This window comes from Thunnus maccoyii, chromosome 12 (genome assembly GCF_910596095.1).
Source record: "Thunnus maccoyii chromosome 12, fThuMac1.1, whole genome shotgun sequence".
NCBI lineage: Eukaryota > Metazoa > Chordata > Actinopteri > Scombriformes > Scombridae > Thunnus > Thunnus maccoyii.
Genome location: NC_056544.1, coordinates 6243478 through 6313667, shown reverse-complemented (window position 1 = coordinate 6313667; position 70190 = coordinate 6243478). Strand labels below are relative to the sequence as shown.

The 70190-nt window shown below is 39.4% G+C and overlaps 7 protein-coding genes across 16 annotated transcripts; 5 read left to right on the top strand and 2 right to left on the bottom strand.

The window, feature by feature from the left end:
- Positions 1–4149: 4149 nt before the first annotated feature.
- On the bottom strand, positions 4150–7401 carry tmem53 (transmembrane protein 53). The gene is made up of 3 exons (XM_042428864.1): positions 7143–7401; positions 6857–6960; positions 4150–5677 (listed from the first exon to the last, which is right to left on the bottom strand). The coding sequence occupies exons 1-3, from the start codon at positions 7195–7197 to the stop codon at positions 4976–4978; spliced, it is 861 nt and encodes a 286-aa protein (XP_042284798.1). The 5' UTR covers positions 7198–7401; the 3' UTR covers positions 4150–4975.
- Positions 7402–7764: 363 nt separating this feature from the next.
- On the top strand, positions 7765–15759 carry LOC121908194 (proline-rich protein 2-like). 8 transcript variants are annotated; one of them, XM_042428016.1, is made up of 6 exons: positions 7765–10166; positions 11547–14183; positions 14366–14381; positions 14891–15120; positions 15260–15269; positions 15597–15759. In XM_042428016.1, the coding sequence occupies exons 1-2, from the start codon at positions 10094–10096 to the stop codon at positions 12689–12691; spliced, it is 1218 nt and encodes a 405-aa protein (XP_042283950.1). In that variant the 5' UTR covers positions 7765–10093; the 3' UTR covers positions 12692–14183; positions 14366–14381; positions 14891–15120; positions 15260–15269; positions 15597–15759. The 8 variants fall into 8 exon arrangements, 6 of the variants coding, with proteins under 6 accessions (XP_042283950.1, XP_042283949.1, XP_042283946.1 ...); XM_042428015.1 differs by having other exon boundaries at positions 15260–15759; XM_042428012.1 differs by having other exon boundaries at positions 14891–15500; positions 15600–15759.
- A 2966-nt stretch (positions 15760–18725) lies between these two features.
- On the bottom strand, positions 18726–25150 carry toe1 (target of EGR1, exonuclease). The gene is made up of 8 exons (XM_042428009.1): positions 24779–25150; positions 23114–23154; positions 22882–22978; positions 22577–22735; positions 21815–21928; positions 21283–21431; positions 20838–21000; positions 18726–20652 (listed from the first exon to the last, which is right to left on the bottom strand). The coding sequence occupies exons 1-8, from the start codon at positions 24890–24892 to the stop codon at positions 19903–19905; spliced, it is 1587 nt and encodes a 528-aa protein (XP_042283943.1). The 5' UTR covers positions 24893–25150; the 3' UTR covers positions 18726–19902.
- A 255-nt stretch (positions 25151–25405) lies between these two features.
- On the top strand, positions 25406–33755 carry si:ch73-382f3.1 (uncharacterized protein LOC100151273 homolog). The gene is made up of 4 exons (XM_042428017.1): positions 25406–25815; positions 26839–26998; positions 31714–31889; positions 32186–33755. Exons 1-4 carry the CDS (start codon positions 25666–25668, stop codon positions 32567–32569), a joined length of 870 nt encoding a protein of 289 aa, XP_042283951.1. The 5' UTR covers positions 25406–25665; the 3' UTR covers positions 32570–33755.
- Positions 33756–36727: 2972 nt separating this feature from the next.
- Positions 36728–40645, top strand: selenop2 (selenoprotein P2). The gene is made up of 4 exons (XM_042429413.1): positions 36728–36975; positions 38130–38342; positions 38864–38972; positions 39452–40645. The coding sequence occupies exons 1-4, from the start codon at positions 36749–36751 to the stop codon at positions 39755–39757; spliced, it is 855 nt and encodes a 284-aa protein (XP_042285347.1). The 5' UTR covers positions 36728–36748; the 3' UTR covers positions 39758–40645.
- A 536-nt stretch (positions 40646–41181) lies between these two features.
- Positions 41182–64695, top strand: elovl8a (ELOVL fatty acid elongase 8a). Of its 2 annotated transcripts, XM_042427495.1 has the most exons (9): positions 41182–41596; positions 43300–43366; positions 43470–43657; positions 43954–44034; positions 44334–44390; positions 44577–44691; positions 44894–45021; positions 48443–48656; positions 64609–64695. In XM_042427495.1, exons 1-8 carry the CDS (start codon positions 41591–41593, stop codon positions 48611–48613), a joined length of 813 nt encoding a protein of 270 aa, XP_042283429.1. In that variant the 5' UTR covers positions 41182–41590; the 3' UTR covers positions 48614–48656; positions 64609–64695. The 2 variants fall into 2 exon arrangements, with proteins under 2 accessions (XP_042283429.1, XP_042283430.1); XM_042427496.1 differs by lacking the exon at positions 64609–64695 and having other exon boundaries at positions 48443–48862.
- LOC121907934 (gastrotropin-like) lies at positions 48639–67232 on the top strand. 2 transcript variants are annotated; one of them, XM_042427498.1, is made up of 5 exons: positions 48639–48656; positions 65793–65908; positions 66042–66217; positions 66347–66436; positions 67092–67232. In XM_042427498.1, the coding sequence occupies exons 2-5, from the start codon at positions 65842–65844 to the stop codon at positions 67146–67148; spliced, it is 390 nt and encodes a 129-aa protein (XP_042283432.1). In that variant the 5' UTR covers positions 48639–48656; positions 65793–65841; the 3' UTR covers positions 67149–67232. The 2 variants fall into 2 exon arrangements, with proteins under 2 accessions (XP_042283432.1, XP_042283431.1); XM_042427497.1 differs by lacking the exon at positions 48639–48656 and adding an exon at positions 64675–64763.
- Positions 67233–70190: the final 2958 nt, after the last annotated feature.

Sequence of the window (70190 nt, the reverse complement as noted above, 5' to 3'; positions counted from 1 at the left end):
AAATATAAACATTTCTCTCAGATTTGGAGTGACATTAAACCAATGCGTGCAGGAGAAATCGTTGCAGATTTCTGAAAGAAAGTTCAGCTTTTGCCGTTTGTAATGTAAGGCTTTGCATGATAACCAGCAATCCAAAGTGCGGAAGGGAAGTGTCAGCCTGTTTTAAGGTGCTGATTGCATTTTCCGATACGACCGGCACTGGCATTACTCTGTAGCCCGAAGATGCTCGCAGGTCCTGCGATGATGAAAAGCCACCCGGATTATTTGAATCCTGTAAATCACAGCTAAAAGTCAATGTGTAAAGCCAAGGTCTATGAAACTATCAGCATGGAATAGAGAACATGGACGATATGTTACCGTATTGCCAAGTGCTACCACTTAATACCATTAATCTTGGTGCTCTCCCCCTCCATCTCTCTCACTCCATCTCTGCGTTGAAGTGCTCAGCGTCCTCTAAAAGTATGGATCTTGACCGCAGCCATTTTCCGCGGAAGAGGGAAAGGCTAAAGAGAAAGCGCTGACCCCTCTTCGCCGCAATTTTCCCCTCATCAACTTGTGAGACTTCATTAACTTCCATGGGGTAATTTCGTCTTTCACTGCGTTCCCGAACAGGGGGAGTTATGACGTTTTCTTCCTATCCATCCATTCCCTGCTCCTCTCTTTTCTTGCCTCTATCTCCCAGCCCCAACTGAAAAGCTTCCTAAAATAGAGGACATTTTGTAGTTAAAAAAAAAGAGAATTTCAGAGCCCTTTTAAAATGCACAATACCAAGGCATTTATATACTGTTCAGTTGTATAACCAACATTTTTAACTTGAAGGAGTTATTTCTTGGTACACAAATAAATAAACCAAAATTTTCCTTTTTTGCCCAATACGAAGCTGTGCAAACATGCACAGAAATAGCTTCCAAAGGTTGTGTTGCACAGTCTTTGTCCCTTAGGAGCCCGAATAAAATATCCACTGCCTGATCGTAGAGTTGGCTTGATGCTCGGTTGAGGCCTCAGTGAGATGTTGCATGATGGGAACTGTGAGTCAATGCTGCCCTCTTCAGGGATATTAGTGTTACTGTAGGATTTGAATGCCATTCAAATACAGTATTTGTATATTTGCCTTATGGATGGTGTGATATTTCTTTTAATTATTGCACATATGATATGATGGTATTTTATAGTGAATAATATTCTTGGAATGTGGGTTTAGAATAATTTTAAACTGCTTGTCAGTGAGCCGCTGACCACCTTATACACCAACATTACATTCATTATAAGTAAGAATTACTGTAATCAAGTAAATAAAGGTCAGCTATCTAGTGTGAACCTCAATAGCAAAACAAAAGAGCATATTTTGTTTTGCTTCCTTCCTACTTATACCACTACATTTACTTTGTAGATTCTGATTTCAAATATGAAACAGATGATCAGCTGATAACATATATTCAATGTTTTAATTACACTACAGAACAGTAGAATATTCATTCACATATTTATTATGATTTATTTCTAATGTTTTATTTTTCTTTCATTACAATAGTAATGTAGTTGTAGCCTATGTAGTGTAGTGTTGTCTAGTGTTGTATAATACAATATTTAGTGTTGTATAGTGTAGTAATATGCAAACCATTTATTGTTTTATATTCTAAATTACACATACTTACACTGTAAACCTTGTACAAAATGCTTGTATTGTCCTTTATTATGGTCATGCCAATAAAGCAAATTTGAATTTGAAAATGATGCCTACCCCAACCAACTAAAACATTAAAATCCTGTTTACATAATAGTCTAACATATATGTATAATAATATGTATATAATAAAGGGGCCATTCTGAATAATGAGCACTTTGCTATCTGTCTCTATTTTTACCTTAGTAGCATGATTCATGCAACTTTCTCATTTCTAATCTTGATGATGTTTCCTTGATGTAAAAAAAATGAAGATGAAAGATAACAGTGTTTGTGTAGCACATTGACTCAGAGTACCTGCACCACTACTGAAAACCTCCCAAGTTGTTGAAGCAGTGAAGGAGACCACCAGCAGGATCAGAGCAACCCGTCTCATGTGCACTCCAGTAAGCGATGTTCATCTGTCTGTGCCGATATGTAAACTTTCCTCTTTCTCCCTTTCCTCCAAGCAGCTCTACATGATACATGAAGTGCCAGGACCATGCCTGGTGCAGAGACAAATGCCAACCACTCGCTCTTCCAAATGTCAAATCTGACATGTCGTAGACATTCAACAACCATCCCTGCTGGACCAATTCAGAGCCACGCTCTTCAAACAGTCCCTGACGGCTGAGGACGAGAGTGGAGGGGAAATGTCTGTCTCTTTTTCTGCCTCTGGGTATGAGATCACAGAGACACCTTTTCTTGATGTCTTCCCTTTAGTGAACCCTCTGGTGATGACGTTTACTGCTTGAATAAAGTGAGGCCCTCTGGTCCTCAGCAAAGAAACAAGGTCAAGGGATCCATTGAAGGTGAACTGAAATTTGCACTCATGATCAATAGAAGGAACGGTTGCCATGAACTTTCTCAAATTAAAATGATAAAAATGCTTTAGGTCTTTTGATGACACGCTGTCCACAGTGCAGCACGGTGGATGAACAATGAAAGCAGAAGATTCACAAACTTTCCCATTTTAATTTTAAACATCAACTTATATTTGTAGACTGCGTATCTTTCCATAGCCAGCAGTTGATAACCATGTGACCTAATCACAGTCTATGGGCTCATTATCTACAGTAAAGCTGGATATCATGACAAGTATTTTGATATTGAAAGTCGTATTAGGTAGGTATGGTATAATAGGTAGGTGTGTAGTTGTAAATTTATATATGTGTGTGTACGAATCTATGTGTATATATACATATATATGTGAAAAAATGTGATTTTTACCTCATATGTTCCTGCGACTGACCAGCACATGACTGAAAATACTTGCTGTGCACAGGGAGTTCTTTCCTTTGAAATACCTATGCATGTATGTGTATATCTGTGCATGAGTATACATGTGTAATGCATTTTTACTCAGCTTTTTGCACCTTTTTAACTGGCCACGGTCACTTTTACTGCACTTAAAATCTATTTAAGCACTACACACTTGAGATGTAATGTTTTATTTATTATTATCATTATTATTATTACCTGGTGCTGTGAGGAACAATATCTCATTCTGCCATACGTGTATTCTTATGGATATGGTTCCAATGAAAATTAAATAAACTTAAACTTTTATATATAAGCCATTTTCCTAATAGAAAATATTGATTTAGATTACTTAGCCTTAAAAAAATTATTAAGCATTCTAATTAAATATATTAGACAAATTGAAAATAAAAATATCAACAATAATTACATCATTCTGTGATTAATTATGGAGTCTTTATTTATTTTTAAAGGTGCATATATTACACCTTTACTCAGAGCAACTCATAAAAAGTTGCTGCATCAAACATTGAGTAAGTCAATGAGTGGCTACATAGTAATTATATGAGGGTCCAATAGGGGGCACTGTGGTAACAAATGAGGAACAATGGAACATGTTACTGCACTTTCTTTGGAAACAATTGGCACTTATTTCAATTTGTTGAGAAACCATTTTATCACAATACTTCGTTGTTCTATATTTGGCTGACTGAAGATCTCTGACACATCAATCTGTCACATTTGACTCAAACCAATTTCAAACAACATCTGAATCCCACTGCATCATATATTTGTTCATCAAACTGATCTCTACTGAGCAATAACCAATCCCTTGTTTTACTGAGAAGTTCTATCACTAATGGGAAGTCCGGCCACATTGTGTTGTGTAATCAAGTGAGAGTTCACAACAGAACACATGGACAAAGGTCAAACACACTCCTGTTTTTTTTCTTACTATTACTGACTAAGAAATAATCTGCAAACCAAGACAATGTTACTGCAACAGTTTAAGTTCACCAGACAACTACACTTTTTCTGAACATTAAATGACTCCAAAGTCTTCATGGATGTTTGACCACTTTGCTTCTTAAGTCTGGAACAATGCTCTATTCATTTTTCTTTGGAGAAAATAGCTCCTTTTGTGGGATTAGACATCCAGATCAGTTTGACGTCGCTTGTGTGGCAAAACAAAAGCAAGTATCGATGAAAATAATTAGGCTGACATATTCTGTGAGCATTCGGATTTATTGAAGGCACATCAGTTAAGAGAAAACACAATAGTTGTGCTGGACATAAACATTCATTGTCAATCACCTTTTTCCTTTGACTAAATCAATCATGTATCACATATTAGTGCTGGATATTCTACCATTTATGGACCAAAAAGACAAATCACAAGGCATTTCCTGTTTAAGGCAACAATTTTAGATTTTTTTTTATGTTCAAAGAAAGATTATTATTTATGTGATTAATCGTTTTAAGTTCTTCATGTTTGGACACGACGGTTGCCTTCATTACAAGAACTCATGTGGTCACATTTTGACAAATTGTGAGATCAAAACTATAAATACATTTTAAATTTTCATAAATATTAGATACCAGTTTTGATATTTTTTAATATCCAGCCTCATCAGTTTTAGAATCACTACAACTAACCTACAATGCATCACATTTAACAGCAATATTAAATACCATTTATGTTATCCTAAAAGACTTAAGTCCAAATTATCCAGTGTATAGCAACAGTGTGTTGTTTTTATACAGGTGGTACATGACTGTTGCAAAAAATTAGGCAGAGTTAGGCCTTTAACCATCACACTTTTGGGGTTTACAGTGTTACATGTAGCTGGTTTTCCAGACATAGATTAAGTACAGTGCACCTAGACCACATCTGTGGAACCAGCCCATTATGTGCACTGGAATGGGAAAAACATTGCCAAGATCTTGATCTCATAAAATCTTGCAATCCTGACGAAACTTCTGGCCCCATTTTATAGACCTCCGAGGAAAAAACTACATCGGATTTTTTTTTTTTACCAATCTTCAAAAGTTTCATTGATTCTGAACCCGGTATCTCTTCTTCATCTCTGTCCCGTCTGAGTCCTTCATGCAAGCGACCAGGAAATCGCGGCACTTTTGAGTGTACTGCTCAGGGAATTCCCGGAAATGGCTGACATGGGCAGTGGAGACAAAATCGTAACTGTCCACTGGGACGCCTTTCAGCTTCAGGGTCTCCATGAAGAGCTCGATGTCCCGGTGCCTGATCACCTGGTCAGCTCCAGAGTACAGGTAGAAATTAGGCCAGGTGGGCGGCCTCTCCTGCACAGCATCATAGTGGTTCTTGTGGATGTACTTGGTCAACGGGTAAAGCACGACTCGCAACAGGAAAACAGTCACCGCAAAAAGCGCTAGCAGGAGATACCTTAAAAGTGGACTGATTTTAGGCCCCAGGGTGGCTGTTAGTGCACGCAGGGCCCCACGGACATTCCCGCTACCAGGGGCGCTGTCCACTACAGCCCCGATCACGCGCAAAGAACTGAACTGTTTATCATTGTGCAAGAGCTCCACAATGTACCGGTACAGCATGAAGCCACCGTTACTGAATATGTGGAAGAAAATAGGACTGTTCTCCACCTCATAGTCGTAGAGGATCTCCAGCAACTTGAGGGCAGTACTGCTCAGCTCCTTATAGCCAAACGACTCTGAGATGAAGACCGTCTTCAGAGGAGCTGTGTAGCGGATGGTGACACATCCCTGTATGAGAAGAAAACAAAGAAAGAAAGCAAGAATGAAAGAGGTGGATATATGAGTAATTTACACAGCTTGTATGGTGCTACACTGCTGTTTAAAATAGAGTCAGTCATTCTGGAGAAAGAGTCTTCAGTGGACTGCAAACCTGGCGGTCTGCCGGGCCTAAGTTGACCCGCCACCGGGCCGAAACATAGGGGAATTTTTTTGTGTATTTTAAAATATTTTCTAAACTGTTCTAAACTCCTTTAAGGAATAGCTCAGCGCGTAGCGATTGTGTGGTCGAAAGAGAGAGCGTGTGTGACGGTGAGGCTGTAGCGACTGGAGCAGTTAGCTGTATAGCTGTGAACAGTGCAGTGTGTGTACAATTTATACTCTGTACTTGTTTATGCTGAAAACAAGCACCAAGACCCATGAAGACATGAGAGCAACTGCTCGCTAACTGCTACAAGTGTTTACAGCAGAGAGCAGGAGGGAGGACAGATGTCTCATTCTGCTACTCTGTGCTGAGATTCTGCGTCTGTCAGCTGCAGCTCCTGGGGAGCTGAGAGGACAACGGCCGGACAAACTGCCTTCACCAGGCTGAATGACAGCAGAAATCAACTGAACCAAAATTCAAAACACATACAATGTGCCTAAGACATCCTGCTTTATGTCTTGAACTGAACTTGAAATTCACCCGGCAGGTATGAAGTAGATTGGATGAACGGTTCTCAAGATATGCGAAGGACAAACTTCCATACATACAGACAGACAGAGATTCCTTGATTTATATAGAGAGATTGAAGCGTGTCTGTTCTGTGAGAAAACACTTTCTATGTGAATTGCCCAGGTCCTCTCTCTCCCAACATTCAACAGGTGCTGGAGACGGGAGACTGTCATGTCCTCACACCGACAGATGCTCTGATGACTTCCCCTGTCTTGTGAATGAGCACGAATGCAACCTGCTGATCGGTTGGAATAGTGTTGTATGGCTGTCTGAGCCACTTCGTTTGTTTCCACTTTATAGAGCCAGGACTGTGTATGAACACCAGTGCACACATAGAACAGACAGCTTGCAGACCTTGAGGAGATAATGCTGAATTTGACAAAGAGTGTATCGAACAATTTTTCACCAGAATCGCTGACTCTATCTTTAAAGGGAAAATACAGAATAGCTTGAGAGATTTGTCATGTAGTTTGAACCTGTTCATTGTAGATGGAGCTGTACTTGGAGAGATGTTTGTCTTTGCAACCAGCCCAGCCCAACAGAATCACAACTGGCTCCTTTGTCCCCTGCCAGTATCTCTCTGAAACCAGATCAGACGACAAAAGAGCAGGTTAACAGAGCTGTCACAGCCGGCTAAGCTAAACTAAGCTAAACTGAGTACGCAGTTAGCAGAATGTAATTTGCACGCTACCGTTATAAGACAACATTAGCATGTACGCTAAGCTAACTGAGCCATGTACAGTACAATGAAATGATGCTCACCCGACGTCCCTGCATCTGGAAACACGATGTTGTAGTCTATTTCATCGTCTGCCATTTCTGTAAGCGAGAATATCAGGTGTCGTTCTCTAGTGTTAATGTTTGGTTCATTTGGCTGCTGTGAAAAGGTTGAAAGACAAGCTAGAGAGCGCTGAATCAAGCAATGCCAGCTTGTGACACACAACAGACAGGTCGGTGGACTGACACTACACGGTCCTTCTGTCCTGCCGGAGACCTTCTTCTTCTTCTTCTTCTTTTTGAATGGCGGCAGGCATCCAGCTCATGTCGCATTACCGCCCCCCTCTGTGTAATAGTAGCAATTGTTGCCTCCTCCACTTAAAAACCTGTTTTTCTTCTTGTTCCTAAAGTTTGATGTTTGAGCTTCACTGTGCAGAATGATGTATGTGCAGAGTTTGGCACTAGAAGGTTGTTTTCACATTCATCTGCTGAAAGTGGAAAGTTTGTCTGTGCGCAATGAAAATGTGATTTTAATTGTTGGACCTACAAGCATTATTTGAGACATCACAACTAGTTTGGAGCCAATCAAGGTCCAATATTCAATTTATACAAGTGTGATGTGGAAAGCAGGAGATATGTAGTAGTTAAACTTTTGAAATGAAATATATTTGCATATTCATAGACTCTGGAATTTTTAATGAGGGATGAGGAGTAGATAATATTTTGAGGATTATAATGAGGGAATTATAATTGAAACCATATCAGACAGATTATTATTCAAAGTAGATTATTTTATATACACTATAAAACTCAGGCCTCTTATGACACAAAATGGTAACTTTTCTTTGTTGTGACAGTTCTTGATCTTAGTAATAGTAGTACTTTGATCAAATAAGCAAATGTGGTCTTTAAGTTAAATTTCCTCTTTCTTTATAATGTTTATATGTCGCTTTTAGCAATCTATTATGTTTTATCCATATTTTTGTTCTATAAAAATAACTTCAACAATTAATCAATTATAGCCTAATACTGATAAAGACTACAGTGTTGTTTCCCTGTACTTGAAATGGTACATGTCATCATCATGTCGGTTATTCATTTAATAGTCATTCTTTTAAATTTAATACTAAGTTTTGAAAATGACACATGTTAATTTTCCTGACAGCAGAAGAGACAAATCGATCTAAAAGAAGATGAAAAAAAAAACTTAAAGTCTTTCTGCTTTGTTGAACTTTTTCTTAGTGATGTATCACCATCTTGTTCTTTTCACATTAGCCCCATGTCCAGCATACTCTTTCATTATCTGATTAGTATTTGGAACATTTGGCCTTGAGATATCTCAAGGTTCAGATAAATGATGAGGCAAAAGATCAGTAATCCATTTTACACAGCCTGTAGACAAATAACACTGGAGCATATTAAAGAGTTGGTTTGGGTGAGTTTTGGGTAGCAGTTGGAGGGACCAACAAAACTTGGCACTCCTGTAACATCAGCTCCTCTCAGTTCAATGATTAATAAACAGTTTAATTAGTTGACAGGAGAGAGAAAACTCTTGTTCTTCTCCCAAACATGCACTCAGGGGAAGATTAGGAATTTATCTTTCAGAAGACAGTGAAACCCTTGTCAGTGTAAACAAGATGTGCACAAAGTTAGCCTATTTTAGAAAAGGGTTACATCTAAAAATATGTGCTTCCTTATTCATGTTAACTAAATTATTTGTTGTTGTTGTTTTTAAAATAGTTGATTAAAAAGGTTGCATTCAATTAGTCATGAGGGTACAAGTGCGCAATAATGACTCTTCTAATATTCAATGAGAAACAAAATCTGACATTAACTGAGAACTTGTAGACATCCTGCTGATAGGCAGGATTTATTATCCATTTGTACAGCTCACACAAAATCACAAAAGGTTAATTTACAATTAGGTGTCAGCTGGGAAAAGACGAGCACACTGATTGATTTGCAGCCTTTAATATTGCAAACAGACCAACGTTTCCACACTAGTTACTGTGTCTTCATGAAAAGTGTCTTTTTGAAACGTTATGTTTGCACTATTAAAGGCTGCAAATCAGTCATTGTGCTCCAGTCTTTTCTCGTCTGAAATTTACTGTTCCTGACCTGAGAAGCACCTGGTTCAGCTGCATATTGCTGGAAGATGCGTGAATAATCCTTTTTTTACCATTATGTGTGTCGGAAGATTCCTAATAAATTTAGTATACCGACTGTGTCAACCGTGCGTAAAATTACGCAGTGGCGACAGCACCGTCAGCTGCAGGAATATGTGGTAGGTTTACTGAAAGGTGACTTTATCGTCTACAACACAATTGTGATTGACAGCAGGCTCTTGGTAAGAATCGATCATGTCTATAAAGTTGCAAATCTGAGAGGTCAGGAGTTTGCGCCTCCGCCAAAAACACAATAAACAGATCTGAAAAAATGGAAAAGTAAACATAGTAGGCTAAACATAATACAGCTATTGACAGTACGGAGAGCGTTTGCCTCTGCAATTTGCATGATGTATCATTCAATAATTCATCATTCATATCAATTAATAAACAAATGTGTGTTCATCATTACCTATATGGACGCATTCACGTACTGCACTGTGAGTTGCATAAGAGTTTCTGTCTACAGAGGCAATGAAAGATCTACACATTACTAATCACACAGAAATCACAATAATAATTGATACAATTGAACAATTGATATCATCAATTTATTGTAAATCATGCACACGCGTGCACGTGCGTGCGTCAGTAGCCAAAGTCATGGAAACAGAACGGTGACGTGAACCGAGGTGATAAAAGGAGCTGCAGAACTTTGCAACTTCCCATTTGAACTTGGACTGGACACGAGTTGACCTTTCTGCTGGAAGCTAAACTCCTGGACAACTGATCACTTGGAAAACTTCTGTTGGAAAACGAGCTGTTGGATACCCGAACAAGGAAAAAACCAAGAGGACAACTTTACTGGAAAAGAGACCTGCTGCTGGAGAAATGGCTTCTGGAGGACCCCCCGTGGAGGAGCACCTGCTGGCCAGAGTCAGACGCTGGTTCAACCACTATGCAGGTAAGACATATTTTAATATGATGTCTAATGTGTTAATTATTCTCCCTGACATCCTTAAAAACGTGTTTCAGTACAAAATTAGGACTTTATTCATGTAAATTCTTGAATTTAGAGATGGACAATTTGTCCACCTGTTTGAAAAACACAGATTTGATTGAAACAGACAAACACACGACGTTTTCTCGGTGTAAAATGAATATTAGATGGTAAGAATGTACGGATTTTCCCGGGAAAGGTGTGGAATGTATTAATAAAGGTGTAGTGATTTGAAAACACTGTTATTTTGGTTTGAGGGCATCAAATTATGCAAATTTGTCGTCGACGATTTGGGGAAAAAGATGGCGACTGGGCCATTTTTCGTATAATAACTAAAAAATGTGTTCTTTGCGCACCATGGAGACGATGGAACTTTTAGGAGCTGACGCCAGGACGTCAGAACGCGCAGGTGTGAACAAACCAGGCCCTGCTTTTATGCGTGTTGTTCACATAAAATAGCTCCCTTTAAGCTCAGTTAATAACATATGTGAACTATAATTCTGTGATATATTATATTAATATATATTCAGATATTGTTGTGAGCTTGAGTGAAGGAGATAAAGTGAACTAAGTGAGCAACTGTTGTTGCACCTCCAGCCGGAGGTTTTTTGTTCAGTCATCACTCTCAGTTTGTACTTGACATGTTGAAAATTTCAGAATTTTCATCATGTATTAAAATGTGATTTAGTATTTTCGTTTTTAAGAGAGGAGAGTGGTTTATTATGCACGGACTGTGTGTGTCGTGCGTCCAGGATGCCACCGTCTCCTTCACGTCTCGTGATTTGCAGCTCTTACATTGCGATAGTAACCAGTGTTAAACAACTAGTTTGGTGCCCACAAAAGCACAGATGGTAGTGTGGTTATTTTGAAGAAGGCATGTTGTTAGTTGAACATGATTTAATCAAGACACACACGGTTAGGTGTGCGTAATGACGCACGCATTTCTGTGCAATCTCCAGTAGTGACCTCCTTTTCAACAGTTATAAAAAAAAGATGATTATGTGCACTTAACAATGATAATCTTTTTGGAAGCCCAGCAGTGTTACACAAATTATATCATTTAATTGTATTTTTTTTCATTGTATGTATTCTTTATTTTTGACTGGTCGGCTTAGCTAATTTAACCAGTGTTACAATCTTTGGACCAGAATAAAATAAAGAGCTTTCTCCTCTGTTGTGCACCGACAGTCCCTCATTATTGTAATCATAATTACTGGAATCATGTAAACCTTTATTTAGCTACGGACAGTCAGATATGCCACAACAAAGAAAACCTCTTAAATATAAAATGTTATATGATATATAAAATAATAACTGTAATTTTTATTCTATTTCCCTCCTCAGGTGGTTTGTTTTGGCCTTCGAACAACAGCGCCGAACACCCTGATGCTGAGAGGCCTTCAGAAGAGGACAGGGTCATCGACAATCCTCCTCTCCCCTCCGGGGACCAGGAAGAGGAAGAAGAGATAGATGTCGTTGGTTTGTATGAAGAGGACGGGCTTCAGGCAGCTGAGGATGAGGTCCAGCCGGGTCCAGACGATGGAGGCGGCGACAGGGACGATGGTCGTGATGAAGATGGGAATGCTGGACCTCCCTCTCCTCCACTCCAGCAGTTCCCACCACCACGCTTTGGGATGGACTTGCAACAGTGGGCTCCTGCTTTTCCCATTCTTGCTCCCCTTGCTGTTCATCCTGCTGTTCCTTTTGCCGACCCTTTCGCTGGGGGTGATCTTATTCACCCTGCTCCTCAGCCTGCTCCTCAGCCTGCTCCTCAGCCTGCTCCTCAGCCTGCTCCTCAGCCTTTCCTTGACCCTTTTGCTAGGGGTGATTTTATTCACCCCTTTCCTCACCCTGCTCCTCAGCCTGCTCCTCACCCTGCTCCTCAGCTTGCTCCTCACCCCTTCCTTTACCCTTTTGCTGGGGGTGATTTTATTCACCCTTTTCCTCACCCTGCTCCTCACCCTGCTCCTCATCCCTTCCTTTACCCTTTTGCTGGGGGTGATTTTATTCACCCTTTTCCTCAGCCTGCTCCTCAGCTTGCTCCTCACCCTTTTCTGCACATTTTCCCTCATGCCTTCCCTCACCCCTTTCCTCTTCCTTTCCCTTACCGTTTTCTGCATCCTTTCCCTCATCCCCCTCCGCCTGCTGCTCCCCCTGCTGCCCCTGAGCCGCCAGTTGCCTGGCACCAGCAAGAGAGACCTGATGAGGAAGAGGAGCCTGAAATCGACGTTGTGGGTTTGGATGAAGAGGACGGCATTGAGATCCCTGAACTGGAGGTGTTTGGTCTTGGCTATGTGGAGAACATTGGACCACTCTTCTTACAGGAGTCTGATGAGGACGATGACATCTGCAGTTGTGCAAGCTGTTTGGAAGAAGCCCCCTCAACTTCTGGCCTTGGCTCCTCCAGAAGAAGGAGCAGGGAGGAGAGTGACGAGGAGGAAGCCCCTGCGAAAAGGCTGAGGTGGTCTGATGAGAGCGACGAGGATTAACTCCTCAACGCGCTAAAGGGCCAACAATCCTCCCGGAAACATTCACCCTTCCTCACTACCGCACCTCAGGCGTCACACCAAAACATCTGGCAAGATGACTGCAGGGACCCTTTTTGCCACTGACCACTGGCTTTTGCGTCTGGCAGGAGCAGTGATTCCCAAGCTATCCTTTGCGTCTGGCAGGGTTACCGACACCCCAAGTAGCGTCTTGCACTGGGGCCTATCTCCACTATTTTTTAATGTTTACAAGGTCTTTAGATTGGCTTCTTTGAACCTGTAGGACTGGCCCTTGCATCTGGCAGGGCTATCAACATCCCAGGTAGCGTCTTGCACCGGGATTGCTCTTGGGATACCTTCACATCTTGGCATGGTGGCTGGATCGACCTTTCTTTCATCCTGAAGACCTTTGCGTCTGGCAAGGCTGGTGAAGAGAAAGAAATCTCTTGCGTCTTGCAGGGCTGTCGACTCCCATGCTTGTAGCCTTCGCGTCTGGCAGGGCTAATGAAGAGTAAGGTAACCTCTGCGTCTGGCAGGGTTGCCGACATCCCAAGTAGCGTCTTGCACTGGAGCCTATTTCTACTATCTTTTAATGTTTGCAAGGTCTTTAGATTGGCCTCTTTGAATCCTTTGGGCTGGCCCTTGCGTCTGGCAGGGCTGTCAACATCCCAGGTAGTATCTTGCACCGGGATTGTTCTTGGGATACCTTCACATCTTGGCATGGTGGCTGGATCGACCTTTCTTTCATCCTGAAGACCTTTGCGTCTGGCAAGGCTGGTGAAGAGAAAGAAATCTCTTGCGTCTTGCAGGGCTGTCGACCCCCATGCATGTAGCCTTCGCATCTGGCAGGGCTAATGAAGGTAACCTTTGCGGCTGGCAGATTAAACACCTTCTGCTTGTCCGTTTATCAGTCCAGGTCACAGCACAAGTGACTCTTACTGGTTGGTCTGGGGTCCACACAGTTGAGGGTGGAACTGGGTGCGGCTGGCGTGAACCTTCCACATGTCATGCCCTCCCGGTGAAGCTCATCAATGGTACTTGCAGCAGCTGGAAACGTAGCACACAGCTGTCTGCGGTCATCCCCAGGTTGACACTAGAGTTAGCAGTGAACAGGGCTGTACTGAACAGGGAGAGAGAGGAGAACATGGAGGAAAAAGCTGCAACAACAAGTAGAAAACAAACATCTTCCTTCAACAGTAAACAAAAATCAGCGAGGCCCACTAATGCATCATGCTGACCTGCTCTAAAGGAGCAGTCTGGAGTTTATGAGATTTATGTGAAACCCTTTATTTAACAGCAAAAAACTCCAATCAAGTGAATGTACATTCACTTAATATAGACAAAAAAAGGTAAGTACAAGAATCTGACTTGTAAAGAAAGCAACTTATCTAATAATTCAAAGATTAATTGTCAGTCTCACTAACCATTATTTATTGTTCTCTGCTCTTATTTCACTCGACCACCTGAGCTGCTGCTGTTCACTGTGGATGAAAAGGTGAGTCTGAGCTTCTGATCGGAAGGAAAGTGATCTAGAGTAGGCCTGAAAAGTAATCTATGTGACTGTTTTAACTAGATACATACTATGCTATTCCTGTTATGTTTCATATTTTATCACTTTTTAACAATTCAAAGATTATTTGTCAGTCTTACTAATTATAATTTATTATTCTCCATTAGCCCTTCACAGTGTAAGGTGAGTACAAGTTTCTGACTAATAGAGAAAGTGAACAGGTTTTAATATTAACTAACTCAATAATTCAAAGATGACTTGTCTTACTAATAATGATTTGTCTTACCTTACTCGACCACCTGAGCTGCTGCTGTTCACTGTGGACAAAAAGGTGAGTAGAAACTTTTAAAAAGTGACTTAGAATAGGCTGTGATATAAAGTGTATGTTTGTAAAGTTGCTACATACTATGTTACATCTATTTATACATATAACGCCACTTATTTAGAAATCAAAAGGATTATTTGTCTGTTTTACTAACCATTATTTATTGTTCTCTGCTCTTATTTCACACGACCACCTGAGCTGCTGCTGTTCACTGTGGATGAAAAGGTGAGTCTGAGCTTCTGACTCAGAAACACACCTGTTTATCCATATAATATAACTCATTAATCATTAAAGTTTGCCTTACTAATTATTTTTTATCCTTCTCTACTCTTATCCTACTCTTTACACCTGAGCTGCTGCCACTCAGCTGAGAACAGGTGAGCACAAGCTTTTGACTTAGAAAGAAAGTGACCTAAAATACTGTAGACTACTAATATGAAGACAGAGAAAGTACTAACTACATACTGTGTGCTACAGCTGTTCAGTAACAATAACACTTATTTAATAGTTCAAAGACTTTTCTAACCATTATTTATCATTCTCTACTCTCATCTTATTCTGACACCTGAGCTGCTGCTGTTCACTGTGGACTATAAGGTGAGTTTCAGCTTCTGACTCAAAAACACACCTGTTTATCCATATATTACTGATTTAATCATTAAAGTTTGCCTTACTAACCATTGTTATATCTCTCTACTCTTATCCTACTCTTAACACCTGAGCTGCTGCCACTCAGCTGAGAACAGGTGAGCACAAGCTTTTGACTTAGAAAGAAAGAAACCTCAAATACTGTAGACTACTAATATGAAGACAGAGAAAGTCTGTTTTTTATTGTCTAAACTAACTACATACTGTGTGCTACAGCTGTTTATCACACTTATTTAATAGCTCAAAGACTTTTCTAACCATCATATATCATTCTCTGCTCTCATCTTATTTTATCACCTGAGCTGCTGCTGTTCACTGTGGACTATAAGGTGAGTCTCAGCTTCTGACTCAAAAACACACCTGTTTAACCATATAATATAACTGATTTAATTATTAAAGTTTGCCTTACTAACCATGTTTATCAGTAGCAGCTGGTGACTCAAAAAACTGGGGAGGACAGGAGGAAAACCAACATGGAATCTTACAACAAACCGCATCAAACTATATCACTGTCCCCATCTGATGAAATTGGAGGGGTGGGGGGCAATTTTATATGCCAATAAAACAATTTGCTTTTAAAAACAAAAACCCCTGAGTGGTGAAAAGGCTGCTTCTTTAAATACATTTATACATATTGTTTCTAAACAAAGAAGTGCTCATTTTAGCCGTGGAGTGGTTCAGGATGTGTCATTTTACCAACAAAGTGAAATTCAAATTTATAGTGTTGTTCTATTGTGACAACAGATTTCTGTTCTCATCAAAAACAGACAACATATCACATGATTTACAGATCAGTGCTGAATACTAGAAAGACTGAACACTAAAAACATTCACAGATCTAAAAGTGTAGGTTCACATCAGAAAGTATTAATGCATGTATCAAATACATGACTTATACACTCATACAAAATATAGTCTACAAAGCTGACATGTTAACACTTGTTATTCTAGTTATTTTAAGCTTATTGCTCAATATATGACTCAGCTTAAAAAAAAAGACTGAAGAAGTTGTCACAAGCCAGCAGCCAGACCTCCTGCACACTCATTCACTAATTACACAACATCAACAGGTGACTCAACAACCACTCAATTAAAAACTGGATCAATTCTAAATGAGTGAGTCCAGAGTGAGTCCTTCCATGGATGTATAAAGAGTCCTTTAGGCTGCTACAACAAGCTAACTGTTGCACTGGCTAACGCAAGGAGCTATCTACTGCTGCTACTCTGCCTTACAGTGGAGAGAATTGAAGATGAAATCTGGAAACCATCATTGGAGAATTTGGCAAAGTTTGCTTTAAAAACTCCAGTTGAGACTCACAGAGAGGTGCTGGCAGATGTCAGTCTGTCCCTCAGCAGAGGCCACAGCTGGACAGACCCTGTAGTCACATAGCTGGACATGTGACCGGTATACTGACAGAACTCCACATGAACGTGAGGTCTGATGGCTCCAGAGTTCACACTGCGATTGTTATCCAGCTTGCTGTAAGGAAGAGGAGAGCACACAAGGACACAGAGACTGAAAATTATGACTGACTGAAGCTATACATCAGCACAGCCTCTTTTTTCTTTAGTTTTGGTAAGTGGCCATAATATAAGCACAATAACACACTCCAAGGTGTCCTGATATACAAATTAGACAGCTCACTGTAAGTTCAACAAGCAAACTACCTACAGCACATTATATGATCTCTACTGCATTCCTGTTAAGGAGATAAATTCACACAACAGCCACACAGAGATGAAATTAGCAACCAAAGAGACAGAGAGAGAGAAGCTGTAACTGACTCACGTTATCTGACGTCTTCTTCTTTCTTTCATGGAGATGAAGTATTCATGTCATAACGTCCATTTGTAGCTGTTGGTCATCTTGTTTGTTAGTTAACAGAAATTTATCGCTGCTGCTTAACCAGTCTGCTATCATTAGCAACAATCACAAACAAGCTAACTCTCCTGGTTGTTTCTCCGGTTGGTTCTCTTTCCAGCCTCCCCAGTGGCGTCCTGCTGCTGCTGCGGCGCACAATCCAAATCCATTCTCACCGTTAGCTTAACAACAGTCCTTAACAGTCCTTCCATGGATGTATAAAGAGTCCTTTAGGACTTGCTACAACAAGCTAACTGTTGCATTGGCTAACGCACGGAGCTATCTACCGCTGCTACTCTGCCTTACAGTGGAGAGAATTGAAGATGAAATCTGGAAACCATCATTGGACCAATGATATGTCAATATTGCATTCTGGTTGTTGATTGGTTATGGAGGATGACCTCCCTTGGAGCATCATTTTACGTGTCTTGACCAATCATAGATTACCATGAAAAAAAAAGAAGTACATTAAATCAATGTAGGAGATCCCGCTCTGCGGAGGACAGCAGGCACCCTCCTCCTCTGTCCCCCACTCCCTCCCACTGCCCCCCACCATCACTTCACACACACTGCTGTTTCTCCTCCTGCCCTGTAGGTGTTGCTGTTGAAACATTTTAAACAGAATTTCAATAATGGATTTTTTCCAAAGAAGAGAAAAAATATTTTATAAATAATACTGAGATTTGTAATGGTTTATTTCAACCAAATATTCTTTTTTTATATTTTGATGTCCCTCTTGCCTCTCAAAATATAGAGGAGCAACCTCCTCTGCCTCTATGGACCAGCCTCCACTGATGTTTATCCCTTCCTACTCTTATCCTACTCTTAACACCTGGGTTCTCTGAGAGTGGACCAAACTACACACTATCCAGTATCACACAACCTATTTCATGTGAGGAAGCTCCAGCACCACATCAGTCCACTGAACACACCGAACCACCTCCAGCACTCTGCTTCCTCAACTTTACTGTTTTGGTGTTGAATTCAATAAAAAATATCTGACATCTAAAATGATACTATGTTCTGTGAGACCCTTTACTCTCAGTGATGTTGGATTAACTTTATAAGACAGGATGTAATGGTCAGAATACACAAGGAAAAATGTTGGGTAGATAAAAAAATTGGAGATAAAAACACAACTGATCTAAAATACCATTTAACAAAAAGTGTGCAGTTTGCCCCGAGGGTGGCGCCAGAGGAAAGGTAATGTTACTAAAGACCCCAAGGTTTATCCTTTCTCTGAATGTGGAATTACAGGAATACTCAGGCTCAGATCTGCCCCATTTTTCATCAGTCTAGCCTAATCTCAGTTTGTCAAATTTTCAGGAATTCAATTATAACATTTTAACTAAGATTAACTTCCCACAACAGATATAGAAAATAAAATATTCTCTTTTTCCTCTGCATATTTCAGAGGATTGTGGTGGGGCCGGTGCTATAACCCTTAGTTAAAAACTTTATGCACTTCTTCACAGCCTGGACACACACACACACACACACACACACACACACACACACACACACACACACAGATTCTGCTGTATTATCTGCAGTAATTACAGTACTGCCAACTGTCAATTCACACTGTGTGTACGTTCTCATTCATTTATTGTTTAAGTAATTATAGTTCTAGACAGTTTGGTCTGCATCATCCTTTCAGATACATCCAGAGGGTGAAATAAAGACAAAAGCATTGTTAAAGAGCATTAGTTTATTTTCCATATTACTTCAGAAACAAGTCATTAAAAACAAAATGGGGCATGCTGGATAAATCAGCATATCAATCATAATGTTACTGTGGCTGTTTTCATTATCAATTATTTTCTCTATTATTAAGAGTATTTACAATTTGTTAAGTAAATCCACAGAAGACTGCTAAATAAGGAACAAAGTGGGAGCAAAAACAGACCAACATGAATGAAGAAAATGTGATATTATCTCTCTAGATTGTCAGACTGTACTTTTTGGCATGAAAAATAAGTGACCATCACTCCAGAATGTTTCACCATATCCTTAAAAAGTCGACATAAATCACCAAAAAAGAAAGAAGCCATGGTGGTTACTCTTCGAAGGTGTAACAGTCGGTGTGCACCAGAGACAAGACTCAAGCTGAGTCCCAAATCCAGACTGCACACTAATTCTATGCAGCTTTTGAGTATGCAGAGTGTTCACACTGGAAAAGTGATCAAATTAAGTAAACTTAAAACAGCTGGTTTCCAGACTTCAATGCCCTTATTTTGAGTGTACTGTTGATGGACACTGTTCTCCCACAATGCAATGCACAAAGGAAATGGATGAGCTACTCACAGCTGGACAAAATTAAAAGTAATAGTGGATGATGTTGAAACAGCTCCAAGAACAGAAAACTAAAATTACTTAGTATTTTGTTTTCATTTTGTTAGGTTCGGTCACAGTCTGAAGTCACAGTTTGATTGCCTTTGCGGAGTACGTATTGCACCATTTTCTGCTCGTATAAAACAACATATGTTGATTTCTTGTATACTAACTGCAAAAAACAGTATGCTATAAAGATTAATCTATGGATACCTGTGCTAAATTTCATGGCACCCTATCCTGTAGTTGTCAAGATATTTCACTAAAACCAAAAATGTCAACCTCGTGGTGGAGTTAGAGGAAAGGTCACGAGTTCAACAAAGTCTGCAGGATTCATCTTCTGAGGACCTTGAATGTTAAGAAAAAAAAAATCTGAATAAAAACAAATTTTCATGGCTCCAATCCATCTAGTTGTCTGGATATTTCAGTGTGGACAAACCTGGTGTCCCGACTGACTGACAGACCCACATTGCCGTATCTAGAAAATAAATTGTGATCCTGCACATGTAAAAACTATGATTTCCCTGCTTTGCACACTACATTCTCTTCCCCCACACCATCTCCATCTTCTGCACGTGGGCCTTGGACGACTTGGAGAAGGTGCTTTTAACCACGTTGAGAGGAGCTGCCTTGCCGCTGAGGTAGACCTTATTGAGAGCAGTAGGGAGCCACGTCTGCTCCTTCTCCTCTGCAGTCGCTTCCGCTCCGTCCTTCTCGATGATGGTGCATGAGTAGGCGAAGATGTATCCTGTCATGAAAGCGTCATACCCGGCTCGGTGCGTTCCTGCCTCAGCCTTCTTCTCAGTCTTAGCGGAGTGGTCGCTACACTTTTCTATCGTTTCCTCTCCCGCTCTGCTTTCTACACCGTCGCTTGTGTTGGTTTTTGTGTCATCGTTTATTGCGGCGGTTGTTGCAGAATTTCTGGAGTCTGTGTTGTACTCACACACTCCGTTCCCCTCGCTGTCTGTTTTCATGTTTTCGCCTTCGCTGTGCTGGATGTTTCCTTCACTGTGCGTTAGAAGCCCGCTTTCTACACACGGCTCAGCAGTCGTCACTTGCTGGCTGTCTGGTGTTTCTTCTGGATCCACTTCCATGTGTGGTATTTTGTTTTCAGGGGCACTGTCGAAGATGGAGGAGCCCTCCGATACCTCTCCTACAGCTCTCTTCTCTCTGTTTCTCTTCCTCTTTTTCCTTTTGTCCTGCTTGCCTTTCTCATCCTGGAGGATGATCAGGTCAGTGTCGTGGGATAGAGGACACTGAGTGCCATTAGGACACCAGCCAAATGCCTGCCACACAAACAACAGACAGGATAGTCAATAAAAATAATTACACACAAATATATACCATCTAGTCCACTGTACTTTATCCTCACTTAAAGCATTTGAACTTTATTTCCAGTGCTTCATTTGTTGAACTTCACTTTAGCTTGAGAATTTGGCAAAACAAAAAGTTTCCTCCAGTTGAGACTCACAGAGAAGCGCTGGCAGATGTCAGTCTGTCCCTCAGCAGAGGCCACAGCTGGACAGACCCTGTAGTCCACATAGCTGGACATGTGACCGGTATACTGACAGAACTCCACATGAACGTGAGGTCTGATGGCTCCAGAGTTCACACTGCGATTGTTATCCAGCTTACTGTAAGGAGGAGGAGAGCACACAAGGACACAGAGACTGAAAATTATGACTGACTGAAGCTATACATCAGCACAGCCTCTTTTTTCTTTAGTTTTGGTAAGTGGCCATAATATAAGCACAATAACACACTCCAAGGTGTCCTGATATACAAATGAATGAACTCAGCAGAGGAAAAGCCACTGTGTTCTGCTCTTTACCCCCACCTGGTCCATTATTTCCTCATCTCCAGACATCTTGTGCATTATGATTGACATATATACTGTATAATAAACCAATACACACCATTTCTTATAGGCATATTCCAGATAGGAGGCAGTAAGCCGGAGCTCAAATTCAGTGACATATTTGGTATCATAGATGCCAGCAGGAAACATCTCAGACAGGTCGGCTGTGAAGGTGGCCAAACGCTCGGGCAAATGAGCATAAAAACTCTGGTGGAAAAGACAGAATGAATTTCATTAAAAAGTAATAAAATAAGTACTGTATGTCCTGAAAAAGCCAATACACAGTGAATTATTTATCATTTTATTAGGACTTTATCCCTGTGACAAAAAATCTGAAAGCTAAATTCAATAATATGTTAGTAACTTATTAACTTGCTTGATAAAAAGATACCAACAACACTAGATGCTCCACAAGCTTTGCTACAGTTTTAGAGCAACGCATTATAGAACTCTGCAGATCTTTACTTTTCAAATCAACATTTATTATCTACCTAATTTCAAAAACAATCTGTTTGGGATTTTCTTCTGTAAAAGAAACTTTTAGCATCAAATACTGATAAGGAATTTAAGACAAAGATAATACTCAGTACCTGGTAAAGGAAGGCAATGTCGATGAGGCCGTTGTGGAGCACCAGGGGTTTCCTGGCACGCAGTAGTTCGGTGAATAACGCCCGGATGTGGACACCGTGGTTGTCTGATCCTCCCTTGCAAAGAAAGTAGAGAGAGAGAAGACTGTTAGGAATCAAATAATAACATCCAAAGAAGGTCAGTTATCTTCTGCAGTGATTTGTAATATTGGTCATATAACGTAACGTTCCTATAGTGCTCAGTTTTGTCAACTTGCCCAGTAACATTAGATGGCTATAGTTCTGTCATGATGCGTGCATCTTGGCATGTATGTAGCACAGAAATGTCAATGCTCATGAATCTGATTTATCCCACACTAATAAACAAAAAAAGAATAATTAAAATTAAGAAAAACTAAATGGATAAGTATAAATTTAGCACTCATTTATTCCAGTGGTTGTAAACATAGTGCACATTGTCTTTTCTGGTGTAACATAAATCATTCCAGTGACTGAAATGCTATACTGTGAAGACTTGAATCACTGAATAAACAAATATGCAAATTTAGCCATGTAGAAAACACACTACAAAAATAGCACAATCATCTAAAGTAATCTATGTAGTTATGGAACTAGGGAAAAAGTGGTAAGTCTTAGTGGTAAGACCAGTGAACTGCTAGTTGGGACACCAGAAGGTGTAACACAGAGGTACAGACAGTGTCTTTAATGAACACAACGGGCTCAGAACGCATCATACAACACAGAAGAGCATGTAGGCATTGTCACCTTGTTGTTGCCCTTGTAATAAGGAATTCCATCTGCATACTGCTTGTTGAAATCAAATCCATGCTGCACCAGGAACTGGACTGACTGGGGCTCTATGATGTACTCCTCTGAACACAGCAGGGTGAGGTTGTACACCTGGACCAGGTATGTGTCTGCCGGCTGGGGAAGAAGGAAGAGATAAAAGAAGAGGATAAACTTCACAGATTTAACACATGTGCTACTATAGAAGTCTGCAGTGGCAAAAGTATATAGACACAAGTGTCCACAAATTTTAAGCAGCTGGAGAAGATATCATCTTGTTGAACCTTGTTGTCCAGTTTCTTGTAGCAGGCGATTCCCAGAGAGAGGATGGAGCGAGAGCGAGCTGCATGGCATATCGCTTTAAATCTGTCCTCTATAGACCTGAAACATGACAGTGAGAGTCAGGGCAAACTTACAAAGATGCAAACACTGATAAGCTGACAACCTTCTGATACTATTTCAGGTGTGTTAGGAGGAAGTACAGAGAAAGAGAGGACCACTAATGTTTTTACTCACTCAGCCAGCAATGATTTCCTGTTCCCAAGACCACTCAGCTCCTGAAACAACACAGGGACCACTTACTACTTATTAACAGTATCTGTGACTTTAACACATCTCCTGAGATTACTGGCACGTACAAAGGATGTGTTCACAATTTTTCAAGTCTGTCTTAAAACAACAGTCAGGTGCCCATATGATCATTGAAATAGATTTTCTTGCCACAATCATTCCTCCTGTTCATACTGACCATTAGAAGATCTCTTCTTAATGCACTTACAATGGAAGTGATGGTGATCCACAGTCCTCCTTCTGTGCAAAAATGTATTTATAAATTTGTCTGAAGCTAATATGAAGCTTCTGCATGCAAATGAGTCAAATCAAGTAGATATCTTATATGTTAGTCTTTTTAGTGCCAAAATCCCTCTTTTTGTTACTATACTTCCACCACAGCTCAACAGAGAAACACTGTCTGAAGAAGCACAAAGAGGAAATTTGATGCAAAAAAAGACTTTAAATGTGGCAGATATCCACTTGATATGACTAACTCACTGACTCATATAAGCTTCAGATCAACTTTAAACGCATTTTTGCACAAATGACTGTGTGGACACTAGGGATGTGCAGAGAGCCCAGTATTTGTATTTGTATCTGTTTTTGTTGAGGCAGCAAAATTATTTGTATTTGTATTTGAATAAAAGTGGAAAGAGGCTTAAAAATCCTGTTTTTGTTTTTATTACGCTTTTAATTTTAGAAAATTAAAGTGTTACAAAAAGTGTTCATGAAGAAACTACCTTATGAAGGAGGTCGTCCCCACACCGAGGCTCGAACTGGAGGCTCCCAAATCATAGACAACTGCGCTGGCTACTGAGCTAAAACTTTATTCATCTCCTCGTCGCAGACAGACCTCTACCTATTTACACCCATAACACAGAGACAGCACAGCGTGTAACATGTAGGGAAGAACGTCAAAGGCGATTATTGCTTTGCACTTTTCATTTATTGCCTATTTTTTACAACCTAACTTTGTGGAAAGGAGAAGAGGAACAACAGGTTATGGAGAGTCCCTTGGGAGCACATCCTGTGTCAGTAACTCAGCTTTATCTCTGGGGAACACCTCAACTCCAGGGATGATGTCGAAATTAGGAAATGTGCGTCATGTAGCAGGTGGATGTGACTCCCCTCGTTGAGACCTGCTGATACACGTAACAGTGGAGCAGAGGAGAGAGAGACTGAGATAGCGATGTAACCAACCTGCGTGCTGGTATTTGACTTTTTTTTTCCTTCCCAAAAACTAATAATCTTTAAAATATTTGTATGACACAAATATTCGTAAAAACCCACTATTTGTACTTTGCTGAATAATGTATTTGTATTCAGGCACACCCCTAGTGGACATACTGTGGATTTTGGCCTCCATCACTTACACTGAAAGCACATTTGAAGGGGATCTTTTAATAGCCAGTATGAACAGGAGGAATGATTACAGCGAGGAAAACATCTTTCAGTGTTCATATGGACACCTGACTGTTGTTTTAAAAGACACTTGAAACATTGTGAACCTATCTTTTAAACTCAGTTTGCGTCTCTCAGGGAAAAATTGAGCTAATGCCTGGTATGAGTTTATTAAAGTCAGGTGCACGCTGGTCGGACGGTCATACACACACACACACTGGCACTTACCGTGTCAAGTGCAATGAAGGAAGACGTTTTCATGGCTACAACCATAGCAGGCCAAAGCTCCTTGAAATTATCTTTCTGGACATCAATGACTGGAACTACTATTGAAGATGCCATGTTTGTCTCGACTAATAACTAATACGGGCAGTACCTAACTTGTTAACAGCGGGAAGGTTTGCTGCACAGTTACAGCTTAACTAACTACCTAGCAGTGGTTTTCATTAGTAGGTACTCTGTACAGACGTCTTGCTTGTTGCTTACTTGTTATATTATTTGTCATACATTCAATAAATACAACAGTCATTGATAAAATAGCACTTATTCGAGTCGACAGCTAGCCGCGCACAAACCGTAAACATTTCAACGTGCTTCATCGGGTCCTGCGACATAAAATCTGTAGAAGTTGGACTATAAACTGTTCGCAAAATAAATGCATTCGTCTTTAGCTCGTTGCAAAAAATACACCCAATTGATAATTATGTAATATGCACCACAAATGAATGAATTCATATTGTGATTTCTCTCTTTATTTGACTTGTTTTTGCTTTACAAAAACGTTTTCACGCAGGCGTTTATGATGGACACACATATAAACACTACGTCACTATATCCAACTATCGAAGAGAAGTGCGCCATTTTGGCTCAAACAAAGTCAGAAACATTTCATCTCTGATAAAAGTATTTTAAATTAAATGTTTAAAATACGATGCAAAAACTCTGCCTGACAGCACTGTCGTTTTGCAGGCACTAATATCGAGTCCATAAGTAATTGTTCTTATGTTTTAGTAGTTTTAAAAAATGATTAAAATCCACAGCTGAGCTTATTTGCCAGCCAAGCTAACTTAACGTTTGCTAAATTTAGCTTTACTCTTTCTTTTAACTGAGTGCAAATGGGTGGCTGCTCCGCTCCGAACTGCTCCAATTCAACCAGCATAGGGAAGCAGCTGTTTAGATTCCCCAAAGACCCTGTCCGTAAGAAGAAATGGGTGGTGAACTGTCGACGTGACTTTGAACCAACTCCACACTCCCGACTCTGCCAGGTAAGTTGACACACCGACTAACATTTCTGTTTTGTTTCCAAACACCATTGAACAACTGTGAGGTTACATGAACGAAGTATGAATGAAGGAGACCTGTTGTTCAACCCCTTAAGTTATCAGGTACCCCTATTTTTGTGCATAAGCCCCGAAATAAAAGGGTTAACGTCACTGTTACTCAGCCGTTTTGATTACAGTCATAACCCTGGTCTCATTTTAAAGGTTACTCTTTACATTTTACAACCAGAAAGTCAGAATGAGTATAAGTAATCCTGAACAAAAGTTACAGAGGTACAAACATTGTAGAAAAGTACGTTACGTGTTTGTTTGTTTGTTTGTTTTTTGTTTCTTTATTGTTGTTGTTTTTGCCCTGCCTGTTTTTTGCCATACAAGGCCTGTGGTAGTACCTTTTGAGTGGAAAATACTTTGGAGCCATACCCACATCTCTGAACCACCTCTGTGTCAAAGCTGTTGATGATGGCACAAAAAAATAAGCTCTCTGCATTGTTTATTGTGAAGTTATGTGTAGGTGGACATCTGCCAAATGGCACATCTGATATTGTGGGTCTTTGGAGTAGGTAACGAATTACCACGTTTTTGCACTAATGAATGAAAGAGTAAATTACTCCAAAAGAGTTTATTTTACAAAAACAATTTACATACTATATAGAAAAATGTACACTATCTTTTTCCCCACAGTCCAGTGTTTTGCAATCTATCCTGGCTTGCACTGGGGTAAAAAATGTGGCTTTCATTCCAGTAACCTACAGTCCCTGTTCATCATGTCAGTCATTGAAACAGTCTTTCTGTGGCTGTAGGCAAAAGGGAGCTTGGCATGCCTAACCGAGGTAGGGGGTCTTCTGGTTGCAGCGCCTGCACCTGTGCCTCCCTCTGCTCTCACCATGATGTACTTTGACCTGTGTTTGGTGGAGGTTGATGCAGATGTTGAGGCATTATCCAGAGTCCTAACAATAAAAATACCATACCTTACTGATTATCACACCTTTCCTGTCTTGTTTCTCCAAGGACCATTTTGAGCAGAGCCAGTTTGAGGAGATAGCCAGGTCTCCAGCTGGCGGAAAGAAGCTGAAGCCCAACGCCATCCCCACTCTGTTTAATGTTGGAGACCCTCCGTACGCTGCAATCACTACTCCATACATCCTGCTGCCTTTAAAACCTGAACCAGGTACCTGAATCCAGTGTCATTTCTTCCTAAATATGTTCTGTTACATCCAGCAGGTGGGTGCAGATTTGGCTCTGAAACAGTCCTTTATAATCACATTCAGTTCTCTATAAAGCCTTTGAGTGACTCAGAAATTGAACCTGCATTGTGACCACAGGATCCTTGGTGCAATTTTAGTTTCTTGGCCATAGATGTAGTTGGCCGGGTGCCGGGACTGAATGTCAGTGGGTGCTTTCCATTCTGCTAATTATGTTTCCTCCCATCCTCCAACCCATGACCTGAAAATTGATTGACCTCAAAGTGATGCTGGAGTTAGCGAGGATGTCCTCCCGTCTCTTCTTCGCATCTTTCTCTCACAACAACGCTAAGAGGAGGGAAGTGAGGACTGAGACACATTAGACAAATAAAAAGCACCCATTGTCTGGAAATGTAACAGCTTGTATACAGCATTCATTTAGTTGCAGACAAGCACTTGTTTTCACTAGTATCAACATAAGGACTAGAGATAAACATTTCTTTTAATGTTGTGCTTAACAGCACTTGTGCAACCAGTTTCCTGACTTGTCTTAAGAACAAGGTTACAAGAGTGAGAACAACTTGACAACTAAACCTAAATTAACTGTTTTTATATTAACATTTAGTGTAATGATTCTGTATAATGTGAAAGGTTTGCTCATTGTGTCAAAATCAGAATTAATCCCTAATTCTGCAGCTCTTTTGAGCTTTTAGCCTCTTTTGGATCAGCTTCTCTTATTACCCCTCTATTGGCAGCCATTTCTACCAGAACAGCTCTGATAAACCTGCCCAGCAGCAAACAGCACACAGACAGACATTTACCGTGTGGCTGGTGTAATATAGCTGTCTGTTTAGAGGACTAAAGACACAGATGGTTGACTCAGGAGCTGTTCGAGACCAAAACAGAGATGAAAGGGGTGGTTATTGGATTCCTTGGCCTGAAACATGACTCCAAATGAATGTGAATTTTGTTTAGTGTCTGCTGAACGTTCTAAATAAGATTTTGTTTGGTCACATGTTAGCAAAACATGTTAATGTGCATTATTGTGCTGGGAGTGTATCTGTCAGCTTATTTTGATGTTTTACTACCCTCTGGTGGCCTAAAACTGATTTGAACTAGCTTTATTTAGTAACTGAAAAATAACCAGAAAAAGTACATAAAAGTTATGTTATTATCCAGGAATTTCTTATGACGTGTTCAGACCAATTGCAAAGCCAATTTTTTGCGCGTCATGATTACATACAAAGTCAATGCAAAGGCGTTAATACACAACAAATTTGCGTCATTTGCGTCATTTGCATATTTGCGCGAGTTGAAAATATTCAACTTGACCGAAAAATTTGCCTGACACTGTGTCACGAAAGGCTATCAGTGTTGAGATTCTCCTGACGTCCTTACGTTGAATCAGAAATGGAGGAAAAACTTATTGTGAGCGCCTGTTGTCACCCAGAGCTCTATGATACAACATCATATTTATATAAAGACGAAACAAAAAAGGAGAAGCCTTGGAGAAAAGTGAGCGAAGAAATTGGACTACTTGGTAAGTTCTAAAAATTTGTGTCTTTTACTTGATTCCAGCCATTGGTTGTACTTCACTATGAACCAAGTTAGCACTAGCATTAGCTACATTCCCTAGTTAGCACAACCGTTAGCACAACTGGCTCTCCTGGTGTACTTGTCTGGCTTACTAGCGATTTTAGATTCAACAGTTCATGTTTACGTGTGTCTCTTGTCAGAGGAGATATGCTGCAAAGGAAAGGAGAAAAGAGATAGAGGAAAAAAAGAGTGGGTCAGCAGCAGGGCCAGTCCTGCCGTCCTGTCTTTCCTCAACCCCTTTGTTACCCCAAGAGAGACAAGCAGTAACATGGGGTGGGGGGTCGAGGAAGACAGGACCCATGTCAACAACACAGCACAGGATGCAAGACCAATGGATCACCAGGGTCAGAGGCAGCAGCAGGGCTGTCAGAGAGTGACATGGGAGGTTGGCTGACAAGAGTTTGAATGAAGACACACACGCACAGCTTGGGAAACTTATACTGAAAAGATTTTTTGTATAGATGGATAACTAGTTGTTTTATGTCTCCAGTACAGATATTTATTTTCATAGTCTGCACTTAAAAACAAATTTAACTGACAAAGAAAATGTGAAAATACCCAAAACTAATCTGTATCCTCACCTGTACCAAACCTGTAATTAAAAAAAACCTTTGAGAATAGATAAAGTAGCTCTTACCAGACTCACCTCAGTTGTGACTTCTTGGTGATAAAACACTTTTACCACAGGGTGTCACCAAAGCACAGTTTGGATTAATAATGACAGGCTTTATTATTGCAGCAAGACTTGTTTTGAAGAACACAGAAATACCAGAACTCACTCACTGAGTTAAATTTATTACTGAAACTGCTTTGAATGCACAATAGTTAGAATGAACAAATAGTTAGAATAAACAAAAACAATACAGAGGGGAAATTTAACAAGTCTGGGATCATTTCTTCCTGTACATCAAGGACTCACTGCATTAAGAGGTTGTAGAAAAATCAAAGGCTAGATATTATCATGGCTGGAACTATATGATGTTATAATATGGGTTCATTTGTAAAATGCTTCAGGTGATGTAATTGACACTGAAAGCTAGAATGACCTATTAGACATTCATATATCTGCCAAACAAAAATCCAAGACATCTTTTTTATATTGTCAATACTTATAGACAAGCCAGATCAGTCATCAGAAGAAGGCAGTGAGGCAGAGTCTCAAAGTTCTGTTGCAACCGTGAAACCACCCACAGATATGTACATGAGAAAAGTTGGATTGCATTTTTTTTAATGGTACAAGTATAATTTCAGCATGAACGGTATGTTTTTCATGAAGTTCTATGACTATATAGTGTTTCCATTTCATACAGTGACAAGGAGGACCCGAAAGAGAACCAGTGGGAGTGAGAGGGAGAGGGGGATCGGGATCGGGAAACTTCTTGTAGAAGCTTTGAAGAGTCCCACTCTACCTGCTCCCCCTCCCCCCTCAGAGGATGAGCTTTTCCTCAAAAGCCTGATTCTTCCCTGCAAAGATTGTCAGATTTCAGATTCATAAATTTATTTATGAATCCAGGACTGTGGCCCTCAGTTTGGAGCCAGCAGAATATTATGAATTATTAATCAGGGTGACAATCAGGGAAGGAACCAGGCTTTCCATTATTAATTGGTTAATTTATGTAGGGTTTTTTTATTTCTCACACATACAATGTAAAGTTTTTATAGTTTTATTCAAACATTTGTTATTATATAAATTATCAAAGTAATTTAAAAGGACTTGATGTTTTTTGTTTTAGCCATTTGTTATTTCATAATTGCATATTGCTTTTGAATGTAAGTCAGACTTGCTTAATAAAGTCAGCATATCACACTGCCATGTCTGCTTTTATTGTTATGTTATTGTGTTATAATGCAGTCTAGACATGCCAAATTAAAGCTGTATACCTCACAATAATATCTCATGGTTAAAAATAAAAGCAGACACAATGTTCTCTGATATGATTATGAATTGATGACCTAGCATACCGACACAACAAGTGCAGCAATCATTTACTTTTTAATATACCAAGAGTAAAGAAAATAGTTTCTTCTGAACTGGTTATACAGGTTTTAACTTGATGACTTGAGGGTTGTACCAACAAAGATGAATTAAATCTAAGATTAGTTCTAATCGCAGTTTAGCAAAACTAGGTTTAAAATGAGTAAATCTAGATTTAAAATTAAGCAGAGCTCTGTTGCACAATTAAAAACTAATCTCTGTTTTGTAAATCCAAGTTTATTAATATAAACTGAAATTAAATAGAGTTTAATCAATATGGAGATGCTGTCTTACCCAAATTAAAATAAATAAATAAAAATAAATACATTTGCATGCTGTCAGGACCTAGTAAGTATAAAAGAGGGGGGAAAACTTTTGGCTGCTCTGTATTCCTAAACAAAACGTTACATTGTTTGCTAGCTAACTAAAAAGTTAGCCTACTCTTGATGGTTTAGCAGTGAAGCTCTAATTCCTCCTCCTTTGAGAAAAACTTGTTGAATTAAAGGTAAAGTCAGCAATACTGATCCAATACGCTTTTTGTCAATTCAGCAAATATCTCCACACAGTCTGCTAGCTGTCCGTTCTGTGTGCTGAAAAAAATCATACACCGCACTGGCTCTGTAAATAGACATGTCGCAGCTGTTTCCCCCGGATGTATTGGTTCTTAAGACTTGCTGTTGCATCTACTTAGAGATAAGCATCTCCTCCTCTCCTCTTCTCTGGAAGAGAAAGGGCGAATATTCGTGGGTTGTGAAATACTTCAAAAAACACTTGAGCGGCTGTACTCACATAATGTGAGGCAAAAATTCACTTTGCATTTGGTCTGAACTCGCCATCCACTCATAACTTTGTATATGATGACAGTACAGTCTGCTTAAAATGACAATATATCTCATCTGTAGCAGAGGTCACTTATTTCAACTGGATTAGTAGATTGCTCTTGCAAAACTATTAAGGCAGCTTCACAAGTAAGACATGCACTGCACTTACAATACAAGACAGGTAAGACGTGTGTGCAGACGATAAATAGTTTTTCTAATGTGTTTTGTATTTTCACCTGACAAAATATGATGTACTGCAGATTCCAGCTAGGAAATATAATGCTAGTCAGACATTGTGTTGTGTCTGTAGTGGAGAAGGAGCTGAATTTTGGGGACCATGGCTATGCCAGACGCACCCCTCTGCCCGGCCTGGAGGAAGAGGATGCAGACAGGACAACTGAAGACCAGCAGCCCTGCACACAGTGTCAGCTCCTCAAGAAGCAGCTGGAGCAGGAGATGCAGCACACTGCAAGGCTACAAAAGGAGGTAGGATAGCAGCTGGTGTCTTTGTTTACTAATCACCGTCCACTTTTTTATTAATTTTTTTTTCATTTGAAGTTGTAGTATGTTGTGTTTGCAATGCATCATAACCAGATTAAAAGAGCCCAGAATGTGGTCATTGAGTCTGATTCTGTCAGAAATCTGCTGGGTTGCTTTACAGCTCACATGAGCTCTCATTATCTGGTTATTTGATTATTAGCTCTAATAATCTATTGGCTCTATTGTCTAATATAATAGTAGTTTCAGCTGTAATGAACCCTCTTCTTATGTGTGTCTGTCAGGCAGAGGAGATGAAGAAGCGTCTGTATCGGCTCGACCGGATTGAGAAGGGCCTCCAGAACTTTCTGTTTGAGGACCAGATCCGTGCCCTGTCCCTCACCAAGCGCTCCCGACGTGCTGTCTGGTCTCCAGAGACCATCCTGAAGGCCAGGAAGATCCGCTGTGCTGTTGGCACAAAGGGTTACGAGTATCTGAGAGAGCTGGGATACCCGTTACCCTCCTACAGGACCTTGTGTAACCGCCTGGAGACTAAGATCATGGTGACGACGGACATGAGCTGCGAGGAGCTGGCAGAGCTGGGCCTGGGGCTCATGGCCACCTGCGACAGTCCAACAGAAGTTGTTGGGGACAATGATGAGGAAGACTTGATAGGTGTTTTGTCCTGATCCCGGCAGTTTGCATGACTCGTTGACTCAAAACAAGGGAAGAATGTGCAATGTGAAAAGCTGCAGATGGGATCAAGAGAAAGAGGATGGGCAAGTTAGGCTTAGCATCTACGTAAGGCTTAAGCATTGATACAAATGTACGATTTGCCTGACAGAGGTCATGAGTTGATTGATTAGAAATGTCACATGGTTGTGCTTGCAATCTGCACCACTAACATATGGCTTTGCTGAACTGCTGTGAGATGCTGGGGCTTATGGTTTATGCATATGATTTTCCTTCCATGAAGATGCTGACCAGTGTGGTTGGACATGTGAGGAAATGTAGTCTGAGGAAAAGTAGCCTACCAATGAGAAGGTGGAATTGTTTGGGAAGTGCAGACATATAATTTACACACGGCCTGTTGAATTTGCTGCTTGTGTTTAAGGTCAAGTGTCTAGAGCTGATTTAACAAGTGTTTCTGTCTGCATTTACATGCACAATAAAACCCTGGTAGTATTCATGATACTCAAACGTCCTGCAAGCAGATAAGCTTGTATCCTGGGTGTTGAGTATTCTGATATTATGAGGACTACTGTGGCATGCAAACACATTACACAATAAACTGTCCTGTACTTTATGTTAGCTTTATTTTTTGGTCAAATTCACCCCAAATATTCATCATTTGATGGTATGTGTAAAGCTGTAGCACAAAACTGGGATGAAAGTGAATGTCTGGAATGATATTTGCATTTAAAGTTTAAACATAATTGGTGGGTTTTGGTCTCAAACCATGCTGTCTGACTTAACATTCTCTGTTACAAATCATTGGAATACTGTCAGCAGAATTAAGTTTGATTTCCTTAATTCTCATGCAGCCCATTTTGATCACATGTTCGAAACCTTTGCAGTTTTTCAGTAACACATCATAGAATTTATTAGGGAGCACTGTGTTCAGTCAACAAGGAAATCAAGTTAGTAAACCCTTCATTGGTAAATAACTAGTGTAATTCTACACTAGATCAATTGTAAATTTCAATTAGTTGGACATTTGACTGTTTGCTCTGTCTTGAAGTGTTCAAATTTGCAGTGCAGTTGTAGTTACCACAAAAGGTATCAATGAAAGCTCAGACAAACCACAGTAAGTCACATGACATTATATATATTGAAAACACTGGCACTGTGACAAAATAAAGTGATTGTAAAGAATCAGCTGTAATTGTCTTTGTGTGTGTGTGTGTGTGTGTGTGTGTGTGTGTGTGTGAATGCAGGTCAGCACAGTATATCAGGCAGCTTTCAGTAACAGATGAACAGCATTGTTGCCATTACTACACTGGTTAGATTGGAATCAAAACAGAAGCTCATGACTCCATTAGTGATTTAAAAAAAGCAACTCACCATAAGTCTCCTCAAATAGCACTGTAGTAACAAAATACTCTGTCTGGCCTATCAGGTGAAGCATGTAGCTTCTGTCAGAGTTAACTTTACCCTGCATAAAACAAAGACTGACACTTTACTTTGACCCAATTTGGACTTTTAGCAAATCATTCATGTGAAAGAGATATTTGTTCTGCAGTTGGCTTGTATCCTGAGTTGAACTGCCATGTGAAGACAACGTTTAGGTTGATATTGAAAGATGTATATGACAAATTTTACATACAGGCTGATCAATGCATTGAACTGTATGCAAGTACTGTAGTACTGTTTCTTTGATAATCAACTCTTTGCAGTAAGTCTGTCACTTTGACCTTCTCCTGCTGATTGTCATTGATTTTGGCCTCTTGCATCTTACAGTTGTTTGTCACATGGTAGCAGTCACCTGTACACAGTCCAAAGCCTGACTCATGCATAGTAAAGTAAATATTACGCAGTAATGGGATCAATATCACAAAGCAGAAGGCCTTTTGATGGTAAACAGGACTATGTTAACATTTGACAATTGACACTAACAAAGTACAGATGAGGCTGATGAAAATGTCATTAGTTTTGTAGGTATTTGCCAAATGGACCAGAGACAATTTTCCTCCTTTGTGGACAATAAAATTGTGTTTTAGGGAGCGCCAAAGTCAGAAGGCTTTATTCTCCTGAGACCATGAATGCCTGTACAAAATTTAATGGCAATCCATCATGTAGTTGCTGAGATGTTTCAGTCTGGACTGACAGACCGACCTTGCCATAGAGTAATCAAATTAACAGCAAGTTACAGTGATTCATTTATAGAAGTTGAGGTTATAAATGAATGTTCAATATTAACTTATAATTTAATATGTCAAGGGAAACACATCTGCCAGAAGAAATGATCAACAAGTTTAGACTTACCAACAAGGACATGAGAGGAGGGAGCAATACAGCTAATAGGCCTTTTTCACAGCATCTGTCCCAGTTATACTATATACTATTTCAGTACTTTTCCAATGACTAAGTTATGTGTATTCAAACACTTAGTGTACATACTAAAGTGCTTGATTTTTCAGTGACAATTTGCAATGCACAATGGAAGTGGAGGAGTTGGATTGTATGCCCTGGTGGTCTGGGGGTTTAAGGTGCTGATCATGAATCATGACACCCAGCCAGCTGAGGATCTTGGTTGTTCCCCTTCTCTCTCTCCCCCTTATTTCCTGTCATCTCTCTACTGTTGAGTCAATAATACAGACATTAAATGCTCAAAAAAAACTTTCTTCGTTGGAAGGAATGGGAGGAGCTGCTCACAGCACCTCAGGAATTCCAATAAACTGCAGGTGGAAGCAGCAACAGCAAGATCTCAGAAAATAAATACAAATATATATTGTTAAATTGGGTTTATTGTTGGATAAAACTGTAAATTTAAATGTAGATTTTGCTGTGTACCAACTTCAGAAAAAGTGACAATTAGTCATGTACTGTATACATTTAGTATGTGCTATGGGATTGGAAAAGCACAGGTCTTATTTATAACATCCAGGTGTCCCAGTAAGCCTTGGCAATGAGTCAGCATGGAATCGATAAACCTCAATGGAGTCAATTATTAATGTTATTAGTTCCACCCGTGCCTTTCCTGCCGAATTTTAGATTCCCCACCTTTCTAGTCTTATCTGCACTGGTGATGTAGATACTTTCACATTTGAATCCTCAATGCTAACATTATTTTGTCTGTAGCATGTACATAATCATGAATTGAATGTGTTTACAATTATACAACGAGTACGTGTTACACTGGTTGTGTACTGTGTGTTTCTCTGCCTCTGTCTGTTTGATTTGGGGGAAGTGCTTATTCAACCGCAAAGGCTTTAAAAACAACAGGGGTGTGCTGCCTGTTTGTGGGTCACAGGACAGAGAGGGAGAGGACAGAGGTAAGAGTTTCTGTTCTGGCTCCTATTTATATTATTGAAGTAAATAAAAGTCAGTATTTTTGCTCTTATTTTCCTCCTGTATTATGAGCAAATCATAAATGTGTTATGCCGTTGTACTTTTCATTTCTTACTTTAATTCTTTTCAAATGGGTAGGTTTTTTTTTGTTCTTAGCTTCAAAATAATTTGTTAATCAATTTTCAAACACTTAATACATTTGATTTCAATAACTAGCCTACATTTGTGGGACACAAAAGTGTTTCCAGACACTGACGTATTGATTTAGATCAAATCTGCAATCTGATCGCTAAACTTTAAGTAGTTTTAAATCAACAGTTGACAAAATGTGATCTTGAGCCTGTTTGTACAAGCAGTGCAGTTTTGGATCTGTTGATGTCTGTGTGCCTGGCTCTCTTTGTTTTTCTGCATGCCTGCCAGTCTGTCCGTCCATTTGTCCCGACACTCAGTCTGTTGGTTGTTTACCCCGTAACAAACTCGCTTTGCAGATTATGTCCACATGTGATAAGAGAGACAATGAGGGTTTACTTTTTTCATTATTATGGGATCAGACTGACGAGCCATGTTGTTTTCAGCGCTGGGGGAAACCTGCCAAAGACTGAATCTGTTTTTAGACCAGACAGCCTGCACGTGTTGCCCTGCACTGTAGTCCACAGACTGCATTTATATCATTTGAATTTAAGTACAGTATATGATAGTATATTTATGTACAGTATAGAGGCTTTAGCAAAGGATGTGAAGATCCATGGTTGATCAATTTCATTGATCTCATTAACTTCAGAGTTGTAATTGTTGCTTGTCTAATTAAATGCACGTCTTCTCATTTGGATCCAGTATAGACAGCCAGGGGGGGGACAATGTACTCTCTCTCGTCGCTGTGGCTGTGCGCGGCCCTGCCAGGCCTGCTGTGCGCCTCACAAGTCTCTCTGCTGGTAGAGGGGGGCAATAATGCCTCCAGGATCTGCAAACCTGCCCCCAACTGGACCATAAAGGGACAGGCACCCATGCAGAAGCTGCTGGGAAGTGTGGTGGTGGTGGCGCTACTGAAGGCCAGCTGACAGTTCTGTCTCACTCAGGCCTCCAAGTAAGAAAACAGACTTCATGAAACTAGTATAGTATTATAATCTACAACAGTGATACACAGGGTATCAAAATTGTCACAGGGAGAGTTAAATTAGTAAGAATCATATTAGAGAATCATCATTATCATTAAGGAAAGTTGGGGTGGGGGAAATGACGAAGTTTTGGCCAGAGTTAACATTAACAGTTAGGCCATCAGTTTTACAGACAATATCAATAATTAAAATTGAAACATGTTTCAAATTGATATATATATATATATATATATATATATATATATATATATATATATATATATATATATATACCCTTGACATTCTCTCAACATTTTTCTTCTAATAATAATTTAAAGGAATAGTTCAACATTTTATGAAATCCCTGGATGCTTATTTGCTTTTTTCCCAGAGTTAAGACTTCTTCTTCTTCTCTTGTCATGAAGAAGAATAAGTGTGTTTCCCAAAATGTACTGTATTCCTTAAAATAAAGTGCTCATTGATTCTAAGGCTGACTCATTATTCTAATTAGTTAGTTAGAAGGGATGTTGCTATTTGGTAGGGGGTGCATTTTTTGACCACAGCGCAAACATACCAAGCACACATTTGTGGCACTTGGTCACATCACCACATAGTTTTTAACTATTCTTGAAGTAGACATTTGCAATTTGCCACACAACAAATTCAGACTGTCACTTCATTAGACTTTTTCTTACTTACAAAATGTACTTTCTTGTTTAGGACTTTAAGATCTAATATCTAGCCATATTACAGTGGCCAGATTGGCATGTTAATGATTGAGTGTGGAGCATTTCTATAAAATTAGACCCACAACACTGGTATGTCTGGTATTCTATTCTGGTATTAACAGATGTTTTTAAGTAAAAGGTAAAAGAACTCTTAGATAGCAGCAAAGAAGATGGTTGTCTGTTTACTCCCAGCTGTCACTGCAGCTGGTAGAACATGATTAAATAAACTGGTTGATCATCTTGCAAAGCAGCAGTTGTTTAGGTGGCCAGCATTACCTGGAGGAAGATGAAGTGCACTCATTTCATTTGAGAGTTGTAATGTTTTGCAGTAAAAGGACCAAGTTCTTCTTTGAAACAGCCTGGATGAACAGTGAAGTGACTCAGCTCGATCTGCTCCTCTATCTGTCTCACTGTAGCATTGGAGGTCTGCGTGACAGGCTGAACCGCAGCAAACTGACGGAGGTGTCTTTCATGATAGTAAATGAGCGAGAGGCTCTGTCCAGAGCCATGTACTGGGAGCTGAAGAGAAAAGCTCCACCTGATGTTCCGGTGTATCAGCAGGCTCCCTTTCAAAGTGACGTGTGGGAGGAGCTGGATGGTGACAAAGATGACTTCCTGGTCTATGATAGGTAAGACCAGCCTCCTCTTCAAGACAGCTATATCAAATTTTGATTTTATGTCAAAACACCAGCAGATTTAGGGACCATGAAGCTCAACAGACTGCATAGAAGATATTTCTCTGTGACTCATGCAAAAACAACCCCAGCAGGATTTGGAGCTCTTTGATAACACTACAGTGTGAACTTAAAATGCATAAAATATTAGTACCAGTCTCAGCACTCTTGGCCTGCCAATTTTAGGGTTTTATGTCATGCTTTTAAAGTTGGTTTTACATTAATAATACATGTTCTTTGCCACCTTTTGGCTCGTGTTAGAGAATTTTAGTACATCCAAGAATTAGGACCCACTCTTGAAAACAAGTGTGACTTATCTCAAAAAACTAAAAAGAAATACATGGAGAGTTTCTGAGATAAAAGACGTTACTAGATCATCTGTGTTTGCCTATTTGGACAATAAGTAAGGAACTGATAACACTGCAGTGATTAACATGCACATTTTGATTCTCTCTGTCTTCCTCATTTGTTTCCAGGTGTGGTCTCCTCACCTACCATGTAGTGCTACCGTACAGTTTCCTGCACTACCCATATGTAGAGGCTGCAATCAGAGCCACCTATCACAAAAATATCTGCAATTGCTCTGTGAGTAGTAATCACAAAACACACACACGAGTGAGTGCTTGTACGCATGTATGATTATATTGTTTATGCACACGTTCACACACTCACGTGTCATGTGTTCCTTCAAATACACACATAGTACACACAGACATCTGTATGTGTAGTTATGTATATTAACATACATTTCTTCGTGTGATTTTCAGTGTTTAGTATGAATTCATCAAAAATAATTAATTATTTAAAGCTGCACTCACAAATATTTTTAATATCAACAATAGATCAATGTAATGTCAAAGCAGTCACTTGTAGTGGCAAACCCATAAATGATTGCCACTAACTCTGCTGCTCTAAAGTTTTAGCCTCTTTTAGCTTGTTGTTTTGATTTTCAGGTCTGCAAACTACGCTTTTTTCCAGCCAGAGCAGGCAGCTGTTTTTTGTAGCTCTAAAGCAAGAACAGCAACATCATAATATGGTTATGACAGTTATTTTGTCTCTCCCAGATTAATTCCACTTTATCAAGCGGCAACAACAACAGCATCACGGCGAACGAGACAGCGCAGTTGAGTGTCAATGAACCAACTACATTACCCACAAGTCAACTGGAAACTGATGAACCAGAGGAGGAAATCACAGCTCCGAGATCCACTCATCACCACAACCTTCATCATCATCATCCTCATCACCACCATCATACCATTCACCGGAATCAATCCCACCATCAGCAGGATACAAATCAGAATAAAACTCAAAATCTTCCATCTCCCCATCACAGTCACGACCACGTCCATCCTCCGCATCATCATTAGCCTGATGCCGGTAATATTACGAGTGTTTTTATTTGTGTATTTCACTTCTAGTTAGTTACAGTGGGTTTATTTGGTATTTTACTTTTTAGTAGTTTAGTAATAACAGCAATTCTCTGAGCAGTTGTGGCTGTTTTAAGCAGTAATCAGACTGTGGTTTCTCTGCAAGCATTTCCACACCTCCCTCCTCTGTGTGGATACAGTAGCTAGGTTGGCCCAGTCTTCTCCCATGAATGAAGTCTACAGTGTATAACCTGCCTGCAGGAGGCTGTAGATAGATGTGTGTGGAGAGATGGGGTGGACTGACTCCTACTGTCACACAGACAGAGTCAGAGGATGGTGTAAAGTGCTGCTGAGCAGACCTCAGTCTGTGATACTGTCCAAACATGTTCCTCTTTGTTCAGTTTTTGCTTTTGTCAGAATATGCTGGTGATGTGCTGTGCTACTACATTACTATTCATAAGAGGTTCATAAGAGATTTCAAGAGCAATGCTTTACTCATTTGGATGTTTACAAGGCATTTGGGAAGTGGTATATGAAATTTGATTAGTATCAGCATTAATCATTAGATATTATAAATCACACAAGATTGCAGTATTTTTAGTGTGCCACTTCTATTAGATTCAATTATTTTCATTGTGTATGGAATAACAAATCAAATGTAGACGTAGTCATTTTATGTAATATCCCGAATTAACATAAAATGCTGCAGTTTTGCTCTGTTTACTCAATTTTGCATTTTTGCTGTAGATTTTAAAGTGTGTTGATGTGTTATTCCAGATTAAAAAAGAAGAGACATTTTGAATATGATTTCATGTTTCTGAATGTCTCTGAAACATTAAAATAGATAATAACTCAATGTATGTGACTACACATTCATGTAATTGGAGATGGGAGGTTATTTTGATTGTTCTTTTCACATAAAAAAGTTTTGACGAGAGACAGACATTCAGTATTTTTAAACCTTGCTTATTTTGTCAATCACTGGACACCAAAAGTAGCCATGCTAGCAGCTCTGTGAAGCTCTTCTCGGGCACAGTGGTGCCTTCAGCTAAATGCTACTATTAGCATGCTAACATGCTCACAATGTGTAAATAAATTTTTTGCTATGTAGTTAAGCATGTTAGCATGCTAACATTTGCTAATTAGCCCTAAACACAAAGTACAGCTGAGTGCCAACCCATCTTGTAGATACTGATATATTTCACTGGATAAATGAAAATTCTGGCCTACTGGTGGCACAACAGGAAAAGTCAGGGCATCATTATTCATTATTCATCTTCTGGACACCATGGATATCTGAACCACATGTCATAGAAATCCATCCAATAGTTGTTGAGATATTGGACCAAAGTGGTGGACAAATATTGCCACCCCAAGTGCTACCAGCATGGCTAAAAACAAGCCATGGGTCTATTGCTGGTGGGTTTAACCCGCCTCTACAACCCAAGGTGAAATATTAATTTCTCCATTTGGTTGAAAAAAGTCAGTAAATCCTAATTTAACTGAATATTATGATTAAGTAATTCAATTTCCTGTGCCACAGTACCATAAGAACCAATGGTAGAAGTGATTAATCCTGTAGGTACAGTCATATGTACTCTGAATTATACTGGAACTCTGTTAGATGGGATTTAGCTGGCAGGTATTTGAGCTGCTACACTAGTATAAGAAAGGACCACACTGCCATATGTCATGCTGGACACACACACACACGCATATACACAGAGAGAACAGGTGGATTACCTCAGTGCTGCTTAACACATGACTGAGATGCAGCATCCTTTTGACCGGTGGATGAACTAAAGAGGAAAATCACAACCAGTCACCATCAGAATGAAGGTAACGTCACTTTATCAGAGTTGTCCTGTTCCTTGTAACATGTCATTGTTAATTTGGGGCTTAAAATGTAAAAAAACAATTCAAAAAGAGCAAGGATGTAACATTTGTGCAAGTGTGCGGTCACTTTAAAATGTGATTTAGTCAGCATATTACAGAAAAATAAGAGAATAACAGTTGATCATTATAATCTGACTAAACAGAATTGTTGTCATATTTTCCTGTGAGTGTTACGCCTCTGTATTAACACTTTATCAAACAGCCAGCAAACATCAGCTGTGAAGATCACAGGTTGCTGAGGTTAATGGCTATTGTGCTTAAAACTGTTACATGTTGTTATTAACTATCCATTTTAACCTTAACCATTATCTGCTGCTGTAATTTTCATCAACTTGTTTTGCAGTATTTTGTTACACATTTCCACTCAGTAGTGTTCTAAATGCTAAACCTGAGCAGGTTGTAGCAGCCTGGCTCTGTCAGGGATTTTCCTCTGTAAATCCCAGTAAGGAGGCACTAAACTGCTTAGCTTTGTCTACACAGTCTGCTGCTTCTACCAATAGCGAGTGCTTTCACTTACATTCAGTAGTGGAATGTTAAATAAAAAGTTTGAGTAGAAATATATTCATTCATGCTTCCCCTTTGTAAGACTCATTTTATACATTTGATGTATGTATCTAGGAAATTTTGTACAGATTTATGCCATGTTAACACTATGTTAGAAATAAATAGGTAGATAAACTGTGTTTAAGTGGATTTACCCAAAAATCACACTCTAATTTTGCTACTTTTTGAGCAAAACAAACAGATGAATTAGCGATGCATCTTCTTGCCTCAAGAAAGACATACATCAGGCTCCCAGAAAAATCAGAGCAGGTATAGAAAAGAAGAGACAAAAATGGAAAAAGGACAAAAATGTGAACATTCTATACTACCAATAGTGAAAAAGTGGACAAGTCAAACTGAAAGGACCAAGATATAATTAAATGTTAATTTTGTCCAGTCCTGGCGATCAAATCTTGAAGGAAAAATGATCTTGAATAAAGAAACTACAGAGGGAGAGATCATCTATGCTCTGCAGCTATTCTGCTGAAAACATTGAACATAGCAAGTGATAAAGACTGTGTTGGAGTTTCTTTATTTATAGACCAAACTTCAGCTGGTGAATGTGTCATCACCACAGGGGGGGCTGGCTGAAACACAAAGCAAGATGGAGGAGAGGAAACATACAAAACACTAGAGGGCAGCACTGTCATGTGTTGGAAATTGTTGGAAATTCATCACCCTCTCGTCCACATTAAGCAGCCATTTATCAAGAGGATTATTAGTTATTACGCATTATCAAGAGATACGTTTGGATTAGTGAATTTAATCCTTGGGTTATAATCCAGATCATCTCTGTGTGGCTTCATCAAATTTGCAGTGGGATGTTCTTTCTCTTTACTTTAAGACCTTCGAACACAAAGGAGGATGTTTTTTATGACCGCATGAAATATGCTGTTACTTTTCAGGAGGAATACTTTTTTTTTTTGCTTGTACCCAATGCAGTTTTTAGATCTGATTATTAATAGTTTGGCCTTATTTTAGCATGTTGTCCATGGTAGAGTGGGTTGCACATCTCCTAAATGTTATTCTGACCACAGTGTTTTGGTTCAGTTTTGCACTTACTGGCTAATAATTTTTTTTTATTATAATAATGTGCATCTCAGGGTTTTCAGGCTATCACCATGTGGCAGAAAGCCCAGTTATTTTACCAAGGGATTCTGGAAAAAGGAGGTATGCTTTTGTTTTCAGTTTATTTATGTATTTTTTTAAAGTATTTCAATGATAGATATTTTAGACATCTCTGCTTTTGTCTCTTCTCTTTTTCTCTGTCTAGACAAGAGGACAGATCACTGGTTGCTGGTCTACTCTCCTCTGCCTATCAGCTGCATCTTTCTCTGCTACCTTATCATTATATGGGCAGGGCCAAAGCTGATGGCGAAGAGGGAGCCAATCAACCTCAAACCTGTCCTGATAGTTTACAACTTTGCCATGGTCTGCCTGTCTGCTTACATGTTCTATGAGGTACTAATGTATGTGGGAACTGTCCACACTGTTGTTAGAGTCCTGGTTTGATGGTAGTACATGCCATTTTTACTCAATAGAACAAAACTCCTCCACATCTGTTAGGTCAGACTGATGTAAATCTCTGGGGGTGTCACATTTCTTATGTGTTCTGTCCAGTGTGGGAGTCAGTGAGACAGGAAGTGATTTCACTCAATTCGCAGTGCAATGTGTGTGTGTGAGAAAATGGGATGAAAGGTCCCCGTGCTGATTGTGAGAAACCAAGGCAGAGATGAAAGCGGCTTTTGTCTTTCCAGTTCACGGCCTCTTCCTGGTTGGCCAGATACAGTCTGCTGTGCCAGCCAGTCGACTACAGCGACAGCCCACTGGCCATGAGGGTAAATCTTGTCACTACATGGTACTTTATGCAACACTTTTTTGGTGTAGCTTCACTCTGGAATTCCTTTCATGAGTCCAGACACAGAGTTTGGCGTACAGGAACTTGATAACGAAAATATACAGCAATAACCTTGCATGCCTCTTGAAATGCTCATTTTCAGCTTAAATATAGCTTCACATTTATACATTTTTATTCTTGAAACAATTTACCCACAGTAAGTTCACTCTGGAAGTTTAAAACATGTAAATAAATGAATTTAGAGTGGACTGATAACATTTTTTTCACCCTGTTGCACAGATGGCCAGAGTGTGCTGGTGGTTTTACTTCTCCAAAGTTATAGAGCTCAGTGACACTGTGAGTATGACAACAGGATTTATTTTTTTATTTTAAGTATTCCATTTGTTATGTAACTCCCAGAGAGAGTGATTTTTTTGGAACATGCTTAGATTGACATGTATTTCTGTACCTGCAGTTTTTGTGTACATAAATGTGCGGCTGCAATTTCTTACGTCTGCCTTTGTGTGTGTTTGCATGATTCAGATGTTTTTCATCCTGAGGAAAAAGAACAGTCAGCTGACTTTCCTCCACGTCTACCATCACGCAACCATGATCTTCAACTGGTGGGCCGGGGTTAAATATGTGGCTGGGGGCCAGTGTGAGTACATGCCAACACGCCAACCCAGACTCCCAAAATGCGAAAGTAGCATTAATTCTAAACTGCAAATTATGTGTTGGGGCCATGGATGTGCTTAGTATACACAACTTGATAAGTTTATACTTTCACAAGAGTATACACACTGACACATATGCACAAAAGCACACACACACACACACTCATCCTGTGTATCTGTCCACAGCTTTCCTGATTGGTCTGATCAACTCCCTGGTTCATGTGGTGATGTATCTGTACTATGGTCTAGCAGCTTTGGGACCAAGCGTGACCAAATACCTCTGGTGGAAACGCTACCTCACTTCCCTGCAGCTGGTCAGTATCTGCCTGTGTGTGTGTGTGTGTGTGTGTGTGTGTGTGTGTGTGTGTGTGTGTGTTTTTCTATTTTATTCTTTATATGTCTTGATGAAGTTGTGAAATTCACCTCTGACCACCTCTTTGGGTAATTTTGGTGATCAGTCCTTTTTTATGTTTTAGCGTAATTCAGTCTAATCATTTAGGATGAGGACTGTGATTAATGTAGGCACCAGGTTTTGACAAGGATGAAGACGTGTGGAATAAAAAAGATGATATCTCTGGTTCTCCTGCATCGATTTTGATCCATTTTTTTGTCTTGGAATAAAGATATTGCCAAAGATATCTTTGAGTGAAGTAGGTTTCATTCAGCTGCATATATGTGAAATTACGGTATCACCAGTATAATTGTCTATTGACTGTATTTCCAAGAAGCTTGGAATAGGAATATTCCTACAACTTGTAAGAAGCCTTCCATGGCCGCCTACTTATTGGTTTTGTAATTGTTCAGTTTGGCTGTTAGTATAACTAGACGGATTAGCAGAACTGATGCTCTTCAACTAGTTACTGGACCATCTGTTTTCTATTCATGGTGCTGATGAAGAAGACAATGCATCCCGCAGGGTTTTTTTTTCCTTCTATCTGGCTGCATCCTATAGGTCAGTATGGTGGCTGACTGCCATTATGTAACTGACCTTAGAGGTGACCCCCAAGCCTTCATTAACAGTTGGCTTCACAATTTAGTGAACTGAAGCTGAGGTAGTTGAGTTGATTGAGGACACTGGAGATCTTGAGAGGCACTACGAACATTGGAAAGGGAGGTGCGGGTGAGTGGAGTGGAGTGGGGCGGTTAGTTAACATCCATTATGTTCATTCATACAAACAATTCCTGCTTGGTGCCTGAATACTGTAGTGACTCTGTGACATATGTAGTGACATATGGATATTGATCAGTCCATAGTGTCAATGACTGACAAGCTTTACACAGAATTGTTGTGATACTTGTCTTTCTTAGATTGACATTCTTGTCTGTCTGTACAGCTGAGGTGACTATAGCTTCTCCTGCTAACTATCCAGTTATAGCATCCTTTAATTAATTAAAAAAAAAAAACCTCACTAACGTTGCTGTTTAAGCTAGCAACATGGTGAATCGCTCATATTAGTTAATGCAGAGTATCCAAATAATATTTCTTTCTATGAAAATGCTATTATTTACTTCATAGTAACACAGAGCTGACATGCTAAATGCCACTCTCACTGGGAGACTCTTAAAGATCTGCTATGACCTACGAGACGAGGCCCACGTGGTGGCTAGTACGAGAGCTAGCAAGCTAATCTGCCAGCATGTTTACTGCCAGCTTGACCACTACTGACAGTGTGAATAATCGTATCTTATATTTCACAGATGTGTTGTGTATTTGACAATGTAATTTCATGAGTTTTCAGTGATAATTAAAAATTCGGTTTGTTAACCTTTGAGTAGATTGACATTGTTTTTCATTATCAGATATTTCTCCGGGGTATCCTATATGTTAAAGAATTTAAGGGAAATTTCCTTGATAGGAGAAGAGTAACACTGAAATTATAAATTTACTTAGGTAGGCAGTAGTGGTGCAATGGATCGCAGTTGATCCGTGATCCGTACGGATCACCCCCCATGGTTTGGCACACATGTGAACCATGGATTAATTGCAAAATTCAATGTCTCATTTAAGACAAAGTAAACAAACTGCGGTAAGTACAAGTCATGGACAGACAGCGTGTCGCTAACAGGGATTTTGAAGAGCAACAACCAAACCAGCATCTAACGGGTCCGAAGTGACATCTGCAGGTATTTTTACATGCTGTTTAATGTGCTACAGCTGAGCAGCTAATTAGCCATCAAGCTGCTAACTTACATTAGCAATGCACAATTGAGCATTGAATATTTTATATATTTTAAGATTTTATTTAAACACAGGACATCTTGAATGTTGTTTTCATTTAAGACCATGGGCAAAAGTTCCTTGCTTTAAGTGTTTTACAGAATATACGGAAAACTTAGTTTTATTTGTCTCCCTCCCTTTTTTTTTTTTTTGCTGATCCGAAAAATGATCCAATCCGTGACTCAAATCCATGATATAATCCAAACTGTGAGTTTTGTGATCGGTTGCACCCCTAGTAGGCAGTGAAAGAGATTTGTAAGTATTGTTTTCAGAGCAACACTTACATGTGCAGCCCTGCTAGCGAGAGCACTGATGAAAGTAGCTTACCAATGCCTTTGGCTGCCTCTGTGACCATTGCCTCGTAGGTTGTAGTGGTTTCTCAAGATTTATTGGCACTACCTTAATTAAGTATAACACTGCCAAAGCATGAAAAAACGAAAGGTTTGGACATACTACACCATGTGCACAATACAACACTATGATAAATTATTTAACTACTGTACATTACTGTACTAAAAAGTACTACACTGCATAATATAGCCAAGTATAATTAAAGAAAAATGAATTGTTACAAACAAATAATTCAAAAATTTTAAATTAAATATTATATATCATAAATTGATATGCTCTCACATTTTTAGTTGCTTCAATGGCAATGACAGGTTTTTGCCTTGGCAAATATGCTTTGCTTTTGGTCTGAGAATGTTTCAAATTCTTGGTATTTGAGTTTTGTTTTGGTAAAGTCCTCATATCTTCTGTTGGTAACGCTTTATTATACAGGTTCTTTAATTTTATACTAATTTCCTGGAAATTTTAAGTTAAGTGTTAGTACATTTTACAGAGAAGGCGGTGCAGTTTGGTACAAAATATAAGAAAAAATTTAAAAAATGTTAAGTTGGTTTTCAGTGTGTAGTTTTGTTTGTTAAACCATATATTAGAATATTAGGTTGTTTCTTAAATACTTGAGCAAGCACATTTCCTGTATACTACCAAATTACATAAAGCTTTCAAAGAAATGTCCTCAGAATTAGCAGCTACTTTTAGGAAATGATTGAAAAAGCCTAATATGCTAATATATCATTTGATGCACAAAACTACACACTGAAAACAGAGTGTTTTCTGTCAGTTAAAGAATCGTCAAGAGTTGAATTAAGTAAGAATTTTTGCAAATTAACAATAGTGCGTATGTTTACTTACCAACAGTTTTTTCTTATTACTTGTACCAATTTGCACCACCCTCTTTGTAAAAATGTCCTAAAAATTAACCATTAAATACCTTCAAATTACTCAGAAAACCTCCAGGAAATTAGTATAAAATTAAGGGACCAGTAAAATAAAGTGTTACCCTTCTGTCTTTAGACGGAGTGCAGTATGGCAGGATGTACTGCTAGCTATCTTTACCTCTTGCTGTTGGCAGAATTAACTGACACAGCCAGTGTCTGTGTCCACTAGTTGCAATGGCCAGGTTGTGGTCACTCATTCCTGTCTTTGTTTCTGCTCATTCTGTCTCTTACCAGCTCCAATTTCTCATTGTGACCATCCACACCACCTACAACCTGTTCGCTGATTGTGACTTCCCTGACTCCATGAACATGGTTGTGGTGGGCTACTCTCTCAGTCTAATCGCCCTCTTCAGCAACTTCTACTACCACAGCTACCTCGCTAAAAAGAAGACCAAGAAGACATAGAGAGAGAGCAGAGAAACAAAGATAAATCAGCTGGAAATTACAGGTACGAAGGAAATAAAGAAAGAGGCGAGATGAAAGGATTTAGAAACAGAAAGGTGGCATAGAGAGGGCAATGGAGAGACAACAGAGGAGATATAAAAAGCTATTTCTGCTTGTTTGTTATGTTAATTACTTCATGTTAATCATGTTATGTAAATGAGCATTTCTCATATGTACAAAATACATTTACATATATATAAAAACCTGTACAAAGACATCTGAAAAACTTGGAGAATATTCATGTTTGTAAAAAAAAAAAAAACGACACATTTTTTGTATTTCGTGTGTTATTGAAGCTACACACATACACACACACAGATGTTCACTATTCTTTTGAGATTCATTATATTCATTCATTGTTTTTCATTCATCCAGTACAAACACACTCAACACATATTAAACCTCCTTTCATTACTCCCCTCCCCCAGCTGTCATTAGTGGAGAATTTCTAATCACCATCGGAGACGCTTTATTCTTCTCTTACACCCATTGGCTGGCAGTCACAGCCAATCAACTGTTAGCTGCCATTAGCTCTGTATCCCGCACTCTCCATGTTTTCCCCCTACCCGCCCTTTTTTTTACATCAGGGTCCCCCCTCCCCAGTTTCTTACATTTAATCCCTCTTACCAATAGGGAGACCCCAGTCCACCCCACAGTCATCCCCCTGCCCCATCTGTCATGATGTAGAAGTATAATTGCTTGAGTCGAGCGATCCCATCCACTCCCCCGTGTGGACATGAATGAAAGGCCTATTAGAAGGAATGACTAAATGAACCACATCTTTTCCCCTTACATTATATTTCCCCTGCCATCATCACTTATTCCCATCCTGTTCACTATCTGTTTCTCTACTTTTATCTCCAGCAGCATATTGGTTTTGACTCTCCTCTGTTCCCCACTCAACAGGGGGCGGACAAAATAACAGAACACCACATGAAAAAGGCACTTTGAAGTGAGTGAATCAAAGTTCCAAAGGCAGCTACTCAGGCGACTCATTTTAATACCAATCAGCACAATGTGGCAACTTGACGAAGTTCAGAGAATCACCACTTTGCATCTGAGCTTTCAAAGCAACATGAAACAACTTACAAAGGAAAAAGAAGCAAAAAAGTGCATTCTAATATGGAAAGGTGATCGCATGGCAAAACTATGACAAAGTTGAAGGTAGAATTGCTGTTGTATGCATCATGACAAAAGTGCATTTAAAATGTCAGCAAAATTAAATTCTTTGACATTTTTGCAATTAAAAGGAATACATACATACACCTTTTTATAAGACATTTTGACATGTCACAGCAGGAAAAGCACAGGTGCAATTATTAACATTAATGATGACAGCATTCCTATAAGGTGGTCCAGTTCTGCTATCATGTGTGTGAGTTCACAGACATGGCTTAGTGGACACTTCAATGCAATTGAGTCACAATTAATTTACCCCTGTGCTTTTTCTGTTCTGCCAATTGTGAGGTATTTACACTGTAACAGGACTGCAATTAAAACCTATTTGCATCAAAGTAAAACACAAATCAGGCATAAGGAGTGCTGAACTTTATAACCGTGAATCAAATATCACAGTCCAATGAGATATTTTCCCTGCTTTTCCAACAATCAGATGACTTTGTCTTTGGAAAAAGCCAACTGAAGTCTTACCTGTGATGCAAACTTTTGGACATGGTGGTAGATCTGGAGCACGTTCAGAAACCATCTTGTGTGTGTCATCATAATTGGTGGTTACTTAGTTGCATAATATCTAAGGATTATGAGACTGTTTCAAAGCTGCTAATGTCCCTGCTGAGCAGATTCAACACTAGAGCAGCAGCATGAGGTTGAACTCCTTCCATTCTCCAGTCAGCAGATGGAAACGTCACTGAAGCTTTATGGGGAGTACACTAGAAACTGTATTCAACCCATTCATCTCTCAAAGAACGCTTGTGGAAACACACACACACACAGATGTACACTCATTTCAAAACAGCAAGACCAGAAGGATCAAGACAATGGGTGGTCTTCTGTGTTCTTACAGGCAACAACACAGCCCCCTCATTCTTTGAAAAGAGGCGACTGTGTTGACGCAGTAGAGTGCAAAAGCAGAGGGCTCTGGCAAAAAAAGCAGCCCATCTTCAAAAGGAAAACAACAGAATAGGTCGAAAATTCAGCCAGCAAAAACAACCTATAGTTACATTTGAGTGACAGACACAGCATGTAATAATTATGACCTGGAGAAGTGACACAGTTCAGATGACGTCAACATAAGGTGACAAATTTCCATAATAGGAAGAGGTGGGTTGGGTGGGTGGCTAGATAGATAGATGGCAAAAAGTAGACCACTGCTTGCTTCACATTTCCAGTGTCTCGAGTGTCACGCTCTGAACCACGAGTCAGGACAATTTTTTAAAAACCGTAACTACGATTGTTGTGGTGTTTACTGTTGCCATACTGTTAACCCACACCACATTTCAAGTGATCTTAACTCAAACCATGATCTTTCCCTAACCCTAACCAAGTGGTTTTTGTGCCTAACCAGACCTTAACCACAGTGTTGTCACACCATTAAACATTGTTATTTTTTAAAAGTGATTTGTAATGGTTTTGGAAAGCACTGTTAGAGGCAGCATATTAGAAAACACTCCCATGGGTCATTCTGGGGTGCTGGTACAATCAACCTATGTGGTCATTTAATTTTGAGAATGTCTTGAAAAAATAACTGTCGTCCTGCAAAAAAGGTGAACCTGGCCAACTTTTGCTGCAACGCAAAGGCAATGTATCTGGCAAGGTCGTCCGTTGGCAATTCGAACACATGCAAGCGGACATTCATGGTAGAATACTTTGTAACATGAATGCTATATTTCAACATATTACCTTACAATTGTGCAATGCCAAATTCTGACTCAGTTTTCAGGAATGTTTTTCATCATCTCATTTGAAACAACTCATCCTGGTCCTCTTTCAAACCCTTACATTTTTTTTTTCCGTTTTTTTTTTTTTTTTTTCTATTTTCAGTTGGAAAACGCTACAGTGAGAGGCTGAAATACCATTCAATATCTCCAGTACAGTGGTTTATACTGCGGTGGAAAATTAGCACGACAGCAGTGTGTACATTGCTATGGTCGATCTGAACATGGCAGATCGTGGCAGGTGTGTACATAAGGATGCACATGCCTGACTCATTCCTACACACTGTTTCACACTATTCCACTGATTAGGAAAGTGATCGAAGGTGAGGAAGAATGTGGATTGAAACAATGCAGGTTTTAAAATATTTTAAAAATTGCCTTTGCTAATGTTTTATGGGGAAGGAAAGGGGTTCCACACATTCATTAGGCCTCAAGGATACACAAAATGCATTTTGGTGAGAAACACTCAATAAAAACTGTTAAAAGAAAACTCCACAGGGGAACTTTAATATATGTTTGATTGAATTTATTACTGCAGATTTTGTTTACTTGCTTCATTGGTAGATAAGAAGCTCTTCTGAGGGTTTGCTTATTTTCTTCTCTATTTTCTCCAAGCCTTGAAACAAAAGAGTACAGGGCGTTCTCGTATGATGTCCAGGAGAGACTGTAAGCATTTTGCAGAATGTGTGTGTCACTGAGTGTAAAACAGCACCGTATGGCCGGTACTAAAATAACACAGGACACACTTGTGTAGAATTATAAGCCATATTTTTCTGCTGGCAAGTACTTAATCTGCTCTCCATCTCAACATAAGTGTGTTACAAGCACACACACACACACACACACACACACACACACACACACACACACACACACACACACACATCTGATTGCCAGAAGCCCATTTAAAGACTGATGTCCCTCAGCCTCGCTGCAGGCACAGCTCCAGGCTGATTACTGCTGAGTGCCGCACAGCTCAGGCATGACTGACTTTCTGGCACGCAGTCGCTTTGATCAACTTACCGTTTTGCAACCAGATGATGGGTTTCATCTCAGTGTGTTAGGATGCCTTTGACATGATGCCAAGCTAGTTACAGGTGTCACCTTAATGTCAACTTTTCACTTGTATGCGAAATGATTCAAAAACTTTTAATTAGGATACATAAAATATTTTTAAATATTACAGAGACGAGTAGACTGAAAAAACAGAGCGACCGCTGTGCTGTGAACGTGCTTGAGTCTGTGTTTCCTGAATCTTGTTTGTGAATGAGTTTGTGTCGGTCTCCTTGGTAACAGTGTTAGACAGTGTTTGGGCTGCTGTCAGCTGGAGGCAGACTGTAATTAATAATCAGGTTAGAGGGAGAGGATATTGAAGCACTCTTGAAGCTGCTGTTGCTAACTTCCTAGCTAGTGAGAGGGACAAAGATACACACTCGTGCAGACACACACACACACACACACGTACACACGCACATACACAGACATAATTGTTGATAGTGAGAGAGGTTTGCGAATAAGAGGCTGATAAGTGTGCTTGAAGGTGAGCCACTGGGTTGTTTCATACAATGAGGGTTAACAAGAGGCTGCAGCAATCTCATCGTGATGGGAGCACACTCGACCACAGATGAGCTAGTGTTAATCAGCCAACCAACCAGCTAGTGGCTCCCTGTCAAGTGTGTGTGTGTGTCTATGTGTAATTAACAAGTATGAAGCTCTAAGTAGTTGCCAATAAAGACTCTTGGAGAGGAGAAGAGCATGTCTTTTTTTCCATTTTTCTACATTTTGAACCCTGAGAATAAATCACCTATCAGTCAGAATGTGCGTGTGCATGTGCATCTTTGTTTTCAACAAGAGAAACCCCATCTGTTGGTGACACCATCCCTATTTATGGACAATGGGATGAACCCAACACCACCTGTATCTGTGTTATCAAAGTTATATGGGGGATGTGCCATTTATCGTGATGGGCAGATAAGCTTGATTTATGGCTTTTATTGTTTGTTGTTGGACAGGCGATCTCAGACATAAAGAGATTTGTTCTAGAGGGGCTCAGGCCCGTGGGGTGTTATTTGAATTGAATCATCTTTGCATGATTCATCTTTGCATGTACCTGATTGTGTAAATTTGCACAGTTTACTCCAGATTTCTCTTAGGGCTGTCAGTTTTTATTTGAAATTTAAACTGCTGCTTTTCTATGTTCAAACATGGGAAATAAAATCCATCTGTAATCATTTAATCAAATTCAAAATTCCCTGTTCTGTTGACCCAGCCTGTTCTCATCCCCAGGGCGTCAAATACCAACGCTTTGTCATACCCCTCAGCATCTGGCGCCCTTTAAGCCAAAATTATACTTTTCACATCCACAAGTATGCGAGGGTCTGCATGACGTAAATTTCGTCATCAGAGGGTGTACATGTAGGCTCTGTGTGAACATCTGTTCTCCAATTTGTTGTGACCGCGCGGTCTGTGCAGCCACTATGCTACAATCAATAGACACCTACCTACTGCACATGTGTAGAACACGTCCTCCAAGCGGACTCCAGAAAGTAGTATAAACAGAACTACTATGCATCTGTGGTGTTTGCAGCTGTCAAATGAGGCGCCTGTATGAGATGCCCCGGGCTTTCATCTAACACCAATGCAATGGGTATGTGCCCAAATACAAATACATTATTCAGCAAAGCACAAATAGTGGATGTTTTTTTTTTTACAAATATTTGTTTCATACAAATATTTCAAAAATTATTTGTTTTCGGGAAGAAAAAAAAATCCATGTTAAATACCAGTGTGCAGGTCGGTTACATTGCTATCTCAGTCTCGCTCTTCTGCTCTGCTGTTACATGTATCAACAGGTCTCAACTAGGGGAGTCACGTCCACTTGCTACATGACGCACATTTCCTTATTTGGACATTACTCCTGGTGTTGTGGGTGTTCCCCAGAGATAATACTGAGCTACTGACACACACGAGTGCTCCCAAGGGACTCTCCATAACTGTTGTTCCCCTTCTCCTTTCCACAAAGTTAGGTTGTAAAAAATAGGAAATAAATGAAAAGTGCAAAGCAAGAATTGTCTTTGAAGTTCTTACCTACACATTATACTGTATGTTGTCTCTGTGTTATAGGTGTATAAATAAGTAGAGGTCTGTCAGCAATGAGGCAATGAGTAAACTTTTAGCTCATTAGTCAGCGCAGTCATCTATGATCTAGGACATTTTAATTTTCTAAAATTAAAAGCGTAATAAAAACAAAAACAAAAACAGGATTTTTAAGCCTCTTTCCACTTTTATTCAAATACAAAAACAAATAATTTTGCTGCCTTAACAAATACAGATACAAATACAAATACTGGGCTCTCTGCACATCCCTACAATGTAAACCCATCTTCGTAATTTTTAGAAGCTATGAGACCGATGACGTCTATATAAGGTGCCATTTTCCTACCCATGTGTTTTTGTGCCTAAACCTAACCAGTTGCTCTGAGTGTGTAATACTGCTGCGGATGGGTCTACATTGGATTTAGTTGAAAACCCAGAGGGACGTGACAAGATGTTGGTATTTGACGACCTGGGATGAGAACGTGTTGGTTGACCTATCAGTAAACTGTCTTCATTAATTCAAAATAGGGTAAATTAGTGAGCCATGCTGAACAGATAATCACAACATTTGAGAAGTAATGTGAGGAAGCATTTTAAATTCAACACCATAATCATACAGGTAAAGGTAAGGCTGTTTGCTAACTTTATAGAGTTGCCCCTGCCATATCACACCTTTATAAAATGTAACTGCCTTGCAGAAATATTGGCTAGTCACCCAAAGTGGTAGTGGAGGCAGCATAGTTAAGTATTCAGCCATGTGGGTTGTGTTTGAATCAGTTTAAACAGATCACATTAGTCTGAATTTGTTCGAATTCAAGTTTTTAAAAATGCGACAGCCTTAATTCTTGGGTGTTTACCAAGCGGCAACTTCTGGGGCTGTGAAATGAAGCCAATGCAGAAGTGCCAAAATCTGCAGTTCCTTGAATGGCCACTTGAGGCTGTCTCCAAAAGCGAGTCATTCCCCATAGACCCCCATGTTAAAATGGCCAACATCACTGCAGAAATAAACATGTTTACAGCCTGGTACAAAAAATGGTTTTGGTCTCTATGGCTAATTTCCCCTTTCATGACAACTGTATGGTGGATGAATTTTTTTATAACTCACCCGTTTAAATTTTATTAAGCCGTAAAGTTATGCAATAATGAAGGACATGGCTGCTTTGAGTGACAGGTCCGCCAGCCGTTAGGTGGCTTGTTTCAGTCATTCGGCCCACCTCTTTGCCCATTTTTGATTGGCTGGGAGTTAGGCAGCGTCACGCACTGCCAAGATGGTGACGGCCGGAGCTGCTCACTTTGAGCTTCAAAACCACTTTTCAGAAACCAACAGGTGACGTCACGGTAACTATGTCCATATTTTTATACAGTCTATGGTGTTTACTAAATATTATATGCACACAGACAGTGATGAATCAAACGTGATCAGTAAGCAAGTGCTTATTTTAGTTTGAAGATAAAATATTTGTTAATTTAAGAAAAATCAGAACATTTTACATCACATACATCTCCTCTCGATCTTCACTCCGAAAAGCCACAAAGAGGACATTTTGGCCAGAGTTGTAAGTGGTTTGCTGTGAACATGTTACATGTATAACAACAATAAGATTTCACACTGGCACTTTTGGTTGCCAGTATTACAAGATAAAAATGGGATTTTATTAAAACTTTTGCATTAACATCATCAGCCAGCAAATAAAACCTAGAATGTTTCTTGCATCACCAAAAATAGTGTATTTTTCTATGTATCTCAGCAAGTACAGCAGGTCAGGTCAAATAACAGCCTTTAAAATTAAAATGACTAGCACCACAAACCCAACATTACAAAACACTTCACACACACACACATTTCACATACAAAGCCTTCAACCAATCACTGAACCAATCACTGTGTCTAAACTGTTTTCCCTAATCACATCTAGTCACATTTAACTGAAAGTACATGATTTTCTCTTATTCCACTCTCTATTTTTGGTGTTTTTTTTACAGTCATCTATAATCTGTTCCATAAATTTAACAAAAATAATTGAATATCATGAAAACAAAGTGGTTTATCTTGCCTCTAAGGCTACTAAACATATATTTAACATGATATAATCAATAATGAATCTTGTGTGTAATATAAAGAGCTATGGATAGGCGTACAGATAAACCTTTGAGATACACATATTTTAATTTCCATATTTAATGAGGTTTTAAGGTTTTTTATAGTTACAGATTTATATGATAAAGAAAGTTGTCATTATAAAGATTGCAGTTATAAAAGACCATTTTGTACTCTGTGTGCAGCCACATTTCCAACAGGAGTCTTTAATGTCCAGTTTCACATCTCCAGCATGCCATATATTTTGCAGTGTGAGCTTTGAGGAGCTTGTTAAGACCAATTTAAGGTCAGTATGGCAACTGTCCCATTTTTCACTCAACTCTGAACTATCCATATCGTTCTCAGTCTTCAGCAATTTCTGGGACAGACTGGGAGGGACAGTCAGACAAAGACAAGAGAGGAAGGGGAGAGACAAAGAGTATGGCACATAGAAATAGACCTCCATGTGAGGCAGACAGGGAAAGTAATGGAGAAAAAACAAAAATCTATAGGTAGTGTAGCATTTTATGCATCAAGACGGTATAGCATATCACATTTTGATTCCTGAATAAAAAGAGTAGTCCAACAATTTACAGGACAGTTTATTTAAAGGATCAAAGTATACGCAGCAGCCAGATTCCGTGCTTTCTTCTTTCTTGTCAAAATGTGGCGTCTTCGATTTTCCCATTGTAGCCACCAGCTCCCAGCTGACTCAAGTGACATTACTTGAGGCAGTTTATAAGATATCACGCAGCTCCCCCTGGAGCTACATAAGACTTTCTACAATTTTTTTCACATAAGCAGTAGTGCTCTACAAGACCTGTAAGAAGACTTTGATGTGTAAAAGCAGTGTAGTTTCTCTTTAAAGAAAGCACTAATTTTCATCTACATTATTTTGGAAATATAATTTAGTTTCAATGTGTTCCATAATGCATTCAAAACGTGTTTAGCCCAGCTAAGCACAAACACTAGGAGCTTGGGGAAACAGCCTTGCTCAATCAAAAATCCCCCCCAACAACTTGACAGAGTTGTCATATTAACGCAGAGTATAATCTCTATTTACACATGTAGCAACAGAAAAGGAGACATTGGGGCTAATGCACAGTTAGCTTTTCTCATAGACTGATCTTTCTGAAGCTATGATATTGGGGTTCTCTTTTGGGGTGGGGGGTGGTGGTGGGGCTGGGGGTTCTGACCATCAGCACCTGGGCACAGTGACCACACACAGCATCTGAAAAAGTCCTCTCCTCAGTGTGAAGTTTCCTGGCTTTTGCACACTTTTGTAACACTGAATAAAACACATCTAATTTGTTCACTACATTTTGCACCTTTAACCATATTTCTATCTTGCTGTTATCGTTCATTGTTTCTTTAAAATATAATATCAAACTGGCTGTTAACCAAAGGCTAACTAAAATATGTATTAACGGCGCTCTTTGTCCTCTGCTCAGCCCAGCGTATGCCTTCACCTCTCTACATGATTTAAAAAGCACCAAGGTATTTCTTCTCCTCCCATCTCCTTTTCCTCTCTACTTGCCTTTCATCTATTCTCCTCATCTTTTATCTCTCTACTCTACCTCAGCCTCCTCTTCACTCCTCTCCCTTCCTCTTCTTTCCTCTCACCTGTACTTTAATTCCTACTCATCTCTCTTCTCATATCTTCTCCATCTCTTCCATCTCCTTACCTTGTCTTTCCTCTTCTTTCCCCTCAACTCTCCACTTTTTGTCTGGTTTTACTTCTTGTCCTCTTCATCTTCCCTTGCCTCCTTCCAACCATCCTTTCCTCTCATCTCCCTTCACCCCCCCTCCCCTTCCCTTCCTCCCCCTCCTCTCACCACCTCAGTTCACCCTCTGATGATTGCCGAGCATATTTCATTTGACATGAAGACAAAGGGCTGAGTACACATGTGGTTTCTCTGCAAGTCCTGTGTAATATGAAATATTAATGCAGGCATAATTTGGGTCCCTGGATGAGGGGTGGAGGTGGGGGTGGTGGGGGCTTTATAATCACCAGTGACTGCCTCTTCCTTCCCCAAAGGATGGTAAGGCTGTCAGGATGGATTGAGAAACAGTACAGATAACGACAACAGAATGCTTACTGATGGCAGCTACTGTGGCCTATTTCTGTCTCCGTGTTTAATGGTTATATTGGCTCATTGCCCGAGTTACTGAGGCAGCTCTGCCTGTCAGGCATTTCAAAGTTAAAGGTGCTATGTGCAGCATTTTCAGCCATCAATAGTCATGGTCAAATTAGTTATGATAGACTGGTACTATTACCATAAACAATTGGTGGGCTGTCTTGCACGCTAGTTGTATTGCTGGCATGTCTCAGATTTCTCACCTTTTCTCCAATTTGCCATAAATTACTTTATCTCAAAGAAGATGTTTCTACTGCGTTTGTTCATTCTTCCCCTCCATTAGCTTGGTTTCCATGTAAATTTAGCATACATTTTAATCGAATGTCCAGAATACTGGTAAAAGAAGATTCTAATAAATTTCCACTCACTGACATTTTGCAAATATTTGGAGTTGGTTCATCAAGATAAACAGCTGGTGATGCTATTTTTCCTATCAGGGCCACTGAACCATTTTAGAAGTAGGCACAACGAGATGGTGTGATTAAAAGAGAGCCAGTCAAAACTCAAACTGTGAAAAATAACAAAGAAAACATGATGGGAATATGACATTTCTGTCAGTTTCATTGAGGAATTCATATGAGGAACATTACAGTCTCCTCATCTCTCCACACAGATCTCATGTTTTTGTTTTCTCTTTTGGTTTCCCAAGGAAGCAACATTTTTTGCAAGTGAGTTTTCCATATGCTTTAGTAATTCTACCATCTGTGAAAAACTCTTGAAGAAAAAAGTCAATCTCCCTTTGTGGAGTAAAGCAGTTGATATAATTTCCCCAGTAATCTGACTTTGTGGTGCACCATGTAAAATGAATGTAAACATTCTCTTGTTCATCTAAAACTCTGAGAGATCCGATCAAAACAGTGTCTTAGATCATTGCACAGTTGTTTTGTGGTGGGAGAGCACAAAAATCCAAAGTAGTAGTGGAAAGTAACTAAGTACATTAAATCAAGTACAACTTTGAGGAACATGTACACTAGTTGAGTGTTTCCATTCAATGCTAAGCCATACGTCTACTCCACTACACTTCAGATGGGATAATTGTTATTTTTACTCCGCTACATTTATTGGGCAAATATTAGTTACTACTTTCTTTGCAGGTACAGATTTAACATACAAACATGTGACCATTTTGTGAAATATAATCCATTGTTATTGTTAGAATACAACCATCCAACAGTATATAAAGTAGTTTAAATTAGCTTCAATTTACATGCATAATAATATATCATTCTGAAAGGGGCAACTTTAAAAATGTAAGACCAATATTCACTCCTGAGAAGAAACGCTCCACTGTGTTCTCCTGCTAAGCTACAGCTAGAAATAACACTGATGAGAGCAGTAAGACTTACTAAACAGTAAAGTTGTGGTCTGTAAAAATCAAAACTTGTTTAAAGAAACTAAAATGTAGAGCTGAGTGGAACTGCAGTCGGATGATTTTCTGTGGGTTCTTCACAACAAATGACACCTCTCACATTACACTATGTCTTTTTTTCGTTTTTTGATATGAAATACAGTGCAGCTTTGGGTTCTTCACTTTTCATTTCCATTTAGTGCGCTATTACTTTTCTAGTACAGTACACTTTAGAGAGAAACATTGTATTTCTCCACTACAATCAACTACTTGGACACATTGGACAAATTTCACATACAAAACACACAATCATTTTGTGAAATATGATCCATTGTTATAGAAGTGTATAAAGTTTAACATCGACCTTGACCAGCTACTAAAATTCAGCTACTAATTAATTCATAATAATCCAATGAGATACATATAATAAAGATATAACACTCTGAAAGGGGCCATTATTTATAGTAATGCAATACTTACTACTCTACACTTCAGTTGTATCTGCTAAAGAGATTTTACAAATCAGCGAAAGAGAAGCTACTGCCATTACTTGAGCGAGGACACTCTAAAATATTCCTGAAAAGATAAGTGCAAAGTCAATCACATGTTGGAATATGGACTTCTTAAAGCCTCTTTATGTGCTTTAACCCTGGTGGTAGCACCTTGAGTTGATTCAGTCATACTTTACAGTCTTTATCACTCTCTTACAATAATAAATTTGAGTGAGGCATCATTGTCTGTTTGTGTGTGTGCGTGTGTGAACATACACTAGTGTCTGCCTAAAGCTCCATTAACCATACCATTACTGATGCAGTCATCTCTTTATACAGCATAGCATAGATTTACAGCAGAGCACGAAACTTTTGCATCAAAACCAACCATGTGCACACAAACACACACACACACACACACACTTTTTCCCAGGGGCACCAGCTTTCTGCTCCCTCTACTATCTCTCTCTCTCTCTCTCTTACACAAACACACACACTTGTGTCAGGTGACAACCATGCCCACACTCATATAAGGTCACAATTTGTCTTTCACATGTTTAATTCTCTCTCTATATATATTTTCTCTCTTCCTTTCACACTCACACACACATAAACGCAAACACACACATTCTCTCTCACACACACACTCATACACACCCACACATAGGCTACAGTTGCATCACTGGTGAATTATCATGCCGTTCCGCGTTATTAAACATGACACTCGGCCCAGATAATGGAGCCTTTCTTCATCTCAATTTGGAAGGCTAATCTTATTGCTTTGATTAGCAGCAGCTTCATTTGCATATCAAGGCCTCCCCTCCTTTAATTCCTCCATCGCAAATCCCCTCTTTATAGCTGTAGATAAAAGGAATCTATCTATATGTATCTTTCTTTAGAATCTTTTCTTCCTTCCCCCTCTTCTCTTGTTCTTCGTTAACTCCTCGTTCACTTGTTCATATTCTTGTTGATTCTTTTCTTGTTTTTTTGTATTCATCATCAGCTCTTTGTTGTCTTCATTTTCCCTCCTTCTCTGCGTACACTGAAAGATGTCTATCATAAAACAAGAAGGGAGATGAAAGTAAAGCATGACTTCATTGACGTGTGACAAGAAATTCTAGTTACTCATTGTCTAGTAGGATTCACAGTCAGGGGAATTAGAGATCAGAAAAAAAGTGAATGTTTCAGCAAAAGTTTAAATTACCGCCTACTATTAAACTGTAACCACAAGGTTACAACATCGACAATAAACTCTGACAATTGTACTTTGCTCACTATTACTACTGTGGTTTGATGTGGTTTGACCTTGAAACAAATAAGAGTCTGCATAAAACTAAATTTTGGTGGCTGCAGATAGGCTACAAGTGCATAAAAACACGTCATTATTTAACAAGAATGCCAAGACATTCAGTAGTACGTACAGAGAGCCTCTCATTACATCAGATTACACTAAATTACCTCACTGTCTCTCAACTTTATACATGTTATTTATATGTCCGACACTGCCTCTTTATATATACATGGTGGCAGATTTGACGTGAATGTCTATACTTTACAATGTGATAGAGCTATGACATTATCTCTGCATTACAAGTTGTGTAAGCTAAGTGTAAATGGGTTAATACAGAGGTCTGTTACAGTTGACTTTTCTCAAATGTTGAGCTTTTTCTGAAATATGTCTTCAGTCTTCTAAAAATCCCTCATTGCTTCACTTTAAGGAGTAAGAAGCTAAAAAAACAACAACTTGAGAATTATTACTCTTATACATACCTGTCTAATGAGAAAAGGGGTAATCAACAAGACTAACGTGGCCGGGAGGCAAAAATGTTCATAGCTGTTCCCAAAAGCCACACTTGAAGACAGAGTGAAAATCTGTCATATGGTGAAGTAAAATATGCTAATCATTCATTATATTTTCATACAGTCTCTACTTGAAAGCATTCATAGTGGTGAACTTGTTTGTACATCACAAGTGACATAAATAGTTGTGTAAAGAATAAAAAAAAGAGAGCTAGAGAGAGAAGTTCAACAAAGCACAGCAGCTAAAATCTAGCATTGCTAATATGTCCACATTGACAATGCTAACATACAGATGTTTAGCAGGTATACTGTTCACCGTGTTAGTGTAGCATGTTAGCATGCTAACATTTGCTAATTAGCACTAAACACAAAGTACAGCAGAGGCTAATCTAATAGGTATTGAGATATTTCAGTCTAGACTAAAGTGTTGGACTGACCGGCAGACCAGCACCCTAGAGCAATATATTGACTTTTTTAATGTTTTTTTTTTAAATCATTTATTATTTCCATGTGTTTGCTGTCTGTTTTTCAGCACTTGCAGTAGCTCATTATGCTCAATAGGGACGAATGGTCTCAGGAAAGACATGATCTAATCAAGAGTGACATGCTGTATAAAGGCAAGATATGAATAAAAATATGCTTCATCTTCTATATATAAATAGGTTCAACTATACATTTACCGCAAAGTACAACAGAAATATCAGACAAATTCAACACCTCACATTAGAGCAATATCTGTGGAAACCATAAGAGGAAATGTGCATGACAAAGTCTGCATCATACAGTAGCTTGGAAATTCTGCACAAAATGCTGCATCAGCCTCCAGAGTGTGAACGCTGCAGGGTCAAAGGCAAGAGGGTTAAAAGTCAAACTGAAACGTTGTCAAACACAATTCACCTAGCTGAAGCAAAAGAAATATAAAGTGGAAGGTAGTGGAGGGTGTTTTTTTTTTTACTGCATTTCTGCCCTTCAGAACACTGACCTCTCGTGTGAGTGTCTGTGTGTGAGAGAGAGAGAGAGTAAAAGAGAGATAAAGATAGTGGGTGTCTTTTATAGGATGTTGGCCAATATGATGTTTTATGTATCTATAAAGAGCTCCAAGGCCATGTTGCCTTCTCATGATTTAGAAACACTATCAGTGGTCTGTGAAAATGCCTGTATTGTGTGAGATCGAAGTTAAGTGCAGCATCAAAAGCTTTTACCTATTCACAGTTTGTCAGAATTGAAAGCCTGGGGTGCTTCAGTCATGTAGTCACCTTAATGGACAATTTTCAGCCACCAATGTGTACAAGCAACATTATACTGTAATTATGTTAATGGTGTGGTTGTGCTACAGTGTTTTTACTTGAAGAAGATTGAAGAAGTGTTGGTTTTGTCACTTGTTTATAGGTTTTTTTTCCATTTCTTTATGTCTTTATTTTCACATATCTGGTGTTAGAAGTCCTTTAATTATCTGTGGTGATTAATCCATTTGGTTGAGGGAAATGGTTTATGAAAATCAAGAAAAAAGAAGAAAATAGGGGAAAAAATCTCAATTGAAAGCCATAAAATTTATATTAACACAGTAGTAGTACTTGAACATGAATAGCAATGAGCCACACTGAGTATAAAGTTAGTTCAGGGAGGCCACCGAAGTTGTGTCTGTCATTAGCTGATTTGCATCAGCTGTTTCATTTATGCTTCACCATTACTGACGTCCAATCATATTCATGAGTATTTGCAGTGTGGCCGTTATAACTTTACACTTGTCACTATTACACTGCCGACACCCTCATGCCAGCGCCGCTCCCTCCACCATCCCAACATTCTCCTCCTCATGTGCTGAGGTTTTGATACTGTTGATTTAGTTAGCTACTGTCAACATCATTTTCATGTATGTTTTAGGGCACTTTTTCAAAAAAATCTAGTTAGAGGAAATGGGTACTGACACGTCAAGCGTTCAAAATAATTTGAATGCAAGCATGATCTGAAAAGAACTGATGTTTTCCTGTTGATTTTCAATGCCTCTGCTGCCTCACTTGAGGGATATTGTGGTAACATCACTGTAAAGCACCTGTGTTTTACAAAGTGTCCAAACAGCCTTACCTTTATCCACATCTTTCTTCTTTTTAGGACACATGGTCTGATGATTATGATTGATCATCAGTTCAGCAATGTTTTCTGCAATACATCAGAGTACAAACTGCAGACACCTCCCTGTCAGAGTACTTGACACGACTTGTTGTGCTTGCAGACTGTTAATTTTCAGTTAAAGTTCCAAAAAGCAAGTAAGTGGACCTTTGAGTTGTACACATACTGCGAATTTTGAACACATTTTACAGATTTTATGATTAAGTTCAAATGGTCAAATTTTGAATTAAAAGTGACAGCAATAGTATGTGCTTGTTAAGGGACAGTTAGTTCTCCAGCAAAGTTCTTGTTGCCTCTCAGACTCTTTGCAGCAACCATTCTGTTGCAAAAGCACAATTTTCTCCGGTTTACATAATGTTTGCTAAAAATTACAGAAAGCAGCTGATTTGGGAAACTTTTAAGCCTCTTTACAAAATAAAGTATATGTTCATGACCTGTTTTTATTATTTATGTCCTCAGTAGAAACAAATGGACTTGGCTGAGAGCCACAGACAGGGTGGGAGAGTCAGAAAGTATCGAGAGACCAACTTACACATTGTTGGTTTTGGTCTTTTCATGGGATTTAGAAACAACAAAAATGTAGAATGTTACCAGCCTTGTTCTTTAAACACAACTTTATTTAGGAATACATGCCATTTGAGCACAATAAACACTAAAATAATTATTTAATGTTTTATAACTAGATTTTGTAAAGTACTCATGAAATAAGTCATACTGTGTCACAAACTTTCATCATAGTCTGGCACTTTTTAGATGCTGCTCTCTGAATAAAGACCTTGAATAAGTATGCAGTGATCTCTTTTACACACCAGACAGTTTCCTTTTTAGAGATAACAAACTACTTCAAATAGATAGATTGTATTTTAAAACAAAGCTCTTCTTTGATTTTAGAGTCCACCGCAGTAAAAGTAGAGTGTGTGACCATAAAGCCATCGCAGGAGAGTTCATTGACCTGCTGAGCAGTCACTGTTTTACTCGCTGCTTGGGGACTCAATAAACGTCCGTTTATGTGGGTTATTGCCCCTCTCCCTCCTAGCCTGTTGTAATCATCATCTTCAGCCGTGATTGCACTCTTGTGACATCACATGCAGATGAGGCAGGTGGCGAGAGGTGTGAGTATATAAACAGGGAAGCGTCTTGGTCTCAGTACCTTGCTCTTCCCTCAGCTTGCCTCAGCATCTCTGCTCTCACGCCTCCACTCGCAACACCACCACAATGGCCTTCACTGGAAAATGGGAAACAGAATCCCAGGAGGGATACGATGAGTTCTGCAAGCTGCTGGGTGAGACTGAATCAAAAAAGCCTCTTCAGCCAAATAATACATCCATTTTGCTTTCATATATTTGCGTCTCTGAATGTCTAAACTGGAATTAGGCTCTAATAACCTCACCGTTCTCTTCTTTTTCCCACTCCAGGTATCCCCAGTGACATCATTGAGAAGGGCCGTGACTACAAGCTGATCACAGAGGTGACCCAGGATGGCGATAACTTCACCTGGACCCAGATCTACCCCACAAACGCCAAAGTCACCAACATGTTCACCATCGGCAAGGAGTGTGACATGGAGACCATCGGAGGAAAGAAATTCAAGGTAGGAGGGAAGGAATCCAAAACTGGATGAAACCATGAAGGTGCTTACAAACCCAGCAGAAAGGAATGGATACATAGATGGATGAATGCTCCTCGCTACCCTGACTGATTATAACCTGTGTGTTTTTAGGCCACAGTGCACATGGAGGGAGGCAAGCTGAACGTGACCTTCCCCAACTACCACCACACCTCTGAGATCAGCGGAGGCAAGCTCATCGAGGTAAACACGCTCACTCACTTAGGCTTTAAGTGCTGAGAACCAGGCACGATGGCAGCAGTTATTATACTAAACACCCTGCAGGGATCATTACAGTCATTAATGTTATATTTCCGCAGCCGGGGATAAGCATTCGCTTACAAGACTCTGTCACACAGAGTAGTGTGAAAGAGGCCGATCTTAACAAGCAATTCATTCTCAGTCTCACTTTAAACCTAAGTCTGTGTGAGATGATTCTCCAAATGTAACCGGAGATTGAGTATTTGCAGGTCCTTTTGTTTCCATTCCAGATTCAGCTTTTCTGAAAACTTCAAGAATTAACTTAAAAATGACAATATTCAAAAGTTAACACATTTATTTGGATTGGAAACTGTATAATAATGTATTTCGGCATACAAATGTGAATTTCAATGTGTTTAACGATGATTTTAGGTTGGAACAATCAGTCACAAACTAAAGCAGATATAGTTATGACCAGGTAGTTATATTGGGAACTATTATAGGCACCATTTACATTTTACTCACGCTGTTGTACTATATCATTTCACTTAGGAGCATAGAAATATATTTTGATTTATATATTATATTGAAGTATAACAAGGTACTGGAATAATCTATTTCCTGTTGTAATAATTTACTTCTTTTTTTTGTCTTTTAGACCTCTAAAGCAGGGTCTGTAGTGCTGAAGAGAACCAGCAAGAAGATGTGCTGCTGACTGACCTTTCACCCCTTATTAGTTACAATGGAGAACTCAGAACTACAGCCACTGCAATAAATAAATGAAGACTATGATACTACATGAACATGTGTGTGTGTCTATGTGTATCTTACTGTAGTGCAATACTTTTAAGTATAATGTGTGATTTTTAGACATAAAAAAATCAGTGACCACTTTTCTTGAAATATAAGAGTTTATGCAAGAATCAGGGAAAAACAGTTGATTAGTGCCAAAGCTTAAAGGGAGTCAGTGGAGCCAATCTTGCAGGGACTGGCAGCAGAAGTACATAAGACTTCTATCAAAATGTTCTCGACTTGTAGAAATATGCCTTAACATTTAGACTATATGAAATGATTTCCTCAACACTAATTAGCACCAAAACGTGCATGCAATGTGTCTACAGTCTACAAATTAGAAGTATTCAAATGAAAATAAATCTTTACCATGTAGATATTAATAGTTTAAATAGCAACATACAAAATTGATTCTTAGGATAAATGAGAAGAGCTTTTTTATTGTAATTTGTAATAGACACATATAGTACAAGAGGAAGTGAGGGATAATAAAATGTCATGACTTTTGTCAGCAAATCCACATTTGGGTGGCCAAACAAGAGATGCAAATGTCAGGTTTAAATCGGCCCTGATTCAAGGCCATCATACAATGTATCAGGTTCTTGTTGCTTTCAGTCATCTTAGCAACTGCAGGTGGGGAAACATGATTTCATGTTGGTGTACAGTAGCAAAAAACGTTAATTAACTCGAACAGAGAGAGGTGTTTTCCAATAAAATCCATACAAACCATGTAGAAAAAATCAAAGGTTGCACAGGATTTCTTCCTCACTCAAGTGCTGCTCAGCTGCAGTGCTGCCACTTTGGTCCAGACTGAAATATCTCAACAAATGTTGGATGGATGCCATGAAATTGACATTCATGGTGTCCAGCGGACCCAGCGCTAGAGCAAATCAATAGGATGGGCATTGGATTTTCGTGAGGGAGCACACAAATTCACCAAGGCAACTGCAAAATAGCAACAACAGCTGCAGTGCATGCACACTGGCACACTACACATCACTTTAATGTATTTGTTGACGAAAAGCATTTTATAATTATATGTTAGTATTACTATTGTAACCTGCCGCTGAAACAATAAATATGAAAATAGTCCACTCACCCTCTGATCCTTTTCAAAACGTAGTTGAATCAGGTGAGCTTTGTGTTGGTGAAGCATACGCCTTCTCTGATCACTGAAGACGTTTTTCAATGCTGAGAGAGTTCTCACAGATGGCAGTGGAGGCCCCAAATGTTAATGCAGACTTAAGTGCTATTAGGACACTTGGCATTGCTTCTAGGGTCTTATGTGCAGGTGGTGAGAAGAGTTTTCAGAGTCCATTTCCTATCAACTGAGGGCAGGGAAGATAATTCCATGTGTGTGCAGAGAAACTGTCTGGCAATAGCATATTCATCATCCTCAAGTTTGCTGCTGGTCAACTCCAATCGAGTTTTCAAGTGAGACGAGTGATTCCAAGAGCACACTGTTACGTTCTCCAAAGTGCCAGGCCATTTCTTCACACACCGCATCAATACGACCATAAAACAATGTCCGAGGCTCCACGTTATGTGTGTTGTCTTCCTGATCGTTTTTTTGCACTCCCATTGATTGTTCAATGACATAATCTCAAAGATGCATGTTGGTTGTTGTACGTCTTTTTTTGGCTTTGGCTGGCTGCATCAGGCCTACACTGATCTCACTGAACTCTGTGTCACTGCAGAGACACTCAACACATTCTGTGGCAGAATTCACCAGTTTGTCGGCTGTCAGGAGATCCATGACCTGGGACTGCAGCAGTCTATTAGGTGGCTAACGAAGCAACGAAATCTTGTTCACCAGAAGTGCAATAAACCTGAAACTACAGGCTTTGAAATGGCACAAACCAGCCCGATTGTTCAACCCGATTCAACAGTTCGAATATATCCTGATGAGATTTCAGTACAACTTGCACAGTGGCCAAGTGCCTAATCCAGCGTTGCTCAAGCAGATGTTTTAGTGTTGCCCCCTTGTAATGAACGGCGACCTCAGGCTTTCTTATGAACATGTACAGAAGGTTGCAAATACTGGAGAAATCTATGATTGGCACCTCTGTAGATATTGCATGAACTACGACCAGATGGAGTTGATGATCAAAACAATGTATGTAAGGAATTTCCCTGCAATTCATCCTGAAGAATTTTCTATACACCTTTGTGCTTGTGCAACATCAGTGCGGCTCCATCATACAATTTGCTGAGTATTCTCTCTCTGCTAAGTGCTCTCTAATTTCATAATTCCTATCAACAAACCCAATTACGATGGAAATTTTCTTCTGCCCTGTAGGATCCCTCGTTCCGTCAACTTCAATAGTATAAAAGAATCCCCTATGTCCCCGATAATATGCTCTGTCACTAAGGTGCTCATTGATGCTATCAGTTAATTTTCGATATCATGGGATGTGTATGTTGCCTTGTGGGGAATGGTTTGTTTTTGCAGGGTATATTCAAAGAGTGATAGGAACAGCCAACTTCCTGGTTCTGTTCATTGACTGTATGTAAAGATGGACGTCATGACAGCTCCCCAAAAGTGCAACCAAAACATCTCAATCACCCCCCTGGAGGCTGGCTGCAGTATAGGTCATAAATCCCGCCCCCTCTATGTTAGCAGATGGGGCATGAGCCAAACTAAAAAATCAGAGTACACATCAGTTAAATACTGATGTACTTTCATGTGCTCATTTTTCTGATAGGTTTGTTTTTAATTAGTTATTTGACAATATAGAAAGGGGCTGTGACGTGATGATTGACAGCTGTGAAAGCCGCTCTCAAGCTTCCATCAGATAGCGGGATGGCTGAGTAGGCATGTCCCGCGGGCCGCGGGCCAACTGATCTTTGTGCACAAATTGTCTCACATATGGTATGTTCTTTTGAAGTGGCATGTCTGTGCAATTATTTATTTGTTTCTAACGTGTGCTTCCAGTCACAAAATCCTTTTGACAGCAAACACTGA

Bases quoted from the DNA above. Each gene is read 5' to 3' on its own strand.
- elovl8a (XM_042427495.1), top strand. The intron at 43,658-43,953 runs GTACTAATGTAT...TTGTCTTTCCAG, and splicing joins CTGCTTACATGTTCTATGAG to TTCACGGCCTCTTCCTGGTT. The intron at 44,692-44,893 runs GTGAGTACATGC...ATCTGTCCACAG, and splicing joins ATATGTGGCTGGGGGCCAGT to CTTTCCTGATTGGTCTGATC.
- si:ch73-382f3.1 (XM_042428017.1), top strand. From the start codon at position 25,666: ATGGGTGGCTGCTCCGCTCCGAACTGCTCCAATTCAACCAGCATAGGG. The intron at 26,999-31,713 runs GTACCTGAATCC...TTGTGTCTGTAG, and splicing joins GCCTTTAAAACCTGAACCAG to TGGAGAAGGAGCTGAATTTT. The intron at 31,890-32,185 runs GTAGGATAGCAG...TGTGTCTGTCAG, and splicing joins CTGCAAGGCTACAAAAGGAG to GCAGAGGAGATGAAGAAGCG.
- toe1 (XM_042428009.1), bottom strand. From the start codon at position 24,892: ATGGCATCTTCAATAGTAGTTCCAGTCATTGATGTCCAGAAAGATAAT. The intron at 23,155-24,778 runs GTAAGTGCCAGT...GTGTTGTTTCAG, and splicing joins CCTTCATTGCACTTGACACG to GAGCTGAGTGGTCTTGGGAA. The intron at 21,929-22,576 runs GTGACAATGCCT...TTTCTTTGCAAG, and splicing joins ATTACAAGGGCAACAACAAG to GGAGGATCAGACAACCACGG.
- tmem53 (XM_042428864.1), bottom strand. From the start codon at position 7,197: ATGGCAGACGATGAAATAGACTACAACATCGTGTTTCCAGATGCAGGG. The intron at 6,961-7,142 runs GTGAGCATCATT...ATCTGGTTTCAG, and splicing joins TCCAGATGCAGGGACGTCGG to AGAGATACTGGCAGGGGACA. The intron at 5,678-6,856 runs GTTCAAACTACA...CTTCTCATACAG, and splicing joins GCTCCATCTACAATGAACAG to GGATGTGTCACCATCCGCTA.
- LOC121908194 (XM_042428011.1), top strand. From the start codon at position 10,094: ATGGCTTCTGGAGGACCCCCCGTGGAGGAGCACCTGCTGGCCAGAGTC. The intron at 10,167-11,546 runs GTAAGACATATT...TTCCCTCCTCAG, and splicing joins CTGGTTCAACCACTATGCAG to GTGGTTTGTTTTGGCCTTCG.
- LOC121907934 (XM_042427498.1), top strand. From the start codon at position 65,842: ATGGCCTTCACTGGAAAATGGGAAACAGAATCCCAGGAGGGATACGAT. The intron at 66,218-66,346 runs GTAGGAGGGAAG...GTGTGTTTTTAG, and splicing joins TCGGAGGAAAGAAATTCAAG to GCCACAGTGCACATGGAGGG. The intron at 66,437-67,091 runs GTAAACACGCTC...TTTGTCTTTTAG, and splicing joins GCGGAGGCAAGCTCATCGAG to ACCTCTAAAGCAGGGTCTGT.